General features: G+C 50.7%; 3 protein-coding genes and 1 long non-coding RNA gene across 5 annotated transcripts in view; 2 read left to right on the forward strand and 2 right to left on the reverse strand.

The window, feature by feature from the left end:
* Positions 1 to 7,766: 7,766 nt before the first annotated feature.
* Positions 7,767 to 29,521, reverse strand: LOC115080724. Of its 2 annotated transcripts, none has more exons than XR_003853641.1 (4): positions 29,460 to 29,521; positions 28,525 to 28,641; positions 20,237 to 20,420; positions 7,767 to 8,229 (listed from the first exon to the last, which is right to left on the reverse strand). It is a non-coding gene; the product is annotated as an uncharacterized LOC115080724 (long non-coding RNA). The 2 variants fall into 2 exon arrangements; XR_003853640.1 differs by having other exon boundaries at positions 29,415 to 29,482.
* Positions 29,522 to 29,562: 41 nt separating this feature from the next.
* Positions 29,563 to 33,872, forward strand: GRWD1 (glutamate rich WD repeat containing 1). Its single transcript, XM_029585096.1, has 7 exons — positions 29,563 to 29,765; positions 30,339 to 30,456; positions 30,575 to 30,749; positions 31,405 to 31,618; positions 31,711 to 31,853; positions 32,174 to 32,371; positions 32,668 to 33,872. The coding sequence occupies exons 1-7, from the start codon at positions 29,564 to 29,566 to the stop codon at positions 32,986 to 32,988; spliced, it is 1,371 nt and encodes a 456-aa protein (XP_029440956.1). The 5' UTR covers position 29,563; the 3' UTR covers positions 32,989 to 33,872.
* Positions 33,826 to 38,083, reverse strand: TSEN34 (tRNA splicing endonuclease subunit 34). The gene is made up of 5 exons (XM_029585097.1): positions 37,868 to 38,083; positions 36,624 to 36,892; positions 35,853 to 36,063; positions 34,732 to 34,995; positions 33,826 to 34,239 (listed from the first exon to the last, which is right to left on the reverse strand). The coding sequence occupies exons 2-5, from the start codon at positions 36,882 to 36,884 to the stop codon at positions 34,052 to 34,054; spliced, it is 924 nt and encodes a 307-aa protein (XP_029440957.1). The 5' UTR covers positions 36,885 to 36,892; positions 37,868 to 38,083; the 3' UTR covers positions 33,826 to 34,051.
* A 27,035-nt stretch (positions 38,084 to 65,118) lies between these two features.
* LMTK3 (lemur tyrosine kinase 3) overlaps positions 65,119 to 70,099 on the forward strand; it is a 34,262-nt gene continuing 29,281 nt past the window's right edge. The window contains exons 1-3 of the mRNA XM_029584444.1: positions 65,119 to 65,209; positions 66,882 to 67,015; positions 69,569 to 69,719. Coding sequence (XP_029440304.1) covers positions 65,119 to 65,209; positions 66,882 to 67,015; positions 69,569 to 69,719 — 376 coding nt within the window. The remainder of the gene's footprint in view (positions 65,210 to 66,881; positions 67,016 to 69,568; positions 69,720 to 70,099) is intronic.

Raw genomic sequence — 70,099 nt, forward strand, 5'->3', positions numbered from 1 at the left:
TAAGCTAGATATTTCACTTAGATTCAGTTCCAACACTGCTCTCTACATTAATGGTGGGAGTGGAAGGGAAATAGAACCAAAAGGTTACTAAGAGCCAAGAGTAACAGATAAGTATGAGAAAAAAAAAAGTGCAAAACTTGCTGGGCAGACTGGATGGGCCGTTTGGTCTTCTTCTGCCCTCATTTCTATGTTTCTATGTTTCATTTCTATGAGTAGGCCCTAAACAACACCGAAGGCCTCCCAGGCCGTGGAGCAGGATCCGGACAATTGCTCAGGCGAGGCCCTGGCTTCGGAGCGGCCTCCAGAAAAAGGTGAGATGCCTCCTGTGGCACAGCTACAGGAGGAATCGTAACAATTTCTATCAGTTTTCTTATTAAACACACTCATTTTTATCTCCCCTTCCTCTGATTTCCCAATCATTAAATCCAAAAATGAAATGCTCTTCAAATTATAGCTCACTGTGAATTGCATTTCCTCATCACGTGTTGAGCCATTTGCCAAACTTGCAAAGTGGTCAAATATTCTCCGCTTTGAAGGTAAATTCTGAGAAGCAAACACTCTCATTGGCATGTTATTCAAATTGTTCTAGGATTTGAAGACATGGATTTCAGGATGGCATTTTCAAGATCCAGAAACTTGAAAGAATTTTTAGGTCCCGCTTTTTTGTCTCAAGTGAATAAAGGAAAATTGGTTCTTACCTGCTAATTTTCGTTCCTGTAATACCACAGATCAGTCCAGACCAGTGGGTTTATGCATCCCTCCCAGCAGATGGAGGCAGAGAACAAAAGTCTGAGGCACTGCTAATTAACTAAGAGTGCCACCTGCAGTCCCTCAGTATTGACCTGTACTCAAGCCAAGATTATATAGAATTCTACCCCCCACCCCCCCCCCCTCCCCTGGGCAAACTGGAAAAAACCCCGGGGTTGGACTCCCCTGAACTGGAGTACCTACACAAGCCACAAGGCCCCAAAAACGCCCTGCCAATTTGGAAAACTAAAAATAACATAACCGTCGCAGCGGCAATATCTAAACAATGCCACACATCTGAGTACCAGGAAGGTCAGTCTTTCGGTAACAATACTGGGGTGGGCCTCTGGACTGATCTGTGGTATTACAGGAACGAAAATTAGCAGGTAAGAACCAATTTTACTTTCCTGAACACACCCAGATCAGTCCAGACAAGTGGGATGTACCAAAGCAACCCTAAACCGGGTGGGAACCCGAAAGACCCGCTCTCAAAACACTTTCACCAAAACCCGCATCCTCAGGCGCCCGAACATCCAAACAGTAATGCCTGGTGAAAGTATGCAGAGAGGACCACACTGCGGCCCTACATATTTCCTGAGGAGACACCAACTGACACTCGGCCCTGTGCTCTAGTAGAATGTGCTTTAAGGCCACTGGGGACCACAGAAATAGCCTCTTTCAACCATCTGGCCAAAGTAGTTTTCGACACCTTGTCTCCTTTCTTCGCTCCACTGAACAACACAAAAAGATGGTCCAACCTTCGGAAAGAATTGGTGACTTTCAAGTACCGCAAGAGCGCCTGTCGAATATCCAAAATGTGAAGATCTTTACTCAAGGCCAAGTCTCTGGATCAATCTGGAAAACCCAGCAATTCCACTGCTTGATTCACATGGAAGGCAGAGACCATCTTTGGCAAAAAAGAAGGCACCGTATTCAGAGACACTTTACCAGTGGAAATACATAAGAAAGGGTCGCAACAGGAAACAGCCTAAAGCTCCAAAATACGTCTGGCCGAGCAGATTGCGACCAGAAACACCGTCTTTAACATAAGATCCTTCAAGGAGGTTCACAGATGACTTGCAGGACCAGATTAAGATACCAGTCAGGACAGACCTTACAAAGCGGAGGCTTCAAATGCTTCACTCCCTTGAGGAAACGAATGACATCCGGATGAAACGCCAAGGGCCTGCCCTGCACCTTGCCCCTGAGACAACCCAAAGCCGAACTATAAGCCAGACTCTTGGACAGCCCGAGTTAAGGAAAGGACAAAATCTGCGGAATAGAAGCCAGCAGAGGATCCACCCCATGTTGGCTGCACCAGGGCTCAAACCTTCCACACTCTAACATAAGCCATGGAAGTGGAAGGCCTTCTAGACTGAAGAAGGGTAGAAATCACTGGCTCCAAATATCCTTTCATACGCAGTCGCCACCTCTCAAAAGCCAAGCCGCGAGACAAAAGTGATCCTCCTGATCCAAAAATATGGGACCTTGGAGAAGCAACATAAGAACATAAGAAATTGCCATGCTGGATCAGACCAAGGGTCCATCAAGCCTAGCAACAGAGGCCAAACCAGGCCACAAGAACCTGGCAAGTACCCAAACACCATGAAGATCCCATGCTACTGATGCAATTAATAGCAGTGGCTATTCCCTAAGTCAACTTGATTAATAGCAGTTAATGGACTTCTCCTCCAAGAACTTATCCAAACCTTTTTTGAACTCAGCTACACTAACTTCACTAACCACATCCTCTGGCAACAAATCCCAGAGCTTAACTGTGCATTGAGTGAAAAATAATTTTCTTCGATTAGTCTTAAATGTGCTACTTGCTAATTTCATGGAGTGCCCCCTAGTCGTTCTATTATCCGAAAGTTTAAATAACTGATTTACATCTACTCATTCAAGACCTCTCATGATTTTAAAGGCCTCTATCATATCCTCCCTCAGCCCTCACTTTACCAAGCTGAACAGCCCTAACCTCTTCAGCCTTTCCTCATATGGGAGCCAGCTGAAGAGGACCATCCACCGGCAGATGCACTAAGTCCGCGAACCATGGACGAGGTGGCCACTCCAGCGTGACCAGAACCACTGTCCCTGGATGCGTTTCTATGCGACAAAGCACTCAACCTATGAATGGCCATGGAGGAAACACATACAGAAGACGACCCATCGGTTAGGAGCACACTAGAGCATCTAGGCCCACGGAGGCGACTTCTCTTCTGCGGCTGAAGAACCTGAATGTCTTCAAGTTGGCCCTGGCTGCCATGAGATCCAGCTGAGGAACTCCCCATCTAGCACAAATGTGGTTCCAGGCTTCCGGGCACAGTTCCCACTCCCCAGAGTCCAGTTGCTGTCAGCTTAGAAAATCCGCCTGCACGTTGTCCACTCCCGCACCATGAGAGTCTGCGATCCCTTCAAAGTGGCGCTCTGCCCATGCAAACAGCAGCTGAGCCTCCCTAGCCACAGCGAGGCTTCTTGTACCTCCTTAACAACTGATATACACCACCATCGTCGCATTGTCTGACAATACCCGAACCATCCAATTCTGGTCCAGGGGCAGAAATAGCTCCAATGCCCTGTGCAATGCTCTCGTCTCCAAACGATTGATTGACCAGGTCTTCTCCGCAGCCGACCAGAACCCTGGGCTGAGCGCCCCAAGCACCCTGCTCCCCAGCCTCTGAGATTGGCATCAGTAGTCAATACCACCCAATCCGGGATTTCCAGAGGCATGCCCTTGCTCAGATTGGTCCGAGACAACCACCACTCCAGGCTGGCCTCCCGTTTCAGAGGTAAGGGGACATAATACTCCTCGGACATCAGGTTCCACCGTGACAGCAATGCTCTTTGCAATGGGCACATGTGAGCAAAAGCCCACGGAACCAGCTCCAGTGTAGACGCCATGGACCCCAGCATCTGCAGATAATCCCAGACCTTCGGGACTGGAAGATTCAGCAAGCGGGAAACCTGTTCCTGCAATTTCGATATTCTGTCTTCCATCAGAAATACCTTGCCCTGCCGGGTATCGAAGAGTGCCCCCAAGTACTCTAAAGTTTGAGAGGGTGCCAGGTAGCTCTTCACCACATTGATCACCCAACCCAGGGAGCTCAGGAGTTGCCTCACCCGCTGCACCGAATGAGTGCACTCCTCCTCTGACTGCCCAGATGAGCCAGTCATCCAGGTAGGGGTGAACTAACATTCCCTCCCATCTGAAGGCTGCAGCCACCACCACCACCACCACGTTCATGACAGTGCGAGGAACGTTGCCAAACCAAAGGGAAGAGCCAGAAATTGGAAATGCTGTCCCAGCACCTTGAATCACAGGAATTTTTTATGCTCCTTTCGGATAGGAATATGGAGACAAGCCTCGGTGAGGTCTCCTTTGCGGACAGTCGTGAACACCGTATGCAGGGTCTCCATCCGGAATCGTGGCACTCGTAAGTTCAAGTTCACATCCTGCAAATCCAAGATAGGATAGAAAGTGCCCTCCTTCTTCGGTACCACAAAGTAGATGGAATACCTCCCTTCCCTTGCTTGTCCAGGGGAACTGGGAGGATGGCTTCCAGAGTTATCAGCCTGCACAGAGTTTCTTCTACTGCGTCGTGCTTGCTTTGAAAAGAACAGTGCGACTCCAGAAAGGCATCGCTGAGCGGGTGAGAAAATTCTAAGGCGTAACCACCCTTATTACCTCCAGTACCAACTGGTCGGAGGTGATCTTGACCCATTCCTCGTAAAACTGGGACAACCTGCTCCTGACTGGAATCAACGAGGAGTGGGTGCTCCTGGTTTCATTGGGCCGGCTTACTAGCTTTGGAACCCAGACCGGAGCTGCCTCTAGCGGAACAGCCGAGTCCCCGAAAGGCCTGCTGATGATTTGATGATAACTTCTGTCCTGCAGTGGTATTTCTACCAGTCCAAAAACTCAGTGACTCCTGAAAACAAGAGCGAGCGGGAAAATTCCTCCTGATGACGTTCTTTTCCTCCAGGAGTTTGTTGTCCTTGGTTTCATCCAGCGACTTCATGAGCTGGTCTAGGTCCTCCCCAAAGAGCAGCTTACCCTTGAAGGGAAGGTTACATAAAAAAGTCATAGACCACATGTCTGCCGACCAATTACGCAGCCACAAGAGGCTTCGAGCCGCCACCACTGAGACAATACTCCTCGCCACAGTGCGCACCAGAGCATACAAAGCATCTACCACATAGGCCAGCCTCACCTCCAGATGGGCTGCCTGTGTGGGGGACAGTACCCCTGGAGACGTCTGCTCCTGCAGTCCTTGAATCCAGCATAAGCAAGCACGCTGCATCAAGCTAGCGCACACCACCACCCGGAGGCTCAGTGCTGAGACCTCAAACATGCACTTCATTTGGACCTCTAGTTTGCGATCCTGGACATCTTTGAGGGCCACTGCCCCGGCCACCGGAATCATAGTCTTTTTGGTCACAGCTGATACCACAGCATCGACCTTAGACGTTTTAAGGAACTCCAAGTGTTCCTCCAACAAGGGATACAGCTTCACCATAGCCCTTCCAACCTTCAAGCCTGCCTCCGGGGAGACCCACTTCCGACTAATGAGCTTCTGAATCTTCTTTGTAATGGGAAAGGCACTGGGAGGACCCTGCAAACCATCCAGGATAGGGTTAACACCCTCACTATCCAACTCCTCCTGAGTCAGCTTGACCCCTAATTCCTCCAAGACCTGAGGAATGAGTGACTGGAGCTCCTCTTTCTTAAATAAGCGTATCACCCAGGTGTCGTCACCCTCTGCTCCAGCTGCTTCCGGGAGGTCCAGGTCATCTTTGCTGCCCTCCTCCGGAGGTTGGTCCCCATCCGCATCTGCCCCTAGGTCCATAGCCGAAGAGGCCGCCCCCTCCTCCAATGGATCGTCAGAGCCCCCGAGGTTCCTAGGGTCTCGATCTGGACAAATGGTCTGCGACCCACGATGCCCGTCCAGTCTCCAAGCAGACGCCCCCTAGGATACCCAAGCTCTCTTGGACAGTCGTGGAGAGGGCCCCTTGGGTCTCTGCTTAGCTGCCTGACATGCTAGAAAGGCCTCATACATAAGAAAGACAAATTCCGAAGAAAACCCAGAAAGACCCTCTGAAACCCATTCAGGGCTGCTAGGATCGGAGACCTTTCCCTCCTCAACACCATCCTCACAAACCTGCGCCACAGGGGAGAGATGTGCAGGAGAGTCACCCGCCTTGCGGTCCGTCGGAGTGCCCTGACCGCGATTCCTCAAGGCAATAGAAGGGGGAGAGGTCCCCACCTTGGCCCCCCCACGGTCCCCACAGACCGGAAGGCCCTCCGGGTCTTAGGACCCTTAGCGGAGGATTCTCCCCCCCCCCCCCGCAGCACAGCCAGTACACAGGGAAAGGGAGTTAAGGAGGGCTGACCAGGTCCCACAGCCCGACAGGGCTTCTCCGACATCCTTACTGCTGCAGCACCCACGCTGCGAGCAAGGCCGCAGCACGTGGTGCCACCAGACCACTCAGCAAAACGAGTGCGGGAAGGTCTGCAAACGCGAGAGCTGCAGGGGGGGAAACAAACGATCTGCTGTCCATTCAGCACCACGCAGTGGGGCCAAGGCCGGGCCTGCTGTCCGTTCAGCACCACACGGTAGAGCCGAGGCCTACACAGAGCTAAAAATAAACCCGCTTCAGGAGCAAAAAAAGGTTCCCTGCCCAGGAACCCCCCATCCCCGCAGAGCGTCGGTATCCACTGCTCCTGATTCCTGCAGAACAAACCACTGACTGTTGCGGTCCTGCACCACAGGTCGACTCTCCTGGCTGTCCCTCATAACAGTATGGGTTGGTTTTGGGTTTTTTCCAAAACAATAAACTTTACTACACTACAGAAACTGCCAAAAATAGAAAAATTAAGAAGAAAACACCCCAGCGGGGATACTTCCCTGAGGGCGCCAGTGGCGGGCAGGTGGGGTCCTCGGGGCTCCAAGAGGGAGTCAGGCCCCTGGCTATCAGGGGCCCTGGAACCTGCGGACAACAACAGCCAGGGGTATCCAATGCCCCGTTCACCCGGCTCAACTCAAGAGATGGCCCATTAAGGAACCTGGCAACCTCGAGGAGCAGCTTTAACTCTCCAACTCCAGATCAGTCAGGACTGCAGGTTTTGCACCTCTACCATCTGCTGGAGACAGAGAAATCCTGAGGGACTGCAGGTGGCACGCTCAGTTATGTAGCAGTGCCTCAAAGTTTCGATCTCTGCCTCCATCCGCTGATGGGGATGCAAAACCTACTTGTCTGGACTGATCTGGGTATGTTCAGGAACAGCCCACAGGCTACATCAAGACCCGCCCCTAAAAAAGAGGAAGCCAGGTGGGCTGATGTATTTGGTATGGGTGGGGGGAGGGGGGGGGGAAGATGGCCAGTTTCCCAGCCCAAGCTGCAGGGTAAATTGGCTGGACTTGCCAGCTAGGGAGGAGGAGTGATCTCCTGCAGGAAGTCCAACCTTTCCTGCTGATGTCTGGGAGATATCCTCAGTCAGAATAGCATGGGTCAGATCATCCTTATTTGTCAACGTTTGCTCTGTTACTAGATCCCCTCTCACCTTACTTCTAAACCCATTTTGCTCTTCCCCCACACACACACACGCCCCAAAAACACACAAGCACATACATACACAACAGACACATCAGAAGCTACAGCGACACACACTACTTTTCTTAGAGAAACCCTCGGGGTGAGAGATCCAAGCTTAGCCTCGGGGTTCCCAAACCCTCTTTTCTGCCTATCTGTAAGCTCCATGGGGCAGGGACCCTCTCTTAGGTGTCTCGGTACACCTGGCTGCAGTAAATAAATGTTTAATAGGAAGGTGTGGCCATGCTGGTGCCATGCTTGTGCAGGACTGCAGGCCGCCGCGTCTGGGCTGGAGCGGTTTCGTCCATTCCCAGTCCGGGGTGCCAGAGCTGGGCGCGTTCCATGTTATTTTTTATGTACAACAATTAAAATTACAATGAATATAAAGAAAAAACTCGCTGGTGTATATATTTTATATTACGTCTGCTGTACAGAAAGGGATCCACAATGTCCCAAAAATCTTTTTTTGAGAGGAAAAGACCTCAGTACCGGTTGAAAACAGAAAATATTGAATCCAAAACCAGTTGTCGCAATCACAGCTCTAAAAAACCTCTTTTTTTATGACTTTAAACATCTACTTTCCTTCTTAAATTTTATTCAACTTCAATTTGTCAAAAATTCCTAGAAAACAAAAGTGTGCCCAGCAGGAAAAGATATTTTTCTTGAATCTCTCTAATTTAGTGTTTACTTTTCTTACAAAGGGCCCGGTAACATTTAGTTATATAGGCTCCGTGTAACGCTGAAGTGTGTCTGGAAAACGCCGACGTGGCCAACATTTCACAGGTGATGCTGCGTCAGGGCATTCACAACAATACTTTTAGTCGGTCCATAGTCCATACATCTTTGGTTGTTTCCTTGGACTCAATAACTCAACATGGCCACTACTTCTTTCTAAAGGCAAGAGAAATGTGGAAAAAAGGATTTGCATTCACAAAAAAGCGGGGAGTAGCTTGCTTGTTACGGCAGTTACCACCCCAAACCAAATAAGCCTGATACTTCAATTTCAATGCATATCCAGTATAGCTCTCTACTTCAACGGCAGGGAGAAAGACTGATACTTCACGCATATCCAGCATAGCTCTCTGCTTCAATGGCAGGGGAGAAAGACTGATACTTCACTTTCAATGCATATCCAGCATAGCTCTCTGCTTCAACGGCAGGGGGAATGAAGAAAGGTGGATCTATATACAGACAACAACCAACAAGGACTGAATTACATAGTCTGGGTAAACAAATAAGCATGGGTGTAGCTTGCTTATTGCGGCGGTTACTACCCCTAACTAATTAAGCTAGATATTTCACTTAGATGCAGTTCCATCACTGCTCTCTACATTAATGGTGGGGGTGGAAGGGAAATAGAACCAAAAAGTAACTAACAAGAAGGATATGCTCTGGAATTTCGCAGCATCCCTCAGGACATGTTCATGATGTCTCCTTGGTACTCCGAACACAAGAAACTGGCAGTGGAATCTACTTTGATAAGGCACCTCTGTTTGAGGTGCCTTATCAAAGTAGATATGGGGTGTAGGTATCTCCGGTACCTACACCCCAGGAAAATACGAGGCGTTATTCCATCTATTTCATCATACCCATTCTGGACCTCAAGAGCGTCAATCGTCATAGAAACATATAGAAACATAGAAACATAGAAATGACGGCAGAAGAAGACCAAATGGCCCATCCAGTCTGCCCAGCAAGCTTCACACATTTTTTCTCTCATACTTATCTGTTTCTCTTAGCTCTTGGTTCTATTTCCCTTCCACCCCCACCTTTAATGTAGAGAGCAATGATGGAGCTGCATCTGCGGATAATTCACTTCCGCAGGGAAATTCTTCACTCAGTCATAATGGCCATACAACCGGGAGAATCCTTAACCTCCCTGAACCCTCTCGGAGGCCTAACTTCATATTCTAATCCGCCAGTATCACCTGCATTTCCTACACTTTGCGGTACTGGGCCGCCATTACTAGTTCCAGGCGTTGCCCTTCAGCCTGGCATTCACAACAATTCTTTTAGTCGGTCCATAGTCCGTACATCTTTGCTTGTTTCCTTGGGCTCAATAACTCAAACATGGCCACAACGTCTTTTGAAAGCATTCCCAAATAATTCTAAATTGACGAATCTAATCCCACGATTCTATGTGGTGATGTCCATACACATAGACGTCACAGACGTCCTAGCATAAGAATATAAGAACATAAGAAATTGCCATGCTGGGTCAGACCAAGGGTCCATCAAGCCCAGCATCCTGTTTCCAACAGAGGCCAAACCAAGCCACAAGAACCCGGCAATTACCCAAACACTAAGAAGCATCAAAAATTAATCATGTTTATTTCTTCTCATTAATATAATATTGGCATAATCAATTCCAAATATGATCTTTAATATAGTTCATTAATCCCCATTGTCATAGTGCACTTGTATCACAGCTCAAAAATCAAACACCAATGTCATAACGTCTTCATTTAACATAAAAATATTGTTTGTGTTTTCACCACTTATTTTCTAATTTTTACACTATTTATTATTGAGGTCCCTCCTTATTTGTTAATCTAATCCCATAAATTTTTATGCTGGCATCCGCATATCCATCAATATCTTCTATTGTAATTTGAGCTTCCTATGCAACATTATTGCTTTTTTATATCCATCTACTCCACCACAAGCATCGAACTTCTATTTACATCAAATTAGTGTAGTCCATTCTGTTTGGCAATTGAATCCATGTGGTTCTTCAGCCTTTAATCTACACATCCACTTCTGTTCTCTCTAATATAGTGCACGCACTCTATAGCCCCCTCTCACATTCTTTATGATTTGGTCTAAGGCAAACCATCTCAGATCCTCAATCTTATGTTGTTTCTTTCATGAGACAATGCTGCACAATGGGAGCCTTTTCTCTAACATTGCGTAAACATCTCTTATGTTCACTCAATCATAAACGCAATGACCTTTTTGTTTTTCCCACATAGATTTTCTTGCATGGACATTGAATAATATAAACAACAAAAGTAGACATGCATGTAGTGAAGTGTTGTAATTTATAAACTTGTTTAGTGGTGGGGCAAGTGTATTCTTTAATTTGTAGAGTCTGACTACAAACAGGGCAATGTCCACTCTTAAAGTGTCCTCTGATCTTCTCTCCAGTATCAATAGAAATATCGTCTTTATTCACTTGAGACAAAAAAGCAGGACCTAAAAATTCTTTCAAGTTTTTGGATTTTGAAAACGCCATCCTGAAGTCCATGTCTTCAAATCCTAGAACCATTTGAACAACATGCCAATGCGAGCGTTTGCTTCTCAGAATTTACCTTGAAAGCGGAGAATATTTGACCACTTTGCAAGTTTGGCAAATGGCTCAACACTCGATGAGGAAATGCAATTCACAGTGAGCTATAATTTGAAGAGCATTTCATTTTTGGATGTAATGATTGGGAAATCAGAGGAAGGAGAAATAAAAATGAGTGTGTTTAATAAGAAAACTGTTAGAAATACTCTTTTACATTATACCAGCGCACATCTGTTGCCATTGAAGAACAGTTTGGCAGTGTCCCAGTTTTTGAGATACAAACGCAACTGCTCCAGTGTAGGAAGTTACAAAAAACAGACTCAGAAGCTGATGAAGAAATTCAGAATGAGAGGATATTCTGTTAAGTGCATTCTAAATCTTTTTAGGAGAGCGCTTTATAATGACAGAGAAGTTTTGTTATCTAAAACAGATAGAAAAGATGACTCGAAAGTGGCCACTTGTGTGGTCAAATATTCTCCGCTTTCAAGGTAAATTCTGAGAAGCAAATGCTCTCATTGGAATGTTGTTCAAATGGTTCCAGGATCTGAAGACATGGACTTCAGGATGGCGTTTTCAAAATCCAAAAACTTGAAAGAATTTTTAGGTCCTGCTATTTTGTCTCAAGTGAATAAAGATATTTCTATTGATACTGGAGAGAAGATCAGAGGACACTTTAAGTACGGACATTGCTCTGTTTGTAGTCAGACTCTACAAATTAATGAATACACGTGTCCCACCATTAATCAGGTTTATAAATTACAACACTTCACTACATGCATGTCTACTTTTGTTGTTTATATTATTCAATGTCCATGCGAGAAAATCTATGTGGGAAAAACAGAGGTCATTGCATTTACGATTGAGTGAACATAAGAGATGTTCACGCAAAGTTAGAGAAAAGGCTCCCATTGTGCAGCATTGTCTCATGAAAGAAACAACATAAGATTGAGGATCTGAGATGGTTTGCCTTAGACCAAGTCATAAAGAATGTGAGAGGGGGCTATAGAGTGCGTGCACTATATTAGAGAGAACAGAAGTGGATGTGTAGCTTAAAGGCTGAAGAACCGCATGGCTTCAATTGCCAAACAGAATGGACTACACTAATTTGATGTAAATAGAAGTTCGATGCTTGTGTTGGAGTAGATGGATATAAAAAAGCAATAATATTACATAAGAAGCTCAAATTACAATAGAAGATATTGATGGTTAGTTTTTATGTGGATGCCAGCATAAAAACTTATGGTTTGGGTACTTGCCAGTTACTTGTGACTTGGATTGGCGACTGTTGGAAACAGGATACTGGGCTTGATGGACCCTTGGTCTGACCCAGTATGGCATTTCTTATGTTCTTATAGGATTAGATTCACTAATAAGGAGGGACCTCAAAAATAAATAGTGTAAACATTAGAGAAGAAGTGATGAAATCACAAACAGTACTTTTATGTTAAATGAAGAAATTATGACATTGGTGTTTGATGTTCGAGATTTGATACAAATGCACTATGACAATGGTAATTAATGAAACTATATTCAAGATCATAATTGGAATTGAAAATGCCAATATATTAACGAGAAAAAATAAATTGATAATGAATTTTTGATGCTAGGACGTCTGTGTCGTCAATGCATATGGATGTCATCATGTAGAATCGTGGGATTAGATTGGTCAATTTAGAATTTCTTGGGAGTGCTTTACATAGAAACATAGAAATGACGGCAGAAGAAGACCAAACGGTCCATCCAGTCTGCCCAGCAAGTTTCGCACTTTTTTTTTCTCATACTTATCTGTTACTCTTGGCTCTTAGTAACCTAAGAGCCAAGAGTTCGGGTCGAACCCGAGCCCGAACCAGTTCCTATTTTTGGTTGACAGCTCCGAAAGGACTGAGACCTTCCCGAGGGCCGATATGTCTGAAATGATGAGTTTCTGTAGGGCCAAAAAAAATGGGAGCCCCTGGTCCGAACCCTCATAGGTGAAGGGCACTGCAACCTCTTTTTCTTATCTTCTGGTAGCTGCGGCACTGGAGATTCACCCCATTTACTGGCCAACTTTTCCAATTTGCTTCCGAATAGGAGGGATCCCTTAAAGGGCATCTTTCTGAGGTTTGCTTTAGAGTTTTCATCCATTGACCAATTTTGCAGCCATAGTTGCCTTCTGGCCGCCACCACTGAGGCTACCCCTCTGACTGAGGTATGCACTAGGTCAGAGCTTGCATCCACTAGGAATGCTGTAGCGGACTCCATAGCCTCTCTGGAATGGGCCTCTGAGCTATCTGCCTCTCTCAAGAGAAGCAGACACGAGCGAGCGACCAGGGCACAATCGGAAGCGATCTGCAGCGTCATTGCTGTCATGTCAAAGGCTTGCTTAAGGATGGACTCCAGCCACCTATAGTGTGCATCCTTCAAGGCGGCTCCTCCCTCTATTGGGATAGTTGTTCGCTTCAAAACGGTGCAGACCAGGGCATCCACTTTCTGGAAACAAGGCGTTCTTTGGCCTCTGGGTCCAGAGGGTACAGGGCATCCAATACTTGGCCTCCTTTAAAGCTGGTTTCCAGGGCATCCCACTCCAGGTCAATTAACGTCTGAATGGCTTCCAGCATCGGGAAATAGCAAGAGGCTTTCTGTAGAGACACCAGGATGGGGTTCTTCTTTGGCTCCGACATAGGGTCCATGCCAGGAACTCCCAGAGTCTTCAGGGTCTGGGAAACTAGTGCCAGCGATTCATCTCTGTGGAAAAACCGTAACATGGTCCAGTATGGATCCAAGCCTGGAGGGATTTCCTCATCTTCCAATGAGTCTGCATCCCCTTTGTACAGAGAAGGGCGACCAAAATGATAAAGGGAATGAAACAGCTCCCCTATGAGGAAAGACTAAAGAGGTTAGGACTTTTCAGCTTGGAGAAGAGACAGCTGAGGGGGGATATGATAGAGGTCTTTAAAATCATGAGAGGTCTAGAACAGGTAGATGTGAATCGGTTATTTACTCTTTTGGATAATAAAAAGACTAGGGGGCACTCCATGAAGTTAGCATGTGGCACATTTAAAACTAATCGGAGAAAGTTCTTTTTCACTCAACGCAAAATTAAACTGTGGAATTTGTTGCCAGAGGATGTGGTTAGTGCAGTTTAGTGTAACCGTGTTTAAAAAAGGATTGGATATGTTCTTGGAGGTGAAGTCCATTACCTTTTATTAATTAAGTTGACTTAGAAAATAGCCACTGCTATTACTAGCAACGGTTACATGGAATAGACTTAGTTTTTGGGTACTTGCCAGGTTCTTATGGCCTGGATTGGGCACCGTTGGAAACAGGATGCTGGGCTTGATGGACCCTTGATCTGACCCAGTATGGCATGTTCTTGCGTTCTTATGTCCATGGTGTCTGGGTCTCTGTCAGGGATATCCTTGGTGAGGCGAGGCATGTCGCGAGGCATGCTAATAGGGCTGGGAAGAAAAGGCCTTCCCAGCTGGGGCTCAGACCGGGCAGGGGCAGCAGCTGACTGTGCCTGAACAAAGGCTTGAAGGCCCTGAAAGAATTCCACTCAAGAGAAGGGCACCGGGTCCATGCCTAGGCCAGGAGGAACTGGGGTAGGTGCCACTGAAATGCCCTCTCCTGTGGAGGACGCTGTCCCGGGATTGCTCAATTTTGGAACCTGTGGGAGGGAGTGCTAGGGAGCGCTCCCGATTCCGGGGAGATATGTGCCCTTGGACCACTATGCGACTGCAGAGAGGAGCTTCGTGGAAGGCAAGACGTGTCCAAGCATGGGAGGAGCAGGCTGGCCACCGAGCCCTAACTTCTGCCGAACCTGCATACACCGGTAGAGATCCAACAGCGCAATGCTGGTCTTTGGGGTAGCCCTCCGGCCACTCGATAGCCCTTTCGGACCTGCCACTGGAGAGCGGCAAATGCAGCAGGATGGACAGAGGTCGAGGACAGGCAATGGTACTGGAATTTGGAACAACACAGGACCTTGGCCTTGGACTAGGCTGATGGCTTGAACAAGATGAGGAAGCTCGAAGGCTCAGATGAAATGAAGACACATGGGGCTTGGGACTCAGATGAGACGAGGACACTTGAAGACTCAGATGAGACGAGGATGCTTGGTACTTGGGAGCTCAGACGAGACGAGGACGTGAGGTGGCTAGGAACTCAGACATGACGAGGATCTGAGATGGCTTGGAACTCAGACGCAAGACGCTCAGACGTGGATGAAGATCAGAGGTGGATTCTAGAGAGTCAGGCAAGGATTCTGGATACTCCGATGAGGATTTGGAACTTGGAAAGACTCAGGCAAGGATAAGGACTCGGGATACTCAGGCGAAGACAGAGGCTCAGGATCTGGGAGGAATCTGGGCAGTGCTTGAAGACAGATCCAACCGGAAGAGGGATCCAGCCACCAAACTCAGACACCGGATAGAAACAGATGTACTCCCAGGAAGGTCAGCTGAAGACGAGGACTGGGGCGAGGCGAAGCTGAACCCGGAGCTTAAGGACTGACGGTACTTCAGGATCATAACCTGACAAAGGACATCAGGAGCGAGACTTGGAATATCAGGGTTGGAACATAGGATATCGGATACGAAAGGACGCCGGTACCTCAGCACACCTAGGCGTTGGGACATCTATGGCATCTGGACATCAGGGACCTCTAAAGAGGAGGACCTCAAGGGCGTCTGGGACATGACAGATGAAGATATCAGGAGACAGAGACATCAGGACATCTGAAGACACGGAGACATCAGGACATCTGAAGACAGGAGGACGGGATCCGTCGAGAGACCAGGACATGGAATGAAGCAACAACGAAGGTTCAGGAACCATGGACGAAGACAAGAAGGAACAGAGTGCCTTGAAGAAGTGAAGAGGGATCACGGAGGACTCCTGGAATGAAGAGCTAGAACTGAAGATCCAGGAGAGGTCCAACTCCATGACCAACTCCTTGCAAAGGCGACGGGAACTAAAGGCTGAGCCCTTTTGTAGGGCTGAAGAGGAACGCCCAGGATGATATCACAAGGAGGAACAAGGAGGACTGGCCCTTTTAGGCTGAAGAGGCGCAGCCCCGCGCCTAAGGAGGCAGGACCAGGGATAGCAGCCATGCTGTGAAGAGAAGAAGTAGGCCTGAGGCATCGGAGGCGGCTCCTGCCGCGAGAGAAGCTGAAGATGATGGCGGCTTCCAGGCCGCGTGAAGAGTAGCTCCGGAGCGGCCTCCAGGCTGCGGAAGAGGACCTGGATGATGGTGGCCTCCGGGCTGCGGAAGCTAGGTGGTCTCCAGGCCGCTGAAGAGGAAGAGGATGGCGGCTCCCAGGCCGCGTGGAAGGCCCGGTTGGAGGCGGCTCCCATGCCGCGTAGAAAGCCTGGTCGGCGGCAGCTCCCAGGCCACGGGGTGCGGCGCTGTCATCGGCGGCTCCAGCTGTGAAGGAGAGAATTCGTCGGCAGCCTCCTGGCCTTAAGGAAGGAGGCAGCAGCCGTGGCTGACCTGCCACGGAGCATGACGGCACGGCCCGCCATGCGAAAAGGAAGGCAGCGGCTCCGACTGCCAAGGCGCACAGGAGACGGCGTCGGGAGAGCAGGCCGGCTGGCGGAGGAGGTAAGAGCCTGCTCGCGGCTAGGCCCACGGGCAGCATCACAACATTCAAATCTGAGATACTACCGGATAAGGTCATAGCTGACCCGTCCTCCTACTGAAAGGGGCCGGGCTTGGAGAAGTTCTGAGAGTCCAGCCCTCCCTTGGCCTCCTCACAGTGCTGACACAGGAAGGATTCAAGGTCAGACTGCGAAGCCCTAATATGGCAGGCAGCACAGAGTGTCGCTTGTGGTTCTTTGCTGCCAGGGCCATAGTTCAGTGCAGCTTGTGCTTTCAGCCGGCTAGCACTTGAACTCGAGTGTGCACAAATCCACCCCAACGCACTTAAGTATAGGCGTCCGGTTGTGCGCGAATGTATGCGTGTACTTACACGTGTAGGTATGCGCACAGGTGAGCGCCTACCTATGCGCGCACCCACATCGCGTATACCGATAGTCTATGGGGGAAAATGGCACCGCACAAAACCGCGTGCAAGATGGCGCCGCTGCGGCCTGCCACGTGGAGTGCCTCACTGAGCCTGAAGCGGGGCCTAGCCCATCGGGGGGCCGCTGAACCCGCTCGGAAACCCCCTTCCCTTGCCCCAACGGGATCGGGAACGTCATCGGTACGGCGCGCCGAGCAAGAGCCCTTCCACGTCTCTGAATCGGAGGAGTTCTTCTTTACTTACCTGGGCTCAGCGCTCACCGGCCGAGTACAGAGACGGTCTCCGGCTGCAGGGGGAGAGGGCTTTGACCGTCACCACCGCGCTCGGCTTCCTGCACCCGCTGTTCCGTCATCACTCTCTCAGGGCTGGTGTTTCCATTACGCAAACGAGGCATTCACTTTGAGCGTCAACATTTTTGGGGGAGGAAAATCCCATTACCATGAGGCCGGGGGGGATGTGACTGTGTGCCAGAGCCAATACTGCCAAAGAAGGGAGCGCTGTGCCGGAGCTGCTGCCAATAGGCAAGTTGGGGGATTCGTCTAGGGCCTAATCCGTCTCAGGCCTAATTCCTGTGATCATCGGGGTAACACCGCATGGGTGACAGCATGAAATGTCACGGACATGTTTTGCTAAGATCATTCCTTGGGAGCTTGTGCGTGTAAAATCCTGTCTGCTCTTACCCCCTTCTCCTCCTCCAGCACCCCACCCCTCCAAAATGTGTCCTTCCAAACTCTCAGAAGCATCTAATTAACCCCTTATTAATTCCTTGGAATAAATGGATGAGCGCTCCTGCACCCTGGGATCCCTGCCATGAAAGCAGGAAATGTCTGCTTCCCTCCCAGTGATATCTAAGCACGAGCTGGGGGGAGGGATGGGGCTGGCACGACAGTGCGGGGGGGGGGGGGGGGCTAACAAGCTCTAGGCCAAGCTGGTCCCTCTGTTTTACATGCACAAGAGGGGGGAGGGGAGGTCTTGCAGCTCCAGTGAGAGGACACCTGCCAAATAAAGCACTATAGACCTGTTTGCACCCGCTTCCCTGCAAATCCCTCAGTGAAGGAGCTTGTTCAGATCCAGGACTGGCAGGCCCAGGGAGCTGTGAATATTAAACATGTAATTACTTGTTAATTAAAGACCAAACAAGCTGAGCAGATGCCGTTGGAGGAATCCTTAATCACTTTCTCCGGAGGAAGGAAGTAGGAAAGGTTATGGAGGAAATGGAGAGGAAGGGTAGAAAAGGGGGTGCTGCAGGGCAGGAGTGAGGTGCATTGGCAGGGCTGTGTGTGAGGGTCTCAGTACTGGAATAGCAGGAGGTGCTGCAGGGCAGGAGTGAGGTGCATTGGCAGAGCTGTGTGTGAGGGTCTCAGTACTGGAATAGCAGGAGGTGCTGCAGGGCAGGAGTGAGGTGCATTGGCAGAGCTGTGTGTGAGGGTCTCAGTGCTGGAATAGCAGGAGGTGCTGCAGGGCAGGAGTGAGGTGCATTGGCAGAGCTGTGTGTGAGGGTCTCAGTACTGGAATAGCAGGAGGTGCTGCAGGGCAGGAGTGAGGTGCATTGGCAGAGCTGTGTGTGGGGGGTCTCAGTACTGGAATAGCAGGGGGTGCTGCAGGGCAGGAGTGAGGTGCAGTGGCAGAGCTGTGTGTGAGGGTCTCAGTACTGGAATAGCAGGAGGTGCTGCAGGGCAGGAGTGAGGTGCATTGGCAGAGCTGTGTGTGAGGGTCTCAGTGCTGGAATAGCAGGGGGTGCTGCAGGGCAGGAGTGAGGTGCATTGGCAGAGCTGTGTGTGAGGGTCTCAGTACTGGAATAGCAGGAGGTGCTGCAGGGCAGGAGTGAGGTGCATTGGCAGGGCTGTGTGTGAGGGTCTCAGTACTGGAATAGCAGGAGGTGCTGCAGGGCAGGAGTGAGGTGCATTGGCAGAGCTGTGTGTGAGGGTCTCAGTGCTGGAATAGCAGGGGGTGCTGCAGGGCAGGAGTGAGGTGCATTGGCAGAGCTATGTGTGTGAGGGTCTCAGTGCTGGAATAGCAGGGGGTGCTGCAGGGCAGGAGTGAGGTGCATTGGCAGAGCTGTGTGTGGGGGTCTCAGTACTGGAATAGCAGGAGGTGCTGCAGGGCAGGAGTGAGGAGCATTGGCAGAGCTGTGTGTGAGGGTCTCAGTACTGGAATAGCAGGGGGTGCTGCAGGGCAGGAGTGAGGTGCATTGGCAGAGCTGTGTGTGAGGATCTCAGTACTGGGATAGCAGGAGGTGCTGCAGGGCAGGAGTGAGGTGCATTGGCAGAGCTGTGTGTGAAGGTCTCAGTACTGGAATAGCAGGAGGTGCTGCAGGGCAGGAGTGAGGAGCATTGGCAGAGCTGTGTGTGAGGGTCTCAGTACCGGAATAGCAGGAGATGCTGCAGGGCAGGAGTGAGGTGCATTGGCAGAGCTGTGTGTGAGGGTGTCAGTACTGGAATAGCAGGGGGTGCTGCAGGGCAGGAGTGAGGTGCATTGGCAGAGCTGTGTGTGGGGGTCTCAGTACTGGAATAGCAGGGGGTGCTGCAGGGCAGGAGTGAGGTGCATTGGAAGAGCTGTGTATGAGGGTCTCAGTACTGGAATAGCAGTGGGTGCTGCAGGGCAGGAATGAGGAGCATCAGCAGAGCTGTGTGTGAGGGTCTCAGTACTGGAAGAGGTACTTGGGTGTTGATTAGTGGGGGAGCGTTTGCGACCGGCAGTATGTATTTTGTTGTGCACTGGGCTGCCGCTGACACACACGGATACACAGGCTGCTCCCCGATATACACACATCGCTCGCACTCCTACTGACAAATTCCATCTTCCTCTCTGCCTGGCACACTCACAAATCCCCTCTCCCTCTTCCATCCTGCTCACATGCATATATGCTCACAGTCACATTACCCTCTCATCTCTGTCTTGCACACTCGCATGTATGCTCACGCTCGCACATCCTCTCCCTCTGTCTTGCACTCTCACATGCCTATTGACAGCCACATCACCTCTGTCCCTCACACTCTCTCTCCCTCCCTTCCTCACCCTCTGTCATTTTCTGCCTCCCTCATGAAATAATCTCTCCCAGTGCTGAGGGACTGCATTTTTCTGCCTGTCCCTGCATGGGCAGCAGGAAACCCAAACCAAGCCTCAATGTTACCTCAGAGGACCTCTTGTTTTATTACTTACAGCTTGTCCCTGATTGCCTCTGACAGGTTCGTGTGCAGCAGACAAAAAAAAGGGGGCGTGCGTGTGTCTGTGTGTGCTTTTGTGACATGCATTTGCTAGACTATGTGTTTGTGTGATGAGTGGGGTCCATTAGGGTTGAAAATCAGCATTTGCCTTTTTCTCTGCTCCTGCAGAGTGGCAGTGGCAGATGAAGCTCAGGCTGTGTTTTGTGTTACCCTTTAAGCTTTCCTGTGCAGACTCCCTTCAGGTGCAGCCTGTGTATTTGTGGGTCCCCACTATATGACCTCTGGCTGTCGTCTGCTTCTTTAAAACATCTACAAATGCTAGCCCATCTCCCCACCCCCTTTTGTCGTGGGCGATGAAGGAAAGCAAAGGAGGAGATGGAGAGGGGTGAATAGCCAGCAAGGTGCTTATACTCCTGTATAGGACCCTGGTGAGGTCTTACCTGGAATACTGTGTTCAGTTCTGGAGAATTGGGTTTCCGAGAGATATTGGGGGGAGTGGAAAGAGGGAAGGGGGGGTCTCCCTTGTCTGTGCTGTAAGGGGGGGTGCCGGTTGTTAATCCCTCGTGACATCCTTCCTTCTGCTTTAACCCCTTGGCCCGGCTTCTGTCTCCACCACAAGTGAGCCTGGATAAGAAATAGAGCCAGGATAATAATGCAGCCGGCCTAAAAGATCAGAGCACTCGGTTCCCAGACAAAGGAGGGGGAAGAGAAAGAGGGAAGGAGAGAGCGGGGAGGAGAGAAAGAGAAGGAGGGAGGATGGCAGAGAGGAGATTAAAGGGATGGTAAGGGGGAGAGAGAGTCCGTGTATGAGAGAAAGGCGGGTTGCAGGCACGCGAGAGGACACGGCTGCGTCCTGGGTGACCACTGAAGTGCAGCGGAGGAGAGACATGGAGGGCTGAGTCACCAGGGGTGCACGGAGAGACTAGCAATGAGGCAGCCTCTGACTTCCACAAGACGGCGACAGCGCTAGTGGGCGAGGCACCCCGGGACGGAGCCCCCACACGAGGTGGGCGAGATGGGCAGCCGCCCTGGGTGCCACGCTGCTGATGCCACTGCAGCCGCAAGCGAAACTCAAGCTCTGGTGGGGGTCAATTCTGCGTCGCCCTGGGGGCCCCTCGTCAAGAGCATGGGACTGTCCTCAGCCCCTGCTCCCAATCCACCTGTCTCACTGGAGGGACATGTCCTGCTGCCCTGGACGACGGCACCACCCTGCCCACCGCCTGGGGCACTACTTAGCAGCATGATGGCTTTGCTCTGTGGCACAACACCCTCAGCACCTGCAGAGCAAACCTGCCCCACCATAACAGCACTAACTGCCACACTCACCCAGCAACACAAACTCTCTCCACTACAGACACTCTGTGACCCAACACAAAACCCTGCAAAATACACCCTCAGCACCCGCACAGCAAACCTGCCCCACCATAACAGCACTAACTGCCAGCACTCACCCAGCAACACAAACTCCCTCCACTACACACACTCTGTGACCCAACACAAAACCCTGCAAAATACACCCTCAGCACCTGCACAGCAAACCTGCCCCACCATAACAGCACTAACTGCCAGCACTCACCCAGCAACACAAACTCTCTCCACTACAGACACTCTGTGACCCAACACAAAACCCTGCAAAATACACCCTCAGCACCTGCACAGCAAACCTGCCCCACCATAACAGCACTAACTGCCAGCACTCACCCAGCAACACAAACTCTCTCCACTACAGACACTCTGTGACCCAACACAAAACCCTGCAAAATACACCCTCAGCACCTGCACAGCAAACCTGCCCCACCATAACAGCACTAACTGCCTGCACTCACCCAGCAACACAAACTCTCTCCACTACAGACACTCTGTGACCCAACACAAAACCCTGCAAAATACACCCTCAGCACCTGCACAGCAAACCTGCCCCACCATAACAGCACTAACTGCCAGCACTCACCCAGCAACACAAACTCTCTCCACTACAGACACTCTGTGACCCAACACAAAACCCTGCAAAATACACCCTCAGCACCTGCACAGCAAACCTGCCCCACCATAACAGCACTAACTGCCTGCACTCACCCAGCAACACAAACTCTCTCCACTACAGACACTCTGTGACCCAACACAAAACCCTGCAAAAAACACCCTCAGCACCTGCAGAGCAAACCTGCCCCACCATAACAGCACTAACTGCCTGCACTCACCCAGCATCACAAACTCTCTCCACTACAGACACTCTGTGACCCAACACAAAACCCTGCAAAATACACCCTCAGCACCTACACAGCAAACCTGCCCCACCATAACAGCACTAACTGCCTGCACTCACCCAGCAACACAAACTCTCTCCACTACAGACACTCTGTGACCCAACACAAAACCCTGCAAAATACACCCTCAGCACCTGCACAGCAAACCTGCCCCACCATAACAGCACTAACTGCCAGCACTCACCCAGCAACACAAACTCTCTCCACTACACACACTCTGTGACCCAACACAAAACCCTGCAAAATACACCCTCAGCACCTGCACTGCAAACCTGCCCCACCATAACAGCACTAACTGCCAGCACTCACCCAGCAACACAAACTCTCTCCACTACACACACTCTGTGACCCAACACAAACCCTGCAAAATACACCCTCAGCACCTGCACAGCAAACCTGCCCCACCATAACAGCACTAACTGCCTGCACTCACCCAGCAACACAAACTCTCTCCACTACAGACACTCTGTGACCCAACACAAACCCTGCAAAATACACCCTCAGCACCTGCACAGCAAACCTGCCCCACCATAACAGCACTAACTGCCAGCACTCACCCAGCAACACAAACTCTCTCCACTACAGACACTCTGTGACCCAACACAAACCCTGCAAAATACACCCTCAGCACCTGCACAGCAAACCTGCCCCACCATAACAGCACTAACTGCCTGCACTCACCCAGCAACACAAACTCTCTCCACTACACACACTCTGTGACCCAACACAAACCCTGCAAAATACACCCTCAGCACCTGCACAGCAAACCTGCCCCACCATAACAGCACTAACTGCCAGCACTCACCCAGCAACACAAACTCTCTCCACTACAGACACTCTGTGACCCAACACAAACCCTGCAAAATACACCCTCAGCACCTGCACAGCAAACCTGCCCCACCATAACAGCACTAACTGCCTGCACTCACCCAGCAACACAAACTCTCTCCACTACAGACACTCTGTGACCCAACACAAACCCTGCAAAATACACCCTCAGCACCTGCAGAGCAAACCTGCCCCACCATAACAGCACTAACTGCCAGCACTCACCCAGCAACACAAACTCTCTCCACTACAGACACTCTGTGACCCAACACAAAACCCTGCAAAATACACCCTCAGCACCTGCACTGCAAACCTGCCCCACCATAACAGCACTAACTGCCAGCACTCACCCACAACACAAACTCTCTCCACTACACACACTCTGTGACCCAACACAAACCCTGCAAAATACACCCTCAGCACCTGCACAGCAAACCTGCCCCACCATAACAGCACTAACTGCCTGCACTCACCCAGCAACACAAACTCTCTCCACTACACACACTCTGTGACCCAACACAAACCCTGCAAAATACACCCTCAGCACCTGCACAGCAAACCTGCCCCACCATAACAGCACTAACTGCCAGCACTCACCCAGCAACACAAACTCTCTCCACTACAGACACTCTGTGACCCAACACAAACCCTGCAAAATACACCCTCAGCACCTGCACAGCAAACCTGCCCCACCATAACAGCACTAACTGCCTGCACTCACCCAGCAACACAAACTCTCTCCACTACACACACTCTGTGACCCAACACAAACCCTGCAAAATACACCCTCAGCACCTGCACAGCAAACCTGCCCCACCATAACAGCACTAACTGCCAGCACTCACCCAGCAACACAAACTCTCTCCACTACAGACACTCTGTGACCCAACACAAACCCTGCAAAATACACCCTCAGCACCTGCAGAGCAAACCTGCCCCACCATAACAGCACTGCCAGCACTCACCCAGCAACACAAACTCTCTCCACTACACACACTCTGTGACCCAACACAAAACCCTGCAAAATACACCCTCAGCACCTGCACAGCAAACCTGCCCCACCATAACAGCACTAACTGCCAGCACTCACCCAGCAACACAAACTCTCTCCACTACCAGACACTCTGTGACCCAACACAAACCCTGCAAAATATACCCTCAGCACCTGCACAGCAAACCTGCCCCACCATAACAGCACTAACTGCCAGCACTCACCCAGCAACACAAACTCTCTGCACTACAGACACTCTGTGACCCATCACAAAACCCTGCAAAATACACCCTCAGCACCTGCAGAGCAAACCTGCCCCACCATAACAGCACTAACTGCCAGCACTCACCCAGCAAAAACTCTACCTAGGAAAAGGCAGCAGTGGGACCTAGAACCCCAATACACCTCCTACTGGGAAACAGAACCAGCCGGACTGCGACAGATCCCTGCACAGAAACTTCACTGGCAGCCTCCCTCACCTCACTCACACATGCAGGACACGGACAGACCCTCACCCAACACAGAATAAGAAAGAGAAAAGTGCAGATAAAAACTGAACTGGATACCCGAAAAATCAGTTTATTCCCCTGGGCCTCAACTCTAATCCCAGGCTCTATCCCTGACAGATTTGGGGGAGGGGGAGCCTGCCGAGATGGCACTGCCCATCCCTAGGCTAAAATTCAAGTGTGTTGCTGTGGGAGAGGAACAGGGGGCGGAGAACCCAGAGGTTACGGAGAAGTCCAGGGTAAACTAGATGTGCAGCGGACAGCTGTTTCCTGCTCTCTGTCTTAAGGCAGTGGCAACCCCCGTCTCTCTCCAGCTGTGACAAAACTGCATGGTAGTCGGCAGTCGTCTTCTGGTTCCTTATTGAATATTAATTATTTTCACGGAACAGGCGAAATTTGCCTTAATGTAAGGGTCAAGCAGGTCGCTTCATTATGGCTGAAACCAACCGATTAATAACCTCATGTCTGCATTTTTTAACCCCCGCCTTAATGATTTTCTTGTAAAAATGATTTGTTTCTCAGGGAGAAACAATTACTTGTACCCATTCCCTGGAAATCTTACTGCTCCTACGGATACCGGAACTCTTCCCTCCCCAGCTGGGGCTTAGCCTTCGTACCTGGGATGCGCCCATGGCTCCGGACATCCCGACATGGCGTTGGGGGAGCTGTGCTGCTGGAGGAGCAATGTCCTTCCTAAACGGGACATGGTCGATTTCCCCGCACCCCAGCATGGTATTAGAATCCTGCCCTTCATACCCAGGACGTCCTCCCGTTTCCTGCACCCAAGCATAATGTTAAGATATTGTCCTTCATAGCCAGGGCACATGCCATTTCCCTGCACCCCAGCATGTTAGGTTACTGTCCTTCATATCCAGCAAGCACTCCCGTTCCCTACACCCCAGCATGTTAAGATATTGTCCTTCATACCGAGGACACACGGCATTTCCCTGCACCCCAGCACAGTGTTGGGATATTGTCCTTCATACCAAGTCACACAGCATTTCCCTGCACCCCAGCACAGTGTTGGGATATTGTCCTTCATACACAGGACACACTCCAGTTTCCTGCACCCCAGCAGTGTTAGGATATTGTCCTTCATACCAAGGACACACAGCATTTCCCTGCACCCCAGCACAGTGTTGGGATATTGTCCTTCATACACAGGACACACTCCAGTTTCCTGCACCCCAGCAGTGTTAGGATATTGTCCTTCATATCCAGGACGTACTCAAGTTCCCAGCACCCCAGCACGGTGTTACGATAATGGCCTTCATACCCAGGACGCACTCCCGTTCCCTGCACCCCAGCACGGTGTTGGGATACTGTCGTTCATACCCAGGACGCACTCCCGTTCCCTGCACCCCAGCATGTTAGGATCCTGTCCTTCATACACAGGATGCACTCCAGTTCCCTGCACCCCAGCAGTGTTAGGATACTGTCCTTCATATCCAAGACGTACTCAAGTTCCCCGCACCCCAGCACGGTGTTACGATAATGTCCTTCATACCCAGGACGCACTCCTGTTCCCTGCATCCCAGCATGCTAGGATACTGTCCTTCATACACAGGATGCACTCCAGTTCCCTGCACCCCAGCACGGTGTTGGAATACTGTCGTTCATATCCAGGACGCACTCCCGTTCCCTGCACCCCAGCATGTTAGGATACTGTCCTTCATATCCAAGACGTACTCAAGTTCCCCGCACCCCAGCACGGTGTTACGATAATGTCCTTCATACCCAGGACGCACTCCTGTTCCCTGCATCCCAGCATGTTAGGATATTGTCCTTCATATCCAAGACGTACTCAAGTTCCCCGCACCCCAGCACGGTGTTACGATAATGTCCTTCATACCCAGGACGCACTCCCGTTCCTTGCATCCCAGCATGCTAGGATACTGTCCTTCATACACAGGATGCACTCCAGTTTCCTGCAGCCCAGCACGGTGTTGGGATACTGTCCTTCATACCCAGGACGCACTCCAGTTCCCTGCACCCCAGCACGGTGTTGGGATCCTGTCCTTCATACCCAGGACGCACTCCCGTTCCCTGCACCCCAGCATGTTAGGATCCTGTCCTTCATACCCAGGACACACTCCCGTTCCCTGCACGGTGTTGGGATGCTGTCCTTCATAACTAGGACTCATGCCATTTCCCAGCCCGCCAGCATAGTGTTAAGGGGACAGCTGTGCTGTTACAGGTGCTGTCTTTTACATCCAGGACACACGCCCTCAGCGAACACGATGGTGGAGGCAGGCTGCTGCCAAGCACATACACCATCAGAAGCAAGGGATATGTTTTTATTTTTATCCTTGGCCAATAACAACCTTCCCCGCTCCCCCTCCCGGCCACTCCCACTGCAGAAGAAAGTGAACTCTCTCCTGCTTTGCCCCCAAGAGCTAACACATAAAACCCTCTCTCCCCAAAATCCACCCGGCCAGCTACAGGGGCAGGAGTCGCGGTGGGGGGGGGGGGGATATGAAATCTCCCACAAACAGGAGCAAAGCCCCCCCCTCCACTCATGGTTCTGCTGCTCGGGCCTCTCCACCACTTCCTGCCCCGCCCTCACCCGTGCCTGCCGCTTGCCAGCTGCACCCATCCCCTCGGAGCCAGCTGAGCACTGCCAAGGCCATCATTACAGCGGTAAAAATGGCAAGGCGATTACGCACATGCCTTTCTGGGGGGGGGGGAGGGAGCTGCCAGCTGAACTCTGTCCCCAGCCCTCCCCCCACTTCCACCAGACTGCGAGAAGCGTTTAAGCATCATGACCCATCCGCTGCCCGACAATCCAAAAACCCCCATCCGTGCCCCCCTTCCCCCCCCAAACACGGACCTGTCCCTGGCATTTTTGGGATGTGAAGTCATAAAGAAAGACCCCCAACTTGAAAAGCAAAGGGCAAGTTTCAGAAATGAATCGGAGCCCTTGGAGGCAGACTCCCAGTTTTGTTTGCCTGGAAGAGAAATGTTTGCACTCCAGGGTCAGCAGAAGCCCCAGGCTCCCGAGGAATCTCCTGGGATCTGCATGCCTGACTCCAGCTTCTGCAGTCCTCCCTGCTTCCTCACTTCTGAGCTGGTGCAGTCCCTTCCCTGACGGAGCCCTGACACCTAGCGGCCGCCCGCCAGCCCCAGACTAATGGGAAAGGGTGGAGAGAGAGACAGGCGCTGCTCCAGAAGCAGGCACCCTCCACGCCGGCATGCACAGCCCCTGCGCTCGCTGCATGTTCCTGGCGTCTCCCCCTGCTATTTCCAGCCCCTGCGCTCTCTGCATTTTGCTGGAGTCTCCCTCTGGTATTTCCAGCCCCTGCACTCTCTGCATTTTGCTGGAGTCTCCTCTGGTATTTCCAGACCCTGCGCTCTCTGCATTTTGCTGGAGTCTCCCCTGGTATTTTCAGCCCCTGCGCGCTCTGCATTTTGCTGGAGTCTCCCTCTGGCATTTCCAGCCCCTGTGCTCTCTGTATTTTGCTGGAGTCTCCTCTGGTATTTCCAGACCCTGCGCTCTCTGTATTTTGCTGGAGTCTTCTCTGGTATTTCCAGACCCTGCGCTCTCTGCATTTTGCTGGAGTCTCCTCTGGTATTTCCAGCCCCTGCGCTCTCTGCATTTTGCTGGAGTCTCTTCTGGTATTTCCAGCCCCTGCATTCACTGCATTTTGCTGGAGTCTCCTCTGGTATTTCCTGCCCTCTCTGCATTTTGCTGGAGTCTCCCTCTGGTATTTCCAGCCCCTGTATTCGCTGCATTTTGCTGGAGTCTCCTCTGGTATTTCCTGCCCTCTCTGCATTTTGCTGGAGTCTCCCTCTGGTATTTCCAGCCCCTGTATTCGCTGCATTTTGCTGGAGTCTCCTCTGGTATATATTTAAATTATATTCCTGTTTGGCATTTCAAAGTGTGTTACATTCAGTCACTATAGCTATTTCCCTATCTCCAGAAGGCTTATAATCTAAGACAGTAATTTACTAAGCATTTTTCCCATCAATACAGAATAGAAGAAAATCTTTAGTAAATAGGGCCTTTAGTTTCTTCAAAGTGACTTGCCCAAGGTCACGTGGAATGGCAGTGGGATTTGAATGCTGGATTTCCTGATTCGTAGCCCTCTACTCTAACCACTAAGCTACTCTTCCACCCTGTAGTCTCTGGGAATTACCTGTTTCCCTGTGCCATGTCACCTGAGTCCCCATGCACAGAAAGAGGGACAGGGGGAACTCCAAATGCTTCTCTCCCAGGTTGTCCGGGATCACATCAAAACTCAAACATGGAGCACCTGGGGAACAGAAAACAGTAGGACCAAAGAAAAATTAGAGATGCTCACCTGTACCTGGTGACACTGTATTTGTGTGCTGAGGGGGAAGCAAGGATTTTCTCACCTTTCTAGACCTGGTGATTCAGTGGGAAGGGTGTAGGGGGTTTCTCCCATGGAATGTTTAGCCCATGCGCTCTCTGCATTTTGATGGGGGTCTCCGCTGGTATTTTCATCCCCTGCACTCTCTGCATTTTGCCCTCTGGTATTTCCAGCCCCTGCGCTCTCTGCATTTTGCTGGAGTCTCCTCTGGTATTTCCATCCCCTGCGCTCTCTGCTTTTTGCTGGAGTCTACCCTGGTATTTTCATCCCCTGCATTCTCTGCATTTTGCCCTCTGGTATTTCCATCCCCTGCGCTCTCTGCTTTTTGCTGGAGTCTCCCTCTGGTATTTCCAGCTCCTGCGCTCTCTGCATTTTGCTGGAGTCTCCCTCTTGTATTTTCAGCCCCTGAAATCTCTGCATTTTGCTGTTGTCTCCCCTCTGGTATTTTCAGCCCCTGAGCTGTTTAAATTTTGCTGGAGTCTCCCTCTGGTATTTCCAGCCCCTGCCCTCTCTACATTTTGCTGGAATCTCCCTCTAGCATTTTCAGCCCCTGCGCACTCTGCATTTTTCAGTGTCCCAGCAGAAATCCTAAACTCCTTGCTGGCCCATCTTCTCCCCCCAGTAGAGAAATATATTGTATCCACTGGGAGAATTAAAACTTTGGGAATTGCTTAAAATACCAAAGAAACACACACAATACAAAAACCCCCCAAATGTCTCAGGGCTGAGGCCCGAAGCACCTCATTGCACCGATGAGCCGCCGGCAGAAGGACTGGCCGTGACGCCAGAGCGTGGGCCTGGGACGGCTGGGGAAACCGGAAGTAGGGCAGGGGAGACGGAGGAAATGATGTCAGCGCTGCCCTTTCCCAACATGGCGGACCCTGGAGACCCCATGATGAGTGAGGAGAGCATGGAGGAGGAGGAGGAAGATGATGAGGCGAGAGAGCCCGGGCGAGTGTACCTGCCCGGGACCGAGCCCTTGAAGGACGGGGAGGAGCTAGTCATGGATCAGGCGGCTTATGTCCTGTATCACCAGGCTCAGACAGGTGAGAAACACCCTCCTCTCCCACTTTATCACTAGGCCCAGACAGGGGAGAACCGCCTCCTCCATCACTGTATCACCAGGTACAGACAGGTGAAACTTTCCCCCACTGTATCACCAGGCTCAGAGTGGGGAGATTCCCCTCCCTGTATCACCAGGTACAGACAGGTGAGACCTTCTTCTCTTTCCCCCTCACTGTATCATCAAGCCCAGACAGGTGAGACCCTCTTCCCCCCACTGTAGCACCAGGTACAGACAGAGGCGCACCCCCCCATCTCCACTGAATCACCAGACCCAGAAAAGGAGAGAACCCCCTTCACTGTATCATCGGGTATAGACAGGGGAGAACCTGCCTCCTTCCCCACCGTATCACTATAGACTGGAAGGAACCCCCCTTTCCCCCCAGGTGAGTACCCCTCCCAACTGTATCATCATGTACAAACAGGGAAAAATCCCCCTACCCACCCTATCTCCAGATCTAGACAGGTGAGAATATCCTTGCCAGCACACAAATACACACACAGGGGAATACCTCTAATTCTGTTTTTTCTTTTGTCCCCTGTTTTCCATTCCTCAGGTGCTCCTTGTTTGAGTTTTGATGTGATCCCGGACAACCTGGGAGAGAATCGTTCAGAGTTCCCCCTGTCCCTCTTTCTGTGTGCGGGGACGCAAGCAGACACGGCACAGGGAAACAGGTAATTCCTGGAGACAACAGGGTGGGATGCACAAAGTCCTCGCCTCAGCTGTCTGCATCCTTCTCATGATGCTGACTCCTCCTGTCTCTTCCTTTTGTGTCCCCCGTCCCCCCCTTAGGCTGCTGGTGATGAGGATGCACAACCTGTATGGCACAAAGAGGAAGGCATCTGGGGAAGAATCAGACTCTGAGACCAGCGACAGTGAAGAGGAGGAGGAGGAAGAAGAAGAAGAGAGGAAGCCACAGCTGGAGCTGGCCATGGCACCTCACTATGGTGGCATCAATCGCCTGCGTGTAAGGCAGCCGGATAGGGGGTGGGTAGTGGGGTTGCTCGGGATCTTGGAAGTGTGCAGAAGCAGTTGGTGAATGAAGAGGGAGGGTATCTCCAGAGTTGTTGGAAGTGCTGCTCGGCTACATTCGCTCCCTGCTGACTTCATTGATTTGAAATTGATCCTTTAGAAAAAATGTTCCCTGCTCTTGGGTACTGCAGAGAGAAGGTGGACTAGGAAGCTGAGGATGTGCTCTAGCTGATCTTGGCTGCAAGAGGAAAGGGTGGGTTAATTTTCTTGTCCTGCTTTCTCTACAGTATAGTCAAGGGCAGAATGAAACGGGATGGGTAACCGGGAGAAATGAAGCAGACAAGATCCTGGGAGTGGCACATGTTGGTGTTGCCTGAAGGGATCCTGTCTTTATGTGGCTGACTCATGGCTGGGGTTGAGGGGGATGCTTTAACTTACACACAGAACACATCCTGAGCTTCATCTGCATTTCTACCCTGCAGTGACTGAGTGAAAGGAAAATCTGCCTTTTACACCGGAACTTGTTATGGGACAGTGGTGCCCTTAGGCCCTGCATTAGACAGGTCCACCTGTAATGTTGTGGCAGCACCTCATTCTCACTTTTGCCCTAAAGCATCTTTCCTTCTCTCTTTCCCCTCTTCCTGGAGTAGGTGACCTCACTGGGAGGCTCCAAGCTGGCCGCAGTATGGTCAGAGAAGGGGCAAGTGGAGATCTATGATCTGAGGAAGCAGCTGGCGGCCGTGACCGACTCCCAGGCTCTGGCTACCTATCTAAAGGAGGAGCAGGCTAACATGCGGCCCGTCTTCTCTTTCGCCGGACACATGACGGAGGGCTTTGCTCTGGACTGGTCCCCCAAAGTGGCAGGTGAGTGCTAGGAGAGGGGAAGAATGAGGCTGCAGAACCCATGCAGGCTCTGGGTGTGGGACTCTTCCTCTGACTTTCTGCTCGCTCCAAAGGGCGCCTCCTTACTGGAGACTGCAACAAGAACATACACCTCTGGACGGCCATAGAAGGTGGAACATGGCACGTGGACCAGCGCCCCTTCACTGCCCATACGAAATCTGTGGAGGACCTGCAGTGGTCACCCACGGAAGCCACGGTAGGCATTCATCATGAGGTTTGTGAGGGAAGCTTGCTCTGCTGCTGCCTGTGCTATGCCCCTCCTGTGGTGAGGCAGTGTGTGTGTGAAACTTGTATTGCTCTTGCCTGGGCTGTATTGTCCTGTAGCGAGGCAGTTCATGTGTATGGCTGCATGTTTATGAAGCTTGCGCTGCTGGTACTCATTCTGTGATGGGGCAATGTGTGTGTGTGTGCGTGTATATATCTGAAGCTTGCATGGTTGTTGTCCATGTCTGTGTGTGTGTATATATGAGCTACTGGCACTGCCACTGGCCATGCTCATCTTCTCTGCTCTTGCAGGTCTTTGCCTCGTGCTCTGTGGATGCCTCCATCCGGATCTGGGACGTGCGGGCGGCCCCGGGGAAGGCTTGCATGCTGACAGCCTCTCAGGCTCATGCCAGCGACGTAAATGTGATCAGCTGGAACCGTCACGAGCCTTTCATCGCCAGCGGTGGGGACGACGGCGTGCTGAGAATCTGGGACCTTCGCCAGTTCGAGGTGGGGTGAAGGGACTATGGTGCTGTTGGGTCAGGCTGAAGGGAGTGGTATACAACTAATAGAATAGGGGCAAGCACTTTTCCCTGGCGCATCCTCCCTATTTCCAGGGGTCACGGTTTAGGGTTGTTCAGCAATTATGTGGGCTTTAATCAGTTTGCATCAACCTAAGTGGGGTGGGTGGAGCAGGATGGACGTAGTCCGGCACAGCCGATCCCTGTATGTGTTTTGGAAGCCATTGGCGACTACTGCATGTTGTGGCTCCAAATTCCTTTTTTTATTTTTCTCGTTCTTTCCAGAAGGGTACGAGCGTGGCCACCTTCAAGCAGCACACGGCGCCCATCACCTCGGTGGAGTGGCACCCTGTGGAAGGCAGTGTGCTAGCCGCGGCTGGCGCCGATGACCAGATCACCCAGTGGGACCTGGCCGTGGAGCGGGACCAGGAGGCTGGGGCAGGTGGGGAGGAGGACCCGGCGCTGGCTGCCATCCCCCCGCAGCTGCTCTTCGTCCACCAGGGCGAGAAGGATATCAAGGAGCTGCACTGGCACCCCCAGTGCCCCGGGGTGCTCATCAGCACGGCCCTGTCCGGCTTCACCATCTTCCGCACCATCAGCGTCTGAGTCTAGGGGGGGGAGGTAGCCTTGTGCAAGCCTTCACAGCAGCCTTCTCCCACCCACCACTTTTAATAATGAACATATTTGTAGATTTGTTGGTGTGGATGGTGCTAGGGGCTTTCCAGAGTTTCAGTGGCCAAGTTAACAGCCTACCCAGGAGCTCTTGGTCAGTAATTGGCACTCGCTGTCCCCTCTCCCCTGGCCAAAGAAGCAGTGGAGGTGGACATCCTCCTTCATGCCTCCTGGCAGTGAAAACAGAGTGCAGCCTCTTTTTCCCCCCCACCTCATCGGCCTGTTTAAAAGACCAGTACCCCGAGCTTGCCTCTCCCCCAGAAACCTTGCCATTGAGCGAAGCAGACAGTGGTGCCAGGGAGGCCTGCTCTCCCTCCAGCCAGCTTCAGTGGAAAGCCTAAGGCCTTGACAGCAGTGGGGGAAAGACAGAGGGGCATGCACTACTGCTTAGTTTTGACAGAACCAAGAAGGCAAGCCCTGGGACTGCTGCTCCGCTTCCTTCTTCCTGTGGGGCTGGTTCATGGCTTGGCCCATCAGCTCAGTTGCACCTTGAGCAAGTGACAAAGCCAATAGGCAGGTTAAGTTGAGAAGGTGGCAAGGCCCCACTGGGATTTTCTTCACTGTTCAATCATATCTGGTTGAGAGGAAACCACAGGACCACTGCTGGCCTTCAGCAACCCCTGGATTCAGAGGGCACAGATCTTTTAGAGGGAGCTGGGAACTCCGCTTGCTGGGGAGGGAGGGCAGAGACCACCACAGCCATGGAAAAGCCCTTGCTTGTCCTCTCAGAGCTTGGGGATGGTACAAGAATCACACACACTACCAAAAAGGTCTATTTTTGTTATATATTATATATTAATAAATCTATTTCAACAGCGTTTTGGTCTCTTCCACTCTCTGCTTCCGTGGTTCCTGAGGATCTTTGTCCTGCCCCAGGGCCAGTGGTCTTCGCCAGTCATAAGCGCAGGGACACTGCAGATCGGGGCCGTCACGCTCGTGTCCCCCAAATGATGATTTGCTGGGCAGCGAGGCTCCAGCCTCCGTGGGGGCCCCTCCTTCACTGAAGGCCAGTCCACTGGAGAGAGGTATAGCTGACCGCCCCGTCCCGCTGGGCCGAGCATAGCAGAACCGTCTTTTTCACGTTGCATCCCAGCCGCCCCGCGCCCACGATGTTGCAGAGCGGGAGGGGCTCATCCGGAGCAGCGCAAACGGCGATGTAATGGGCATGGAAGCGCATGGGGTCCCCTGAGGAGTTGAGAGAGAGGTGAAGAGCTTAGCGTTCTAGCTTGCCCTGGAGGCATCACTGAACGAAAATGCAGGCTTGTCTCTTCTCCCCCCCCCCCCCCCCCCAATGATTACAAACCATTATCTATTCCATAAGGGCAGAGCATAGCCGAGGTGATTCAGTGGTTTATCGGTGCGGATACCTTTAGATCCCGATCCTCTCTCGGCCGAGCAGCTATGCAGACGCCTGAGAGCTGCCATGAACGAGGGGGGGGCCATGGTGCAAGGTCACTTTATCCAATATGACATGACTTGTCCTCCTCTCCCCACCCAGCCCCCTACAAAATTCAAGGCTGCACCTCTGACCATCATTTTTACAGACCCCCCCACCCCACTGGCTGTACCCTAGGGGAAGAGGCTGATGTGTTTAGCAATCGTGCCAGAGTGCAACAGACTGCTGTAGTGAGAACCAGCAAGTCCCACCCCCCCCCCCCCCCCCTTCCTTGGACTTACCAGGGTAGACCAGGAAGTCCCCTCCAAACTTGCTGCCACCGGTGATAAAGTAGCCCCTCTCCCACAGGTCCCTGAACACCTGGTACCGGATCTCGTGGGCCCGCTGCCCTGGGTGTGGCCAGTCTGGGGTCGAGTGGTGCCAGTCCACCACCTCGGTGGGGGTGAGGGGTACCCGTGCTGTGGGCAACTGTACCATCATGGCCTCCCGCGGGAACTGGAAACTCTCCTCTAGTTCCTCCAAGAGCGCAGGCTTGGGCGGTTTCGCTAGGAAAAGAAAAAGAAAAAAGCAGCACCTCCTGATCCGCTGTTTCATGGTGTTCTGATGACAGGCTCGCTCAGGGGCTGTGCAGCTGGGACACGTCTCCCTGAGCCTGCCTGCAGTGGCAGTGCCGAGGACTTCCAAACACAATGCAAGCATGGACTGACCCGCCCCCCTCTCTCAGGCCTTTCGAATGGGGGCACCTGCCCTGCACCCCTCTCCCCTACCCTTGGCTGTATACTACAGAAACCTCAGCGCACCATCGAAACACATGAAGCGAGGCGCACAGGATGCACAACTTCAGACGCTGCAAAGACTGAAATAGCACCGAAGCTGCACACTCAGGTGGGCACAGAGGATCCTCGGTGGTGGGGGAATGAGGGGTAAAGCCTGAGATGGGCACACAGGATCCTAGAGCAAGAGAGTGAGTGGTAAAGCCGGGGACGGACACAGAAGATACTCAGCGATGGGGGAGCAAGGGGTAAAACCTGGGATGGGCACAGGTTCCTCAGTGGTTGAGGAGGGAGGGGTAAAGCCTAGAACAGGCACAGAGGATCCTCAGTGGAGAGTGTCTCCATCTGCTAGGGGGGGGGGGGCAAAACCCAGGAGTCTGGACTGATCCGGGTACGTACAGGGAACATTTTTTTGTTATAAGTGTTCATTGTATTAGACTATGGAAATATATTTCCTGCATTTTCTGTTTTAATGTAAACCGGTATGATTTGCATTTGATGCAAAAATGTCGGTATATAAAAGTTAAAAAATAAATAAATAAATAAGAAGGGAGAATGTGTATATGGCCCTGGAGGTTTCCATTCAGCACATGGCCTGCGTTAGTTTTAGAATTAAGCCCCCTGGGCACCTGTTTGCTGGCCGCGATCCCGTCTGCATTTGGCACGCCCCTGGGCGATGCGCTCAGACAGGCTCTCCAACAGGTTGCGTTTCTCCCGCAAGCCGAGCTGCCGCTGCTCCTCGTAGCTCTCTTCTAACGCCTTGAGGTATGCCTCCACCTCCGGCCGTGGAACCTCCTCTGCACCTTGCCGGCTTCCGCCCTCCGCATTCCAACCTTCATCCTGGGAGAAGAACCAGACAGTGGTTCAACATGGCATTACAAAAGGTAAAATACTCCAGGTCCTCTAGCTTGGGGGTAACTAACTGGGGGGGAGACAAGCGTAAGTGGCTGAGCCGTCGATGAAAGCCCATGTTACAAGGAACAAAATATAAGGCCTGATTGACTAAGGCTTTTCCACCGTTCTGTGTCAGTGAGCAAAAAGCTTAGTGAAGCAGGCACAGGGTCAAAAGATTTCTGGCACTGGTTTCTTGTACAAAGACTGCCAGCAGGATCAGAGCACAGGAGGTGGGTTTGCTGCATACCTCTGCCTGGTGCTGAAGGGAAGCAAGCAAGATCATCTTCCTCTCAGCACCATCAAATCCTTCCTAGTTTCTACTTTTCTTAGGACTAGATCCGCCTGTCCCAAATAAAGCCAGCTGGCCATCCCCCTATGCCGTTCCAGGTTTCCACAATATCTACAGCAAATATGCATATATGAGAATCACAGGCTGTGCCTCCACTGTATACAAAAGCATTAGAACCCGGGGGACACCTGACCCAGATTTAATGTGCTTCTCTGACCTGCTTTCCTGACTCTTTGTTCCCAGGATCCTCCTCCTCCTCTCGCACTCTCCTCAGCAGTACAGCCACCCCTATCTCGGCCAGCAGCCGGGCCTCCTCGGGCAGCAGCTTCAGGGGCAGGCCCAACCGTGCATTCTGCCGTGGCTTGCGAGGCAGGGATCCGGCCAGGCTGCCTACAAGCCTGTGGTGCTGACGGATCTTGCGGGCGTCCTCCGCACTCCACACCAGGGCACTGCCCTGCAGCAAGTGAATGGGAATCATGGCCGCATCTGTAGCAAAATGGAAAGAATGAGCATCAACACCCCATGTCTATCAACCAGGCAGTAGTCAAAAACTTTCAAGAACCCCTAGTCCCCCCATATTGTGCATAGACAGAGTGTGTGCCTACCAATACCCTCCTGGACTTCACCAATATAGCAAAGTCTCCTGGTATTTCCAATCCCTGCACTCTGCATTTTGCTGCAATCTCCCCTGGTATTTTCAGCACCTGTGCCCTCTGCATTTTACTGGAGCCTCTCCTGCACTCTGCATTTTGCTGGAGTCTCATTCTTGTATTTCCAGTCTCTGCACTCTTTGCATTTTGCAGGAGTTTCCCCTCTGGTATTTTCAGCCCCTGTGTATTTTGCTGGAGTCTCATCTGGTATTTCAGCCCCTGGGCTCTGTTTATTTTGCTGTCTTTCCTCTGGTATTTTGGCCCCTGCCTGCTGCATTCTGCTGGAGATTCCCTCTGGTATTTTCAGCCCCTGCACTCTCTACATTTTGCCAGTCTCCTCTAGTATTTTTAGCCCCTGCGCTCTCTGGGTTTTGCTGGAGTCTCCCTCTTGTATTTTCAGCCCCTGCGCTCTCTGGGTTTTGCTGGAGTCTCCCTCTTGTATTTTCAGCCCCTGCGCTCTCTGGGTTTTGCTGGAGTCTCCCTCTTGTATTTTCAGCCCCTGCACTCTCTGTATTTTGCTGCAGTCTCCCTCTGGTATTTTCAGCCCCTGGCTCTATGTATTTTACTGGAGTCTCCTCTGTTATTTTCAGCCCCTGCATTTTCATTTTGCTGGAGATTTCCTCTGGTATGTTTAACCCCTGCGCGCTCTGCATTTTGCTGTAGTTTCTCCCTGGTATTTTCAGTCTTTGAATTTTACTGGTATCTCTCCTGCCCGCAACTGCATGCTGGGAGTTGTAGTTGTATTCTGGGCCTGGACTGCATTTATACATCCCGCACGCCCTGATCGTGAGATGCAGCTGGAGCCTCTCACCGAACGGTTCCTCCTCCTCCTCTTCCTCGCCGGTTTCTCTTCAGGCGCCACTTTGAAATACGGCCCGAGATGGAAGCGAAGGAAAAGAAGTCTCAGCAGTCGCCTTTAGATGACGCAGCACCGTTTGGCAACGGGTCAGCGTCCAACAAGTGACGTCAGGAGGGGGGCCGGCCAGTCGGCTTAGGTTGGTGACTGCAAAGAATTCTGTGCCCGCCCACTCTCCCCTCTCTCTTCCCTTCCGCTGCTCTCGCGACAGGAAAGAACCAATGGCCAACCGCCGAATGCTGACTCCTTCCCCTCTTTTCCTTTCGATCGAGGGAGCGCGATGATTGGAAGAAAAAGGGCGGCGAGGGTGGGGAAAAATCCTCTCGAGGCCAATCGGAAGAGGTCCCGGAGCTCGGTTGGCGGGAAAAAGGTTGCGCGCTGGGCTTGGAAAAGGCTCACGCAAAGCTGCAGAGGGAAAGGGAGGGGTGGCGGCTGCGCTTAGAAATGATAATTTCAGTATGGGGGGGAGAGAGACTGAAGAGTTTGGCGGGATGGCTGCGGTGTTCTATCACAGGTCTCTGAGAGGGGAGAAGGGACTGAACTCTGAACCTTATCCAAGATGGAGGAGAAGTTTCTGGAAGGAGCTGACCCCAGGAGGTGTCCTTTGTCACAGGCGTTGAGATGAGATTGAAGGACTTACATATGTATATTCTAGAGGAGGGAAGGGCAGGGGGATGTGATACAGACGTTTAAATACTTGAAAGCCATAAATGATGCATGGGAATTAAGTTTTTGCCAATGTAAGGAAAGCTGTAGAATTAAGGGCCATAATATGAAGCTCTTATCAGGAAATATTTCTTCACCGATGGATGTATGGAATGCCCTCCCGGTAGAGGTAGTTAAGACAAGTACTGAAATGGAATTGAGGTAACCCGCGTGGAGCGGCAGTTACTGCATTAACAGAATATAAATAAATTAAAAGAAGAAAACCTGCTGAGTAGACTGGGTGGACCACTTGGGTCTTTTTCTGCCGTCAGTTGCTGCATTAACATTCTCTGAGATAAGGAGAACTGTATTGTGGAGGTTTCCTTTATAACACTTGTTCTCTTGAGGGCTTGTTGTTTGTGGTGAGGGGTCTATAAAAGAAGGAAAATGTAAACAAAAATAAATAAATAAATTAAGACTATCAAAACCAGAGTTCACAGACTGTGCCTCCAGAAAATCAGCAAGTGGGGCTGAGTATGAGGCTCATGCAGAATGAAGAGAGGCGATTAAAATGCAGGTTGGGAAAACTGGATGTAGAAAATGCATGAACTGGGCAAACAGGCTACAATAGAATGAAGGAGAATTAGATAGATGCCAGAAAATCACAGGCTGCAGGGGGATTGAGAATGCTGGGAGGCTAGATTCCAGCAAACATTGTGGCTGAAAATGCCAAGCAGTTACTACCTTTAACAGGAGGCATGGTGATTTCTACCCTTAACCAATTAGCTTGATGCAACTGTAACAGCGAGGACAAAAAGGGGAATTGGATTTTGACAACCACCGCTGGGCCCTAACTTTTACGGTCTGGGGTACTGATATGCAGACATAAGGGAAAAGGCGCAGGACTGCTTCTGTGGCTTGCTGGGCAGACTGGATGGGCCGTTTGGTCTTCTTCTGCCGTCATTTCTATGTTTTCTATAAGTCCAAAAGCAAAGCACGTTGAAGAAGCTGAATTATCAAGAAGGCTGCTTACTCTGTAAAAATGTTGCTAGCGGAAATTTTTCTTACGGGTTTGACAGTTGCTTGGTTTTGATTGTAAATATCCCTACCCTTAACATAAGGCTTGGGGATAACCACACAAAGCGGCATTTACTGCCCTTAACAGAAACATGGGGGTAACAGAAAGAAACAGCGATGTGAGTGCTGCGATCATTAGACATGCCCCCCCCCATGACGTCACTACCATCGGACCGTTAAGCCCGCCTCAACACCAGGTGTTGCGCGCTGGGCGTCGTGCACCGAAGGGGCAACCCTTTGTGCCACCTTTTCATTTTTTAACTTCTGTTTCGCCCTCTCTCGTTTACCTTTCTCTGTTTTTCTCACTTCTTATCCCTTTACAACAATTTCCTTGTTATTAATGTTAAATGTATTAGACAAAGGAAACATTTTTCCTGCATCTTCTGTTTTAATGTAAACCGGTATGATTTGTATATTATACAAGAATGTCGGTATATAAAAATTATAAATAAATAAATAAATCTATTTATCTGTTCCCTGTACGTACCCGGATCAGTCCAGACAGCTGGGTGGTGCAAAACCTGTGGTTCTGATCCTAAGCTAGGCTTTAAAAAAAAAAAAGATTTCAGTTTCTGGCCTCCCAGGGAGTTGTGAGGTCCTGGTGGGACCATCTTCCCTGGTTGTAAGTGTTGGATGAGCAGGTGTTGGGAACCCTAAATTTGCTCCTGAGTTTCCTGGTGGGGTGGTCCAGCTCCCTCCTCCTTCGCCTCCAGCCTTCTACAGTCTCTGCCAGCTCTTCAGGGAAGTATCCCTTACTTTTCCCTTATGCTGTTGTAGTTTTAAAGTTTAAAAAAAAAAAAGTTAGCTTCAGCAGTGAATCGGGCAGCAGTGTTAGGTGGCTGTGCCTGGCTGCTGATTTGGTGCCCAGGGGACTTGGGAGCGAGGTTTGTTTTTTTTTTCTCTTCCCTCCTGGTGGTTTTCTCCTCCCTCTCGCAGCTGCCCCGCGCTTCTGCTGCACCAGCATGCCGCACACGAGCCAATGCTTGCGCTGTGGGGAGCGGCTGTTGAGCCACATTACCTCCGGCTGCTGCGATCGAGCCTCCCCGGTGGGGAGGGCTTTTCGGGCACATTTGCGGGGGTGGTTGTGCAGCAGTCGAGCACCAGGAGGCTGTTCACTGCTCAGGAGCTCCCAGCTGATCCGTTCCCTCTGAGTGTGGGAACGGTGGCCATTTTGAGCGCTTTTTGTGCCACGGGCTCCATGGTGAGGACCCCGTGTACCCAGAGGGGAATTTCAGGCCCACAGTCTTTTCGTCTGAATTAATTTTGTTAATGCACCAGGCCTTTTTAGCCAGTGGTGTTTGTAAGCAGGGTGTGCAGCAGTTATATGCTCTGGGTGGGCCTCCACTAGGTACAGAGTTCAGGCCCCAGGGGGCTGCTCGGGAGGTCGCCTCCAAAGATTCGGACCCGGGGGAGGGGCCAGCGGACCCCTGGACGGTCCCGGACCTTGATGCCGGGCCTGAATGCCTACTGTCAGTGGAGGGGGATGACCCTAAGGTTGTGCGCCTATTTCAATGAGACGAGTTGACGCCCCTAATTCCTTATATCCTGGCAGAGCTAGGAATTGCGGAATCTCCTTCAAACCCATGCCCAGACATGGTGGACCCGGTTCTCGCGGGCTTGTATGGGCCTGCTATGACCTTCCCTTTGCATGACTCGCTCAGACAGATGATGCTCCGGGAGTGGGATACCCCTGAGACGGGCCTCAAAGTCAGCAGGGCAATGGACAAGCTTTACCCCTTGCCTGAGGAGGTCTTGGAGCTTCTGCGACTTTTGAAAGTGGATGCCTCTGTTACGGCAATCACCAAGTGCACGACCATCCCTGTGACAGGTGCTGCGGCTCTGAAGGATCTCCAGGATCGCAAATCGGAGGGTTATCTCAAGAAGATATTTGAAGTTTCTGCCCTGGGCATTCGTGCTGCAGTGTGTAGCAGTTATATGCTCCGGGCGGGCCTCCGCTGGGTACAGCAGTTGCAAAGCGCCAAGGACCTTGATCCCCCGGAGGCGAAACAGGCTGGAGGCAGCAGTAACTTATGGTTCGGATGCCCTCTATGATTTGCTTCGCACTTCCTCGCATACCATGGACTCGGCGGTTTCCGCATGTAGACTGCTGTGGCTCCGCAATTGGTCAGTAGATGTTTCCTTGAAAGTGCAACTGGGGGCGCTCCCGTTCAAGGGCAAGCTCCTGTTCGGGGAAGACCTGGAGCAGCTTATCAAGCACCTAGGCGAGAACAAAGTCCATAAGGTCCCAGAAGGTAAGCCAAAAGGACAGCGACCCTTCTCCTCCCACTCCCGTTTTCACGGACAAAAACTGTTTCGTCAGAGCAGGGCCCAGAACCCGGGCCAGAGACAAGCCATGGGGAGGTTCCAGTTTTGGTCGCAATCCTATCACGTACGTCGAACGGCCCAGGACAGGGTAGGACAAGGGTCCAGCGGGGCCAAGACGGCACAATGAGTTGTGGCTGACCCACTCCGAGAGTCCCGTGGGGGTCGGCTGACCCTCTTTTTCGAGGAGTGGGTCAAGATTAAGTCGGATCAGAGTGTCCTCTCTGATAAAACACAGCTACACATTAGAGTTTGCTCGTCCACTGCGAAACCTGTTTCTGGTGTCCCCGTGTGGGACTCCAGAAAAAGAATTTGTAGTTCATCAGATCCTCTGTCGACTCCAAAGTCTGGGGAGGCCATTGTTCCCGTCCCTCAATCGGATCACGGGACGGGACATTACTCAATTTACTTCGTTGTCCCAAAGAAGGAAGGGGCCTTTCGTCCCATCCTGGATTTAGAAAAGGTGAACATGGCACTCAAGGTTCCCCGTTTCCAGATGGAGATGCTCCGCTCCGTAATTGCGGCAGTATGAAAGGGCAAATTTCTGGCATCCCTGGACCTGACTGAAACCTATCTCCATATTGGAATTCGCCAAGACCATCAGAGGTTCCTTAGATTCAAGATCCTGGGACAACACTTTCAGTTCTGTGCTCTACCGTTCGGCTTGGCCACAGCCCCACAGACTTTCACCAAAGTTATGGTGGTAGTAGCAGCGGCCCTTAGGAGGGAGGGGATTCTGGTGCATCCCTACCTGGACGATTGGCTCATCCGAGCGAAGTCTGAGATTCTAATCTCGCAGGCGGTAGATGTGGCCTTAGGCCGCCTAAGGTCTGAGGCTGGGTGGTCAACCTTGCCAAGAGCCATTTAGTCCCCTCCCAGGTCCTGGAATATTTAGGAGCACGCTTCAACACCCATGTGGGAAAGGTCTTTCTCTCTGAGGACAGGATTCACAAGTTCTGAGGAGTCTGCTTCAAGCCTCGGTGCCCAGGGTCTGGGATTTACTTGCAGGTTCTTGGCCTTTGTGCATATGAGACCTCTGCAGGTGGCGTTGCTGGCCCGTTGGAACCCGCTGTCAGAGCAATTCCAACTTCCGTTACCACTTACAGACAGCGGGGTGGCTTGTCCACTGCCACTTGGAGCGCGGGGTGAATCTGGAGATACCCCGGTGATGATGGGGACGACGGATGCCAGCCTGTCCGACTGGGGGGGGGGGGGGCAGTGTGTCAGGCCTGAGCTGTTCAGGGCCGGTGGTCGTCGGAGGAAGCAGCCTGGTCGATCAATCGCCTCGAGACGAGGGCTAGCTCTGGGAGAGCTTCCTTCCTCTGCTACGCAGTCAGTCTTGTCAGACAATGCGACGACCGTGACCTATATCAACAGGCAGGGAGGAACCAAGAGTCGTCCGGTAGCTCTCGAAGCGGAGATGCTGTTGTCCTGGGCGGAGCAACATTTAGAGACGTTGGCAGCGTCTCACATAGCGGGATCGACCAACGAACAAGTGGACTTCTCAACCGTCAGCAGCTAGATTCAAGAGGTGTATCATAGTAGATGGGGAAAATGTTTTTGGTATCATTTTCTGTATGTATTTCATGTCTGTTCTCACATAGGGGGTCGTTTTCTATCGATATCGCATGCGAAAAGTCCCTTTTTGCTTGTGATAGCTAGATAGGGGCGGAGTCAGGGCCGGAAGAGGAGGAGTCAGGGCAGACACGGCAGTAACTTTGCTGGCGGCGATAAGGTAAGACCCGTTAATCGCCGCCAGTAGCGCGCCCGATAGCGCCACCTTTCACGGTGGCACTATTGGGTACGAAAGCCAGCAGCGATAACACCGCGGTGGTTGCGATCGCTGCCGGCTTTCGCAGGCCCCCCCCCCCCCCCCGTTACCATGGAATTCAGAAAGCCGTGCGATCTTAGAAAATCCAGCCCTTAGAGAGTTATTTTGCAGAAAACCTGCAATTTGTTAATTAGTATTTTTTTTTTTTTAATGGAATGCAGTCCATCGATATTATTTACACTTGGTACGTTAATGTATTTAAAACATCAAGCTTGTGTTTTCTCCTTTCCTCTGGTTTTCCCGCTCACCACCCTGGCGGGATTTTTTATATCCAAGTTTTAGGCTTTAAAAAAACTTGACAAGTTTCACTCTTTAGCCTAAGCGTTAAAAGGGCTGCCAGCAAAAGTGGAATGAAGCACTCCTCTCCCAACAGATTTAAGTCTGCACGAACAAAAGCCTCCTCTCCCATTTGCTCGACTAGAAGAGTCATCTCACATTTTACTGGCATAAAGGGTTTAATCTTCCATCTGGGTTAATGCAATCTTCCATGAAGAAAAGATTCATCTCCTAACGGAGTTCACGTCGGCCGAGAATAAAGAGTCTATCTTGCCGCCATTGTAAATATAATCGCGGGGAACAAAAGATGAATTTCCCACTCCATCAGATAGGAGCCTCCAAAAATAAGGGATGTGTCTTCAATATTCCAGGAGTAATGAGCCTTGTCTCACAGCGAAACAAATAGTCTGCGGAGGGGGGGGAAAAAACCCCCTCCTTTTGCAGAGGCTGCAAGACTCTTGTGGTTTCCCAGTAGATCAAATGGATTCTCCAGGTGAAAACGGATGCCTTTTTTTTTTGTTTTTTTCTTCAATAACTTAAATGAAACGCTTCAGGAATTTTAACAAAATGCAAAAGTATCTTCAGCCTGGTTAAACAGAGGCGGCAGGAAGAAAACTGTCATATCTGGTGGTAAATGAAATAGGCCCTGGGAACCATCTCGCAGCTAATGTGCTTGGGGTGGGGGAGGAGAGTGGGAGTGCAGTTAACACTCTGCCCCACATCTTTCTCTCTCTTTTTATCCATGTACATATCAAATTGAATCTAAGACACAAGTGCTAAATCTGTTTACATTTTTATTTTTCAGTTTGACATGTCGGAGACAAAACAGTAATTAACTGTTGGCATACATTTTTAGTGTGGAATTATCTCTCGCCTGCCTTCTCCTGACTTCTCTCTCCCCCCCCCTCCAGGGGTAAACATTTGCTCTCTTCAGGCCTTAACCAGGCCTCTAATTTAAAGCCCAAGGATAGCGCCCCCCCCAGGCAGGGCAGAGAGTTGAGGTGTGGAGTGTGAAGCAAGCGCGGAGCTGATTAAAGTTTCACGTCTGCTCATGACTAATGGATGGGAAGCGGGAAGGGACTGCCAATAGGCAGCTGGCTTCTTTAGGAGGGCAATGGTAAACGGCAGCAGCTTGGCCCCAGGGGCCCCATTTCACGGGTGTCCCCCAGCATCCCACGCGCACACATACACGCTGTGAGAGACTGATGGGAGTCCATTTTCTACCCACTGACCACTAGTGGACAAGCTTCCCGCATGCAAATAGGTGTAAAGAACGGTTTTTAAATCTGCTTGGATGACACTCAGGTTCCCAGGACCCAGAACTGCAGTGGTGCAGCTTTACAGAATAACTGATTTGATTTAAATCTAACAGCGCCTTCTGCAAGATCTAATCATGTCTCCTCCGGCTGCCACTTAACATCTTTGTCCTGCCCCTCTCCCTTTCTTCTGCTGCAAAACGCTCATGGGGTATATATATATATTTTTTTTTTCTTTCACCCCACTCCCTCCAAAGGGAAGAAGATGAACACGGGGGTGACCTGCACAGAGCAGCAGTTAACTACCTTGGGAAGCTTGCTGGGCAGCCTGGATGGACCATTTTGGTCGTTTTCTGCCGTCATTACTATGTTACTATGTAAGATAGTTGGATTTTTAGCCAGCCTTTCCAAATGATGCTCAAGGTGGCTTTTAGTAATCAAGTAGTTTACGATCTGCATGGGTACGTGAAGCAATGGGAGCTCAGATTTGCCCGAGTCACAAGGAATGTCACTGGTGGGCAGGGGAATCCTGGTTTCAGTGTTTGTCAGCTGGTCGGTCTGCCTAAGGCGCCCACTGCTCCTCCCCCCACTTACTGTTCATACTAAATGTAGTTCTAAAGAAGATGCAATACAAGCTTTAAATGATGTGATTTTAACATTTGCAGACTCAATGTTCCCAAAAGTTGGTTTAAAAAAAAAAAAAAAAGTCAAGGTTTGGGCTGTTTATAAGATGCTTGCACAGTGAAGTTTAGCTAGCTCTTCAGTTGCTCATGCTACTGGATACACATTTTAGCATGCACAGTGTTCCGTATGTGATGCTTCTTGGGTTCATGGCTTTAGATATTTAGCAGAAAATTGTCAAGATGGACACAACATAAGTAATATATTGAAGCAAACGTGCACCCTCCCATACCTTATTGGTGTCGAATCTGCTGGCCCTGCCTGTGATCAAATACACATATAGAATTGATGCTATCCTGATTGGAAGATTTTTGTGCTGATGCAAAGCTGAGACTACTAACGTAGCTCTTGTAGTTGGAGTTACAGAGCTGTGAAACCTGAAGACTCTGTATCACTAGTGATAACAGCTCTTACTTGCCACCTCTTGGGAAAGAATTTTTTTTGTGCGTTTGTTTAGCATTGGGGGGAAGGGAAGGGAGCAAGTTCTCCCTGGCAGTCATTCTTGCATGGTCTCTCCTCATCTAAGCTATCATGAAGTTAGCAAGTAGCTCATTTAAAACATCAAAGAAAATTATTTTTCACTCAGTGCATAGTTAAGCTCTGGAATTCATTGCCAGAGGATGTGGTTACAGCAGTTAGTGTAACTGGGTTTAAAAAAGGTTTGGGTAAATTCCTAGAGGAAAAATCCATAAACAGCTATTAATAAGCAATAGTGATTTGTGATTTGGGCACTTGTGACTTGGATTGGCCACTGTTGGAAACAGGATACTGGGTTTGATGGACCCTTGGTCTGACCCAGTATGGCATATCTTCTCTTTTACCAGTAACTGTTCTTATGAAAGAGCATCCCATAATACCACAGTGGGACATTGGGTGTCCAGGAAGTTGCCAGCAGGATTCAGACCAGTGACACGGAAATGAAAGACTGAAGTTCTAGTGACACCGCTAGCCAGCAAGTTAGGAGCCTCAAGGCCAGGGGTCCTATGCAAGGAAAAAGGGAGTATGATGGCCACTTCCCTCACAGTAGTGAATTGGATTCGCCAAAGCCATTTAAAAAGTGGTTGTTGGGAGCTAGGAGGTTCTTCACAGCAACTGGAAGACTGCCCAAGCTCTCTAGTGAGGTGAGCTCTGCTCCATGTTTCAGCTCTTGCCTCGAGTCCTAACTTCCGCTTCTAATTCAACCTTCGAGTTCTTGCTCCAATTCCTGGACCAAGTTCTAGCTTCTGCTGCCAGCTCCCAGCACCCATATGCCAAGTCTCCCCTTCCTGCAACAGCCCAGCTCCTACCTGCGAGTACTGGCTAGGGGACCTGACAGTTTGCTATGAACGTCATTCCACCTTCAGCACCCGCATGGCAGTTTTAACACGGGTAGTAGAAACCATGCAGGGGGCAACTTACCATGCTGGTCAAAGAAACCCTGGTGTCTAAGCTAGCAAGTTCTACCTACAGGCTGAAAATGATGTGCTCCAGCACTCCGTGCAACCCTCTCCTTTCCTGAATGTTTTGAAACATTGTAAATCGTTTTCAGTTGCGCTTTGCTTTTTATCACAGGGGAGCACTGAGCTGGGCCTCCCCACTTCTGGATCTGGACAATCCCTCGCAGGGGGGGACTGGAAAGCTTTCTTCTAGGTATTTTCAAGGATTTCCAGTGACCCTTACTGTGTCTGTACTGCAGAATAGGCACTCCAGTGCCTGAGGCAAGGAAGTTGATCAGTTGTCATGTATGCTTCCTGGTTTTGTCAACTGATCGCTGACACCGAATGGAATGACACAGCTCAGGGATGAAATAAAAGATGAAGTGGCCTGAATAAATTCCCCCTTGAAGGATTTGATGTGTTTATAGTGAATTGGGAATGACGACCACCAAACCGAATAGTGACAGAAAAAAGAAGAGCAATGCAGTTACCTGGGAATGGTTCTGCAACCATACCTGGAGCCTCCATGACCAGAGCTGATGCAGGTGGCCACGGCTTACCCCCACAAAGAGAGAGAGTGGAAGCGATACCAAGACTTCTCTTTATTCTGCAGCAAGGCTTGACATTATACCCCTGAATGCCCCCAGAAGTGATTGGCTGAAACTGAGCTGGTCCAGACCAATAGAGAGGGGCAAAGAGCCAAGAAAGTCACCTGAAGCATCCCATGTCCACCAGTGGGCCCTCAGGACAATTTACCTCAGGAGTTCAGCATTCACCTCATTCTCAAAGCCTTTGCTCTCCAATTCTAGCCAGGGCTTATCCAGATCAGTGGGCTATTATCAATTCTAGTACCAGCTTTATAGAGCTGAGCCTTGACAAGGCATTATGACTCCCACAACAAAATAGTTAACTACCTGAAGTGGTAGAAATGATCAAAGGATCCCTACTGAAATTATAACCTGTATATCAAGAAACTCTTCCCCGGAGGTGTGCTTGAAGATGCACATAGAGCTCTAGACTTTTGGCCTTAACCAGCCTGACCTTCATTCTAGGGCTTCTATGATTGAGAAAGCATAACCCACACATTGATTAGGATAATGGGATATTCACCTCTCATCATCTCTGTGCGTGTCCCACTGTGTCTGGGCACCCAAGGAAAATAGTCTCCAAAAAAGATTTCAGTGTAGCTAGTCCTGCAAGCCCAGGTATACCACCCTCCTGGCCTTGGTAATGTGTTAAGGTGTCTTTGAGAAGCACAATGTGACCACTTTCCCGTAGGTTGGGATTATGGTTAAATGGTTGACTTGGTACAAGATGGCCGAATACGATATGGAAGCCTCTACTCCCGTGTCTGAACCTGAGCTTGCCACTTGCAGTACTGCAGAAAGGACTCATTTGTAGATTAACCTTGCCAGCTGGGGCACCAGTGCTATTTGTAAAAAGATGTTCCTGAACATACTCAGATCAGTCCAGACCAGTGAGTTATTCATCCCTTCCAGCAGATGGAGTCGGAGAACAAAACTTTGAGGCACTGTTACTTAACCAACAGTGCCACCTGCAGGACCTCAGTATTTCTCTGACTCCAGCGGATGGTAGAGCTGCACCTGCAGGCTGTTAGTTTAAAAAAAAAAGAAAAAGAGATTTTTTTTTTGTTTTACAGTAGTTTCAGGTTCCAGATCACGGACGCTTCCTGAGGTGTTAGGCATCTTCATGGTACATCCCTCAGGTGGAGCCAGGCCACCGGGGGTTTGGATACACCTGACTGGGTTCGCCGCAGCGTACCGGATGATGCGATAGCCAGGTCTCCTGCACTGCCTCCAAGGCACCTTCTTGCCCTTCTTCCTCTGGGCAGGGAAGTACCCGCTTAATAAAGTTTCTTTAAGTTTCTTATTTAAAAAAAAAAAAAAAAATGTACAAGAAGCAAAAGAGCAGAGCTTTGCAGGAACTTCAGCGGGGAGGGCCTAGTCAGCAGGAGCTGTCGGCCAGGGCCGGAAGGTGCAGGACTGAGCGGCAGTGGCCTGGCTGTTAATCCAGGGCTCCGGTGGTTCACGGTCAATTGCGATGCTAGTGCTGGGAGGGAACTGCAGTGCCTCGTTCCTTGTGTAGTCCTGTGTTCTGTGGGGCCGTTCCTGGAAACTCACTGGTGGGGATTGCAACTGTTCCCAGCAGCGGCTCGGTGGGCCCGAGTCCGGCGAGCATCGCTGTGCGGGAGGCCTCGAGGAGCGCCACGGGGCGCGACTGGGAGACATGGCACCAAAAACTAAAATGGCTGCCTGCCGTGCGTCTGGTGTGGCAGCAGCAGGTCTGAACTCATGTTCCCTCTGCCTGGCGTGCGTTTCAGGGCAGGAAGGCCCCTCGAGCCGCGCTGGAAATCGCGGCAGGAGGTCAGCAGGGTCTGTTCCCATTGTCGCCAGGGAGGCAGTGCAGGAGACCGCAGAGCGGTCAGGCGATTCTCCCCCTGCTCTTTCCCCGGTCAGGCAGGATGCCTTGGAAGGGGAGGGAGAGGCAGCTGACAGTCCCCCAGGATCGGGGAAAGATGAATCGGGGGATTTTTCCCCGGATTTTATTCTCCTCCTCCATAAGGCCTACCTGGCTAGGGGACGTGGAAGAAGAAGGCGGGCAGGGTATTGCCCGCGGGCCCCCACGGCTTAAAAGTCTAAAGTGGCTTCTCGGGGGACTGGCGATATTCTTCAGTGCCTAGGTTTGTGCCGGCAGGCTGCAGAGCCTGGTCCCAGAGACGGTGAGGACTCGAATCGGTCCCAATTGGACCCCCTCGATGCAGGAGCTGACCCAGATGTGCCGCCGACCCCTGACACAGATGGGGCAAAAGATGACCTGATCCCGACGAGTTCCTGGTCCCGGAGGGAGACAATTCACAGGTAGTGCGTCTGTTTAAAAGGGATGAACTGCGCCCCTCATCTTTCGACCCATTCTCGATTTGCATTCTCGATTTGCATTCTTGAATTGGTTCCTTCGGGTTCCGTGCTTTTGCATTGAGACGCCGTATGCCGTAATGACAGCGGTTCGCAAAGGAGAATCTCTCGCCTCCCTAGGCTTGATGGAAGTTTACCTGCACATCCCCATTCGGCAGGAACATCAGAAGTTTCTTCGTTTCAAAGTGTTGAGTCAACATTTTCAGTTCAGAGCTCTCCTGTTTGGCTTGGCGATGGTGTCCCACACTTTCACCAAGGTGATGGTGGTGGTAGTGGCTGCAGCTCTTCGCCGGGAAGGAATTTTGGTCCACCCATATCTGGACGATTGGTTGGTTCGAGGGAAGTCCAGGGAGGAATGCAAGAAGTCCATCCGAAGAGTGATGTCCAACTTACAGTTAACAATATGCAGAAGAATCAGTTGGAGCCGACTCAGTCGCTGGTTTATTTAAGGGCCCACTTTGACACTCAGCGAGGCAGGGTTTTTCTGGCAGCAGACCAGGTGTCGAAGTTGCAGTCTCAGGTCAAGCATCTTCTTCGTCTGGAGGTGTCCAAAGTGTGGGATTATTTACAGGTCCTGGTGTCCATGGCATCCACAGTGGACTTGGTCCCGTGGGCATTTGCGCACATGAGACCACTGCAACATGTGCTGTTCTCCAGGTGGAGTCCCTGCTCAGAGGAGTTTCATCTTCCCTTGCCTCTGCTTTGGGAGTCCAGGTTCAGTCTCTTGTGGTGGCTTTCTCATCCCAAATGAGAATCGAATGGATCTGGAGCCCCTGGACTGGGTGGTGGTCTCCATGGACGCAAGCCTCCATGGACGCAAGCCTCTCTGGCTGGGGAGCGGTGTGCTTGGGCCGGTTGGCGCAAGGTCTGTGGCGACCGGAGGAGAAGTTCTGGTCCATCAGTCGCCTCGAGACGAGGGTGGTCCATTGAGCCCTGGAGGGCTTTCTGCCCCTGGTCCAGGGTCACATAATTCGAGTGTACTCGGGCAATGCTTACCTCTTGGTACACTCAGACCCAATGCTATCTTTCCAGTGGAAATGAATGCCGTGGATGTTGCCATAGGAGCAGTACTATCCCAGTATCAAGGGCCTCACCAGGACCTGTATCCTGTTCAGGAAGCTGTTGCCTGATGAATGAAACTTTGCCACTCTGAATAGAGTGATCTTGGCCGTTAAGATGAAGGCATTATTTGCTCCGTACAGGTACTAATAGACCACTGCAACCTGAAATATCTCCAAATGGCCAAGGCCCAGACATTGTTGTTCGCTGCCGGGTTGTCAGAGCTACCCTGGCCCCGGACTTGTTAGTAATACTTTGGAACAGGTACCCAAGACCCTGTCGTCCAAGCTGAACAACTGGAATACCAGTCACTTTCAGGACCATGGCCATTCCAGGAAGCCGGAGAACTTCTCTTTTACCAGTAATTTTATATATATATATATATATATATATATATATATATATCAACTGGTGCTGACTGAGTTGAAGCCCTCCACCAGTGCCATGAATCTTGCTCATTTGGACATCCTAGAAGAACCGGAATCCATTTGCTCTCCTGAAGCATTTGGCGGCTCTAGCCGAGCATTAACATGGCACAATGTCTTCATTCCTGTGTCCTCAGCACTTATATCAAGGTACCTCAGGCAAAAACCACAGGCATACTGCAAGGGCTGCCCCAATGACACTGAGCCACCATCAGACTACATCACTGAGCTTCCACCCTCACAGGACTGAACCATGATACTAGTTGGGGTTGACCTGTTCTCCAAGATGGCTGTTTATACCCTTCCTTTTTGCCTACTTTCAACCCAAGAAATAGCCCAAGCCCTAGCAGCATAGCTTTGGGCTCCATGGTCTTCTCGACTGTATCATTTCCAAAAGCAAGTTGCAGTTCGTGTCCTGCGTCTGGAAACCCACCTCCTGATGTCAGACCCAGTCCTGTACTTTCACCACTTACCGTCTTCAAACAGATGAGCAAATGGAGTGGGTAAATGTGCTGGAGCAATATCTACACGGTTTTCTCAGTTACTACCAGGATGACTAAGTAGAGCTATCATACGCTGAGATCACTTACATTAAGGCTGAGCCTTCCTCCACTTGTCGGGCTGTTTCTGCTAACTACGGGTTCCACTCCAAAATACTACCTGTCGGTCATCCCCAAACTCTTTTGTCCTTTCTGCCTCAAATAGTATCAAGAACTTTGAGCCAGATCAATAAGGATCTTGTGAACTAACTGGATGCCTCAAAGCTTTAGCCTATAAATGACAGGCTGACTGCAAAAGAAAAGGGCCAGAAGGTGGCTAGCTACCAAGAACCTTAGATTAAGGCAACCCTGCAGAAGGCTGGCTCACTGATATGTGGGACCATATCCTATAATTTGCCAAGTCATCCCTTTCCCCAAGAGAGCCCAGCTCTTAATTTTGAGTGAAGGCAATGCCAGGGAACCTGACATTGGATCAGTACAAGCTCAGAAGGAAAAATGTCCCTAACACCATGCTGGGACACCTGCTAACATAATAAATAATGGCAGATAACATAGAAACATAGAAATGATGGCAGAAAAAGACCAATCGGCCCATCCAGTCTGCCCAGCAAGCTCCCACACTTATTTTCCCATACTTATCTGTTTCATCAACCACCAAGTTCAGGGCCCTTGTTGGTATCTGTTTGTTTCAAATTTCCTGCCATCCCCTGTCACTGATGCAGAGAGTAATGTGGGAGTAGAATCAAAGGTGAAGCATAAGGCTTAATGGTTAAGGGTAGTAACCGCCGCATCAAGCAAGTTACCCCGATGCTTGTTTACCCAGACTGCACACATCAATGCCCTGTTGGATGTTGTCTGACTGCAAATCCTGCTCTCCACATCTCCCCCTGCCGCTGAAGGAGAGAGCAACGCTGTATATGCATTCATAGGGATGTATCAGCCTTAATTGGTTTAGGGTACTAACCTCCGTAATAAGCAAGCTACCCCCACGCTTATTTGTTTCTCCAGATTGTGAAGTTCAGTCCTTGTTGGTTGTTGTCTGATAAAGAACAAGTGGTCCATCCAGTTTACCCAGTTGAGATTCTACCTCTAGTTTTCTACACTTCTGGGTAGATAAGCATATCAACTCCCATATGCAAACCAACACCAGTTCTCCTCCACCCTTTATGTCTTTTACCTGAGTTCTCAACCCTTTTCTTACCATTGCCCTCCATATCTGTCCCAAGCACACCCAAAAGAGATGACTTCCACTACCTCCACTGGTAGGCTGTTTTAGGCCTTGTTGTTTTCTTCTTTGATTCTAACAAAGCCAGTACTTAATTCAACACCCAGACCCCCTTCTGTGTCTTATTACCAAGTTTTGTAATAATCCTCACAGCCATCAAAATGTAGTGCAGCCAGCCTCCCCGTGTTGCATGGTGTTTGGATTTTAACCATGGCCACTCTGCAGGTTACCCCAGCCTTCCTGAAAGCCTGATGCAGCTATAAGACTGCTGGTTACGGTTGTACTGATTCAGAGGAGAGAACGTCCCCTAACACCTTGCTGGGGCACTGGATAAGAGGGGAAGAGCGTCCCCTGATATCATGACACATGCTTGGGGCAGGCAAAAGGAAAAGGGTTGAAATGTCATATTGGCTCAGAGGGGCAAGGTTCCGGCCTGAATCCGTTATCCCACGTCTGGTGACATCCAGTGTGGCTTTACAGCCCACTAGCCAAGTATTACCCTGCCTAAGTAAATCTCATTACAGGTCTGTATTGTTTAGTCAGAATTTAGATGTTTGCTGTTTCAGAAACGGAGGGGTGTATTCGGCAAATAATCCCGGCACCGGTAACACTCTGTCATGATAGAAGTTACTGTGTGAAAATGAACCCTCTGTGTAATGTCCCGTGTGCGTTTGTTAAATTCTGAAAAGCTTAGTTGGGACTTAAGCAGATAAATAAGGAGTCACACCTAGATGGTGTGTAAGGAGATTTTTACCTGACCCTAAAACAACATGTGCAAGATCAAGTCGCACAGAAATTTGTCCACATTAAAAAAAAAGAGACCTTCCGAGGACTGTTCCAGTGAAGTGCTGTGAACTTCCGTGTGTAACTTCACACCCTCATATTAAAATGATTAACAATATGTGCAGCTCTTCAGTCCACATTATTCAGGTGTCTTGTGTTTGAAAGCTGAGTTGGTTTTGTGTGCGCCAAATGTATGCATCTTAATGTTTCAGTTGGGAACACAACGGGAAAACTCTCCCATGTGTCCTGGTTGAAATTTTGCTTTTTTTTTTTAACAGTATTCACTTCCTGTTCAGTGAAGATGGTGCCTGATGCTTAGGATGTCTTCCATGACCCCAGCCAATTTACCAAGGTGATCGGACATTCTTTCGCCGGCATTGGCTCAGGAGAGAGCTCGCCGTGAGCCTCCGGAGTAATGGAGGATCACTTTTGGGTGGTAAAGTTGAACAGCCCCCAGCTGGGAGTCGCAGAGGAGTCATGCAGAGATGGTACCTAAGGATCTCATTCTTCTGTAGGAAATTTGTCACCAGAGAGTGACACGTTCGGCATCGAAATGCATCAGAATCAAAGATTTAGAAAAAAAAACCCCGTGCCATTGCTTGCTTCCTGTTCATACCCCGGATCAGTCCAGACTCCTGGGTTTTGCCTCCCTGCCTATGGAGACAAAGAAGAAAAGCTTTTCTGACACAGCTACTTAACCTAGGGTGCCACCTGCAGTCCCTCAGTATTTCTCTGTCTCCAGCAGATGGTAGCAGTTGAAAACCTGCAGTCTGGAGTTTTAAAAAAAAAAAAAAAAAAAAGAGGAAGATGGATTTCTTTCAGGAGCTTCCTCCTAGGGGGTTGTTAAGTCCCTGGTGGGGATCCTCCTCCCTGGTTGAGGTGGACGAGCAGGGGGTTGGTGATCCTTGGTGCTGGCTCATACCTGGACAGCTGGTGCTCCAGTTCCCTCGATACCCTGGAGAGCCCTCTGGAACCAGCAGCCGCTCTGCAGCACTCAGGAAAGTACTTTTGTCTTTATCTATTACAAAAAAAAATGAAATGACCTGATCATTTTACACAGTGGCTTGGAGAGGGTTTCTCAACTTCGGCTGGCTCTGGGTGATCGATGATCACACCAGACACAGGTGAGAGATGGTGGTAGCTGGAGGTCCTGGCATGCCAAGACCACCGGGGCAAGGTAGGAGGCAGCACACGTGCAACGCTTATGGCACCAGGCAAGGATCGCGACAAGACCTGCCGCTTGTGCAGGGTTACACACGCTCGTCTCACCCTTGCAAATTTGTGCATGCGCTGCGTCTCCGGGGAAGAAGGCAGCTTGGCCAGTGCAGGCTCTGTTTTCGGCGTGTAAAAGGTCTACGATGTTATCGGGAGCCGCAGCAGATCCTTTTTCCGTGAATGCGAGAGCAGCGGCCATCTTGAGTGCAGTTGCAGCGGCGCCAGATGCGCCCGGGGAGGCAGGGGATTCCCCTTCTCCCTTATTGCCTGCCGTACAGAGTCCTGCAGAGAGGCTGGAAGCCTCGGAAAATGAGGAGGCCTTAATGCGGGAGGATTCTCAGGCCTTTTCCTCAGATTTTGTGTTAATTCTCCACAGAGCCTGTCTGGTTAGAAAGGCAGCGGGTGAGAAGCAGCCTCATACCCAGGGTCAGCTGCAAGATGACTCATTTCCTGCAAAAAGACGTCGCCCATCATCCGAAAGATGCTCAGCTTGGCCTGGGCAGTAAGGTGGCCCCATGGAGGAAGCTCAGGACTCTGAAGACGATGATGTTCCATTGGATGGGTCTCTGGGTACGGAGTCCCCTCAGGACGGAGTCAGACCAGGAATGTGCGTCCGCCCTCATGGTTGACTTGAAAGGTCCAGCTAAGGCTTTTCCCTTCCTCAAACTGGTAAAGCAGCTGGTCATCAGGGAGTGGGACACCCCTGAGACTGTGGCGAATTTGTACCCGTTCCTGGAGGAGACACTCGAGCTTTTCATGCTTACGAAGGTAGACGCTTCGGTCTCTGCGGTGACCATGAAAGCCACCATTCCCGTGACGGGGGTCCACTGCTGAAAGACGTGCGGGACTGGACATTGGGAAGTTCACCTCAGGAGGATTTTTGAGATTTCTGCTTTGGGTATCCGGGCCGCAGTATGCAGCCGTTTTATGCAGAGAACTTGTTTGCGCCGGATTCAGCAGTGGCAGGCAAAGGAGACGTTGTCGTTGTCCTCCACAAAGCAGGCGGAGCGCTTGAAGGCAGCGGTGGTCTCTGTGGCAGATGCCACGTTTGACTTGATCAGGACGTCCTCCAGAGTTACGGTATCAGCAGTTTCAGCTAGGCGGCAGTTCTGGTTAACAAACTGGTCTGGAGATGTCTCAGCTAGGGGCCCTCTTGATGAAAGGCATGTTAGGGAAGGATTTAGTGCAGCTGATGAAGCATCTGGAAGAGTCCAAGGGACATATATTTCCAGAGGACAAGCCAAAGGGGGGGGGGGGGGAAAGTAATCCCTTCCCACCCATTTGCATTTTAGAATTCCACAGATGATATTGGCAGAGCAAAGGCACTTTGGCAGTACAGAGGCAAGGCTCAGGCAGGGCCCGGTCCTTTTGAGGTGGGTGAAAGCCGACCTGAGATAGCTCGGTCAAGGACCCGGGGAAGCTAAGTCTTCACAATGAAACCAGACCGGTCCACTCTATTCTTGGGGGGGGGGGGGGGAGGTTGGTCCACTTTTAAGAGGAGTGGACTGAAATCACAACGGATCAGTGGGTCATGGCAGTGATAAAATGACTGCTATGTGTTAGAATGTATACGCCCGGAGTGGGAAGCCTTCATCTCCCCTTGTGCTACTCGCACCAAACAGCGGTTCGTGACACAGTGGACAGTTTGAAACAGCTAAGAGTGATGGTGCTGGTTCCTCGAAAAGAACGGGGACAAGGTCGGCATTTTTATTTTGTGGTTCCAAACAAGGAAGGGACGTTCAGTCCGATTTTGGATTTCAAGAAGGTCAATGCGGCCCTCAAGGTGTCATAGTTTCGTATGGTGACACTGCGTTTTGGTCATAGCAGCAGTTCACAAGGGAGAGTTCCTGGCGTCACTAGACCTCACCGAGGCGTACCTACTTATCCCAGTCAGGCAGGAGCGTCAGAAGTTCTGAGGTTTATGATTCTGGGAGACCATTTTCACATTTGCGCCCTTCCTTTCGGTTTGGTGACAGCACTGTGTACATTCACCAAAGTGATGGTGGCAGCAGCCTTTCGGAAGGTAGGCGTGCTGGTACTCCCATATCTGGATGACTGGTTCATTCAGGCAAAGTCGGCAGGCCTCTGTCAGCTGGTGGTACAGCGGTTCCTAGAGAGGTTGTGGGCTCTGGGCTGGGTGGTGAACCTAGCAAAGAGCCATTTAGTGCCATCCCGCTCCTTGGAGTGTGTAGGGGCTTGATTTGACACCTGGATTGGCAAGGTGTTTCCCACGAAGGATAGGATGGTGAAGCTGCAGAGTCAGGTTTGCTGCCTGTTGCAAGTCAAGGTGCCCAGAGTTTGGGATTATTTGCAAGTCCTGGGGTCTATGGAATCAACGCTAGATCTAGTTCCCCTAGGTGTTTTTGCATATGTGGGTCCTTTCAAAGAGCTCTCCCCTTCCATTGGATCCCATTATCGGAGGAGTTGAAAATTCCTCTTCCCCTCAGGGGGGCTTGGTCAGGTCGATCTGGAACGGGGGGGATGGAGTTGGAAATCCGGAATTGGGTGATAGGGAAAGCCAATGCCGGCCTCTCCAATTGAGGAGCGGTGTGTCAGGGCTAGACCGCATAGGGTCAATAGTCTAAGGAGGAGGCATCATGGTCTATCAGTCAGTTAGAGATGAGAGCGGTGCACTTAAACTTGATTTCCTTTCTGCCACAGTTACAAGGTCGGGCACAGCGAGTTTACTGGACAATGCTTGCACAGTGGCTTGCATCAACCGACAGAGAGAGATCAAAAGTCAGATGGTTAATCAGGAGGCTCAGTTGTTGGTTCACTGGGTGGAGCAGCACCTGGCAGTTCTGGCAATTTCTCAACATAGTCAGGGTGGACAATGTGCAAGAGGATTTTCTCAGCAGGCAAATGTTGGACCCCAGAGAATGGGAGCTGTCAGAGGAAGCAATGCTTCTCGTTCGGGCCAGGTGGGGAACTTGCACTTGATAGCGTCAAGACGATACTCCAAGGCCGCATGCTTTTACAGTCGCAGGTGAGAACACGGAGCAGAAGTGTTGCGATGTCGCTCACGGGGCCATCCGCGAGCAGCATCTCACCTCACCGGCTCGACGCCGCGCTGTTCCCCGACACCGGCCCCAGGCTTTCTTTGCGCTACTGTCGCTGCTGCTGTCTTCGGGGCGGGCCCAATGGCACTGCAGGCCTCTCACCATCTTCGTGGCTAGGGAGCCGCCACCTCCGCTGCCTGCCAGCAGGATGCCGGCTCCGCTCTCTCTGCGGCTGGGTGCCGCTCCTGCTGCTGGCTGCCTTCACCCCTGCCACTCCTATAGTCTCCTTCATTGCGGCAGGCCCGACACTGCCATCAAGACCATCTTCATGGCAGGGACGTGTTGCGTCCGTTGGTCTCAGACGCCTTCCACCTCTGTGCTTCACCTTTCTTCCTTCTCTCTCCTGAAGCCTTGGGAAGATGGCTGCTGCCGCGTCTTCATGCCGCTCTCTCCGGTGTCCCCGGATCGGCAACGGCGACGGTGTTCACCATGATTTCCTGAGGGCCTCGTAGGGTGTGCGTGCACACGCCACCCACGTCTATATCCACGTCATGGCGGGAACCTCGGGGGCGTCCCCTCCGAGTGACGTCACCCCAGCCGGATATTTAGCCTGCCCTGCTTTTGCTGACAATTCGAGTTAGCAAGGATTGGATTGCCTCCGGTCTAAGCTGCTCTGCCGCTTCCAGTTGCCACTGGAGGCTCTCTCTGCCCTTTGGGGTATTTTCTCTAACCTGGGTACCCGCTCCTCGGGGGCCCTTCTTTTTTATTTCATGTACCTATCCCGGGACACCGGGTACTCGCTCCTCGAGGGCCTGCTCTCCCTAATCTGGTGCCTGCCACCGATCAACTTCTGCCTGACTGGAACTCTTATCACAGCTTCAGCTTCAGTGAGTACTACCCTCTCTGTCTGTCTTCAGCTTCAGTGCTCCACTCTACATCCGGGACCTGTTCCTGCTTCGCTGCACTGCCTACTACCTACCTGAGTGTGAGACTGGTCTCCTCTGTTGAGGATCCCTGGACTGCTTTCCTGGGTTACCTCCACAGCTGCCCGCTCCCCGGGCAGTACCATCAGCTGTATAATAAATTCAACTTCTCTGTGTTGCCGTGTCTCTCGGGGCTCCTCCCCATGGGCGTGGCCATCACCGCAGCACCCAAGAATCCATTCCTAACACCTCAAAACCATAACAGGACGCTGCCACTCCTGCCCCTACATTGGCTCCTACATAGGCACGCTCATGCCTCTCTTCCGGATTTAAAGGGCCCATGGCTGGAAAAGCCCGCGGCTCTTACTGATGATGTCACTACCTTGTCTTTCCTTCAGCCCTATAAAAGGGCTCTCCGTCAGTTCCTCAGGGCCTTTGCAAGGAGTGTACATGGTCGTCCATGGTGTGTCTTCCTTCAAGGTCTTCCGTGGTCATGTTTCTGTCATGATGGTTGGATGTTCCGGATCCTCTTGTTCCTGTTCCATGTTCCTGGTTTCCTTGTCCTTCGTCGGAGCGCCTTCATGTTGCTTGTTCCAAGTTCATGGGCTCTTATCGGTTTCTCGTCTAGTTTTCTGAATCTCCGCCTCGTCTGAATCTTCAGTCAAGTTCCTGATGTTCCGGTCTTTGTTTAAGGCTACCCTTCTGGATTCTCCTTCGTCCTTCCTCCAGGCGTGCCAGTGACATGGTCTGTGACCAGTCTACGGGGTGCTATGTAGGGTTCTTCCTGACACAGGGCCTGTTTCCAAGTCCTTGAAATCCATCCGTGTTTTTAGAGTTCTAAGTTCCAAGTCAGGCCTCCAGGTCCTAGTCATGTTCCAACTTCCGGGCTCATGGAGTTTGTCCAGCCAGCGGATCTCCTTGCTCCTCATTCCAAGCCATGTTCCTCGTTCCAAAGTGATGTCCCGACTCCTGTCCTCCTCTGAGTCTCAGTCCTGAGCCTGTCCCGCTCCCCACGTGGTCCATGACCAACCCGTGGCAGGTTGTGCAGGGCGCGCAGTGGGACAGCGTGGTCTGTGATCAGCCCACAGGGGGCTGTGTAGGGCGCGGTGAGGTGCAGTGCCCCGGGAAGCTGAACTCTTCCTGTACCTGAGCCCTCCATCCCAAGTTCCAAGTCTCCAGAGTCTCCGTCTCACGTGCCAAATCTCCAGAGTCTTCCAAGTCTTTGTCTGAGTTCCATGTCATGCCATGTCCTGTCCTCACTCTTCCTCTGTCCTGACGCACAAGCTTTTTCCAAGTGACAGGTCTAGCTTAGCCGGATATAACATATTCAGCTAAGTAGCGATTTGTGCGCAGATATTCAGCGGAAAAGCTGGGCCGCTGCATATCCCTTGTAACTTAGCTGGATATGGCTGAATATCGGGCCCCTGGGTAGGTACCTGAGGCTTGTCAAAGTGTAATCGAAGTCAGAAAAATAGATAAAGTTTTCCAAGCAGAGCTGTATAGAATAAATTATCTTCGCAACCAGTCACCACACACAGTCTGATCTCTCTATGGTAAGGGCAATTATGTGCAACCAATCATGCTTCAATATGATATAAGATGATCCTTTTGGTACTGCTCTTTCATAATCATATATATCACTTTTAAAAGATGAGTGCTCATGGCCAAGCGTGACAGCGTCCATTTTATTCCTCTGCTGGTGCCAAAGCTGTGCATCTGCTGGCCCTCTCCACCCCAGCTGCATGCCTAAGTCGCTGGTCTTCATTCCTCCTCGGTTCTTCATGCCAAGGGAAAGGTTCCTGCCCCTTGCGTTCACCTTGTGCCTGGGCCTGGCTACCTCTGCCACTATGAAGACAACGTGGCAGAAGAGGAAAATCCAGCCATTGAATATCAGCTCGATGGCCATTGCCAAGTCGTCTCTTGCCAGCTGGTGGCCCAGCTTCTCGTTCCCATGGAGGGTACACCTTGACCCACGCCACCCAGATGGCGACAGAGGAGGATAGCGTGGCCAGGAAGGTCAGTAGATTTTGCTCCCTCTTTCTGCTTCTAATTCTACGTCTGCTGCCTTTTCTCTCTTCCGTTTTCCTCTTCTCCCAAATGTTTTCTTTAAATGTTCTGCTTCCTCCTCCAGTTTTCCAAAATCGTGCAACCTGGTAGAAGTCTAGGCTAAATGAAAAGACACCCACTTCTCTTTTAAAATGTATTTTATTACATGCGTGCCTTATTGTAAATGCTCAGCTCCTACAGAGTGACGATGGAATGCAAAGCCCGGAATGAGGTGCACTGTGCTTAAACTTCGGCAGGACTGAGCGATAATATATCTTTATTTTGAGTGATCTGGTCTCCTGCAGAGAAATCCAGTGAGTGACATAAAAAAAGAGAACAGTAACCAGCGAGGCTAATCAGGGCACTTTTAAGAACTCCTTCCCCATTCCCACTTTTCTAAAAGTCAGTGGATCCAATAGAAAGCTTATGGTTGTTGATAGATGCTGCCCCATCGAAATCCCCAGCCCTGTTTTTGTGTGCTTGGCTACTGTGTGGTGGCAGTAGAGTTCAAAGCTCAGAATGTGTTTTCATTATGTAAGAGCATAAAGAGCATAAGAAATTGCCAAGCTGGGTCAGACCAAGGATCCATCAAGCCCAGCATCCTGTTTCCAACAGAGGCCAAACCACCAGGCCACAAGAACCTGGCAATTACCCAAACACTAAGAAGATCCCATGCTACTGATGCAATTAATAGCAGTGGCTATTCCCTAAGTATAATTGATTAATAGCCGTTAATGGACTTCTCTTCCAAGAACTTATCCAAACCTTTTTTGAACCCAGCTACACTAACTGCACGAACCACATCCTCTGGCAACAAATTCCAGTGCTTTATTGTGCGTTGAGTGAAAAAGAATTTTCTCCGATTAGGCTTATATGTGCTACTTGCTAACTTCATGGAATGCCCCCTAGTCCTTCTATTATCCGAAAGTGTAAATAACCGAGTCACATCTACTCGTTCAAGACCTCTCATGATCTTAAAGACCTCTATTATATCCCCCCTCAGCTGTCTCTTCTCCAAGCTGAACAGCCCTAACCTCTTCAGCCTTTCCTCATTTATTCTCAGAAACTCAACAGTGAGTCCCAGCTGAAGAGCAGCCTCTCTTGTGGGAAAGCCCGGCTTGTCTCTCATGGATGAGCTTCCCCAGCCATTCCTCTTCTACCTCAGCCACCATGATTTGGCTGCCCTAGTGACACTCTTTTCCTCTGTGATAGGTGTCCTCCAGCCCGCTGACATCAGGTGAGCTTCCAGCTTTGCCACACACACTACTCTCAAAAGAAGATAAAGGAGAAGTGCTCTTATGCAGGTAAGATGCTGTCAGAGAATCTTCCAGCCCGATTCAAAATGTTCTTACAGCTGCAGTACTAGCCAGGTTACATTCTTGTTAGGTCTCCTTTCTTTTGGTCATAATAAACCTTTTCTCATATTTGTACACGTTTTGGTAGATGGCTATTAAGTTCTTTTATCCTGCTCTTCAGCTGCCTGTGCTATATTAACACTTTACGTGTGTAAGTGAGATACTCATCTGGGGCTCCGAAGATTCGCTGTTCAGCTGTCCATGCTGTATTCACACTTTACATGTATCAGTGTGACACCTACAGGGGGTTCTGATAAAGGTCTGCTCTTCAGCTGTCTGTGCTGTATTCATGCTTTATGTGTATCAGTGTGACCCCTGCACGGGGCTCTGATGAAGATCTGCTCTTCAGCTGTCTGTGCTGTATTCATGCAGTATGCATATCAATGTGATGTCTGCATGCTTTACATGTATCGGTGTGATGTGTGCATGGGGCTCTGATGGAGATCTGCTCTTCAGCTGTCTGTGCTGTATTCATGCTTTATGTGTATCAGTGTGACACCTGCATGGGGCTCTGATGGAGATCTGCTCTTCAGCTGCCCATGCTGTATTCATGCTTTATGTGTATCGGTGTGACACCTGCATGGGGCTCTGGAGATCTGCTCTTCAGCTGTCCGTGCTGTATTCATGCTTTATGTGTATCAGTGTGACCCCTGCATGGGGGTCTGATGAAGATCTGCTCTTCAGATGTCCATGCTGTATTCGTGCATCCCTCGTATCACTGTGATGTCTGCATGGAGCTCTGAAGAGGACCTGCTCTTCAGTTGTCTGTGCTGTATTGATGCTTTACACGTGTCAGTGCAATGCCTGCATACCGAGCAGGCGAATAAGCTACCACCCCAATGAACAGGGAGTTTACTACCAATTAAATAGCTTCACTGGCAGGGTGGAACACGTTTTTTGTATCGGAAAAATTTCATGTGGTGGGCAGAGGGATATCTTTGATGGTCATTTTTATTATTAGCAGTATTAAAAAAAAAAAAAAAAGTAGAGTAAACAAGACACAAGAATGTCTAGGGGAAAGGTTGTTAGTGCGGGGTGGAGGACTTTTAACGTCATTTGCCCCTCACCAACAGGAATCCAAGCTGCCCTTTCTGTTCAGGGGCTGCTCCACAGTCCAGAACAGATCTTCCCTTCCCGCCCCCCCCCCCCCCCCCCCCCCCATCCCCATCTCCCGATGCTGCTGGTGCTGAGGTTGCTACCACGGAGAAGGTCTCCATGGAAACATCCCCCGCCCCGCCCCCTGTCCTCCTCCTCCACTCCTCCCCATCCGCTGCTGCCTCTGCCGCCGCCACCTTTCCCGATCCCTCTCCCCCCTCTCTACCTCTCCTTCCCCTTGATGGATAGGCCCGGCAGCCAGTCGTCATCTTCACAGTCGCAGGCAGGCGGGGCGACCGGTGGAAGGGGGGGGGGGGGGAGGGATGTGCTTCTCTCCATCACTTGTCGGGGCCCTGCAAAACACACACACACACACACACACACACACACACACACAGGAAAATAAAAAAAAAACAACTCAATTTCCTGGCATCCTTTTAATTTACCTTTTTTTTTTTCTTGGGTCATTTTTGTGCATTTTTTGTTATTTTATTTTTTTACCATTTTTGAGGGGTGGGGGGAGGGTGGGGGGGGCAACTTAAGTCTTAAAATTGTGCATCCCCCGGGGGGGGTCCCTCTGGAAACCATAAAGGGGAAAAAAAAAAAAAATCCCATGGGCAGAAAAATGTAGCACCGTTCTCTTTTTGTGCGTGTGACCGGAATAAGGAAGCCGAGGAGACTGAGCATTTGCCGACATATATTAGATATTAGATAGATATATCTACATACATTTTTTTTTTTTTATTCTTGCTTCAGGATTCATTCCTCCAGGCATGAGAAGAGCCTTGTCCCTGGCCTGCGCGTCTCCGTGGGATCCATGGGGAACCTGGTAAGCGAGAGAGCCCTCGGCAGCCCTAACCCCCCCCCCCCCCTCCTCCCCCCCCCCCCCTTCTATCCTTCACTGTCCCGATTTCCCATGGCTGATATTTGATTGCGAACCTTGGCTCGGCCTGGCTTTATGACTGTGCCTCCTCTCTGTCTGTCTGTCCTTTGCTTTTTTTTTTTTTTTTTATGTTTATTGTTTTCTTAAATTAACTTCCAACCCTTAAATCGCTACCGCTGCTGTCACCACCGCCGCCACCACCACCACCTGCGTTCCAGTAGGGTCTGATCCCTCCCTGAACCTGAAGGCTGGCTTCCCTAAAATGCTGAGACCGGGGTCCCTCCTCTCCCTGCTGCTGGCTCACATGTCGTACTTCAGCCCCGAGAAGGCCCTGGCCGCACCTGCGGAGAGCGGTGAGTCCCACCCCCCTCCTCACCTGTCCACCGTTTGCATGTCCCAGATGGCAAAGGGATTAAATACCCAACGTGCAGTACAGCAGGTGCTGCCCGCTGCTCCTGTTTCTCTGTCACATGTTCCTTTCCTTCGCCTTTTTCTAGCCATCCATCCTTTTCTCTCTCTTCCCCCCCCCCCCCCCTATTTTTGTATATCCCCTGCCTCTCTCACGCTCCCCTTCCTAACCTCTCTCTCTCTCCCTCTCTTTCTCTGCCTCCTTGTAGGCCTCTCTGCATCTCCCCTTCCCCTTCCCCACCATACCTTCCTTGACTCGGGGTGGATGCCTGGAAGGGATCCACCGGCTGCCCAGTAAGAAAAGTTTTTTTTCTCAGGACTTTTCTCGGGTCGCCCTTAGCCGCATCCCCTTGCTACCCGTGCGCTTGCGAGCGGGGCGAGGAAGGGGGGGGGGGGGTCGCTTCTTGGGAGCCAGCGCTTTCAGTAAGAGGTGTGTGGCGGGGGGGGGGGGGGAGCACTGCCTAGTTTTGCCCTTTCACCCCCAGGTCCACCAAAGAGGCCGATCCCAGTCCCTTGCATGCAGGGGAGATCGAAGGGGAAAACCTGAACTACAGCTCCCTGCATACTAATGGGGTCAGCCAGTTAGGCTGAGCTGGGGTGAAGTGGCCACCCCAGGGTGCATTCTTCCACACCCCCCCCACCCCCAACGTGGTTCAACACCACGATTTCAGTCCCAGAGGGGGAGAGCCGTCCTTTCTAGCTTCCCACCCTGGCTGTACCGCCCCTTTCGGGAGGAACCAGTGAGAATTCGGTGGGGGGGATCGTGGAATTGTTTTGCCTCTGGAGGTTCAGGGCCCGTCGCTGCTTACCTGGAAACCTGACGCCAACACGCCATCCAGGGGCGGGCACTGTGCGCGCCCACCTCCAGCACGTGCCCAGGCAAATCAGGTGGCACAATTCCCTGCGCATGGAGGCGGACGGGGGGGCCAGGCCATATGGACCCGTGTGGCTGCCCGAGTGCCACCATGTAGGCACGACACTCCTGGTAATGGGCAGGTGGGCCCAGAGAGGTGGCTGTCTGTCCCGAGGAAGCGAGGAGCCATGAACGAGGGGACCAGAAATGTCTTCCTCCGCCCATGTCCTGCCGTTCACCTGCCGGTTCTTGCTCCACCTCACGTTATATCTTGGAAGGAAGGGCCGGGACTGGCTCCTTCTGTGGCATCTTTCGGGGGCTAGCAGATGACCAGCTGCCTCCAGTTTCGTTTAAGACAAGGCTGATGCAGGCCTGGCTTTATGCCCCCTCTCCCCATTGCATAGAGAGACCTCTACTTGCATTGCCTTTCTGTGGGGTGGAGGGGGATGGAGAGCTTCACGACCCAGCAGGCGCTTGGGCCAAAACCAGGACTGGCCAGGTGGTTAACCCCATACATAGCGAATACTTTCCTGTGTTTAAAAAACAAAACCCAACAAAGCCTGTCTTAAATCTGGTTCCTTCTAATCCGAGTGGGGCAAAGGTCCACACTGAAACGCATACAGACAGATGCATAGGTGCGTTCATGTGTATGAAGGCTGACCAGCTCCTCGGAGGTGCGGGAGTGGCGGGGAGGGAGCGCTGCGTCTGTCTGGTGAAGGTGCAGACACCCAATGATGTCTTTCCAACCCTTCTATCCCTGCCAGATGGCACCTCCCAGGGGCGACTCCCTCTGGCACCCCCCTACGCTGTGGTTCTGATTTCCTGCTCGGGACTCCTGGCCTTCGTCTTCCTCCTCCTCACCTGCCTGTGCTGCAAGCGAGGAGATGTTGGGTTCAAGGTGAGTGATTCTGGCGGGGTGGGGGTAGGGAAATATAGTTTTGATTTCCATAGGAAAAGAGCGGAGGACCTACCTCTCCATGCAGGCAGCTGGGGAGTGGAGGGTGTCAGACCAGGACTGGATCAAACTCTTTGGGTTGGAGCTGGATGAGCTGACAATACTGTAGGCAAGCCATTGAGCATCCCATATTAGAGAATAGATAAAGCCAACAGGGGGACCATGAGGACAGAGCCTCAAGGCTTCAGTATTGCCAAGGGATCCACTTGAAGGAGGGAGATTTTCAGCCAGTTCTGCTTTTTGCACTTATGTCCCCCCAGTGCATTGTAAGATTTGTAGTCTCTGCTTCCACCATGTTCAATCAGCCAATCAGGATGGGGGGTATCTCCTTCCATGGGCATCTCTGGGACTTGGCAGTGGTGCCTGTGGAAAGAGCGGGTAATATCGGTGTTTAGAAATACCATCTTAGAAGCACAGACCAGATGTATTCCACACATTAAGAAAGGTGGAAGGAAGGCCAAATGATTACTGGCATGGTTAAAAGGGGAGGTGAAAGAAACTATTTTAGCCAAAAGATCTTCATTCAGAAATTGGAAGAAGGATCCAACAGAAGAAAATAGGATAATGCACAAGCGTTGGCAAGACAGGCGATAAGACAGGCAAAGAGAGAATTTGAAAAGAAGTTGGCCGTAGAGGCAAAAACTCACAGTAAAAACATTTTTAAATATATCCGAAGCAGAAAGCCTGTGACGGAGTCAGTTGGACCGTTAGATGATCGAGGGGTTAAAGGGGCACTTAGTTAGGTAAGATAAGACTGAATAAATTCTTTGCTTCGGTGTTCACTGAAGAGGATGTTGGGGAGATACCAGTTCCAGAGATGGTTTTCAAGGGTGATCATAGAGCATATAGAAAGACATGATTTCATGGGACACGGCATGGATTTACCCAAGGGAAGTCTTGCCTCACAAATCTCCTACATTTTTTTGAAGGGGTGAATTAACATGTGGACAAAGGTGAACTGGTAGATGTGGTTGGTGTATTTGAATTTTCAGAAGGCGTTTGACAAAGTTCCTCATGAGAGGCTTCTAAGAAAGTAAAATGTCATAGGATGGGGGCCATGTCCTTAGATAGATTGCAAACTGGTTAAAAGACAGGAAACAGAGAGTAGGATTAAATGGTCAATTTTCTCAGTGGGAAAAGGGTAAACAGTGGAGTGCCTCAGGGATCTGTACTTGGATTGGTTCTTTTTAATATATTTATAAATGATCTGGAAAGAGGTACAGTGAGTGAGGTGATCAAATTTGCCAATGACACAAAATTATGCAGCGTAGTTAAATCACAAGCGGCTTGTGATAAATTGCAGGAGGACCTTGTGAGACTGGAAAATTGGGCATCCAAATGGCAGATGAAATTTAATGTGGACAAGTGCAAGGTGATGCATATAGGGAAAAATAACCCTTGCTGTAGTTACACGATGTTAGGTTCCATATTAGGAGCTACCACCCAGGAAAAAGATCTGGGTGTCATAGTGGATAATACTTTAAAATCGTCAGCTCAGTGTGCTGCAGCAGTCAAAAAAGCAAACAGAATGTTAGGAATTATTAGGAAGGGAAAGATTAATAAGACGGAAAATGTCATAATGCCTCTGTATCGCTCCATGGTGAGACCGCACCTTGAATACTGTGTACAATGCTGGTCGCCGCATCTCAAAAAAGATATAATTGCGATGGAGAAGGTACAGAGAAGGGCAACCAAAATGATAAAGGGGATAGAACAGCTCCCCTATGAGGAAAGACTGAAGAGGTTAAGGCTGTTTAGCTTGGAGAAGAGACGGCTGAGGGGGATATGATAGAGGTCTTTAAGATCATGAAAGGTCTTGAACGAGTAGATGTGACTCGGTTATTTACTCTTTCAGATAATAGAAGGACTGGGGGGGGGGGGGGGGCACACCATGAAGTTAGCAAGTAGCTCATTTAAAACAAATCAAAGAAAATTATTTTTCATTCCCAATGCACAATTAAGCTCTGGAATTCGTTGGCAGAGGATGTGGTTAAGGCAGGTAGTATAGCTGGGTTTAAAAAAGGTTTGGATAAGTTCCTGGAGAAGAAGTCCATAAACTGCCATTAATCAAGTTGACATAGGGAATAGCCACTGCTATTACTTGCATCAGTAGCATGGGATCTATTTTAATATTTAATATTTGGGTACTTAAAAGGTACTAGCTGGATTGGCCACTGTTAGAAACAGGACGCCGGGCTTTATGGACCCTTGGTCTGACCCAGTATGGCAAGGTTGTATGACAGTCCCATTAAATGTCCCTTGGAGAGGACGGAAGAAGTCAGTGGGCGAGACAATTCCATCAAATGTCCCGTGGAGAGGGGAAAATAATTGTGACACCAGCATCCAGCTCCCAGTGGCTCCTGGCTGCCCAAAAGACCTTTCCGTTGGTCCTCCAGTGGGACCCTTCGCAAAGAGGCAGAAAACCGGCAGGGTCTTGCAAACTTGATTTGCCTGCCCACACACCCTTATGCAGCTTTCTGTATCTCTCATTTCCAGGAGTTTGAAAACCCAGACGGGGATGATTACTCGGGGGAGTATACCCCTCCCGCTGAGGAATCTTCCTCTTCCCAGTCTGTCCCGGATGTCTACATTCTTCCTCTGTCCGAGGTATCGCTCCCTGTCGCCAACCCGCAGCTCCCAAAGACAGGTACAGGCAAAATTCCCTCGCTTTCCCCCCCCCCCCCCCCCTTGCTGGGTGCCCGCTCATCTTGCAGATTCCCTGAGATTACTCCTGGCTAACCACCGCCACTATGGCTGTCCCGTGGGCCGACCCGGGGATTAGAAGTGAGGCAAAGGGAGATAAAAAGCCACTTACATCCAACTCCGATTCAGTAATATGCCCAAAAGTTAAAAGAAAAGGTAGGAGCGAGTCCCTGGCAGCAGGAGCCGAGCTTGCATTCCAGGACTTCACCGGCTCCATATTTAATTGTTGAGAGAAGGGTGGACACCCGGATCCAGACATCCAGTGAAGCTCATAGGAGTGAAAATAGTGGCAGAGTTCGAAGATGCAGACAAACGAGAGCTGTG

Source organism: Rhinatrema bivittatum, chromosome 19 (genome assembly GCF_901001135.1).
Source record: "Rhinatrema bivittatum chromosome 19, aRhiBiv1.1, whole genome shotgun sequence".
In the NCBI taxonomy this organism is placed as follows: Eukaryota; Metazoa; Chordata; class Amphibia; order Gymnophiona; family Rhinatrematidae; genus Rhinatrema; species Rhinatrema bivittatum.

Coding starts and splice junctions, on each gene's coding strand:
- GRWD1 (XM_029585096.1), top strand. CDS start 29,564: ATGATGTCAGCGCTGCCCTTTCCCAACATGGCGGACCCTGGAGACCCC. Junction 30,750..31,404: donor GTGGCATCAATCGCCTGCGT/GTAAGGCAGCCG, acceptor TTCCTGGAGTAG/GTGACCTCACTGGGAGGCTC. Junction 31,854..32,173: donor GGTCACCCACGGAAGCCACG/GTAGGCATTCAT, acceptor CTGCTCTTGCAG/GTCTTTGCCTCGTGCTCTGT.
- TSEN34 (XM_029585097.1), bottom strand. CDS start 36,884: ATGATTCCCATTCACTTGCTGCAGGGCAGTGCCCTGGTGTGGAGTGCG. Junction 36,064..36,623: donor ACAAAGAGTCAGGAAAGCAG/GTCAGAGAAGCA, acceptor TTCTTCTCCCAG/GATGAAGGTTGGAATGCGGA. Junction 34,240..34,731: donor GGACTTCCTGGTCTACCCTG/GTAAGTCCAAGG, acceptor TCAACTCCTCAG/GGGACCCCATGCGCTTCCAT.